The sequence below is a fragment of the Jaculus jaculus genome, chromosome 8, assembly GCF_020740685.1.
Source record: "Jaculus jaculus isolate mJacJac1 chromosome 8, mJacJac1.mat.Y.cur, whole genome shotgun sequence".
Classification (NCBI taxonomy): Eukaryota; Metazoa; Chordata; class Mammalia; order Rodentia; family Dipodidae; genus Jaculus; species Jaculus jaculus.
In genome coordinates, this window is record NC_059109.1 from 138,547,050 (window position 1) to 138,619,138 (window position 72,089).

A 72,089-nucleotide genomic window follows, 5' to 3' on the forward strand; every position below is an offset into this window, starting at 1 on the left:
TTCCTCATCAGCAGCTAATCAAACATGGTGTGTGAGCTAAGGTCACAGTGTGGGATACGGATGGAAATGCTTGTCTGTCCTGGGTTCCTAAGGGAGAGGGCTGGAGTGCAGACTCAGAGAAATAACAAGGGGGAGAAGACGGGGGTGCAGAGAGAGTGAGAGCGAGAGCAAAAGAGAGGGAGAGAGGGAGAGAGAGAGAGAGACAGAGTCAGTCCTGTCCTTTCCCATAGGCTGGGAGCACGGAAGAAGTGGTCAGGCGAGCAGACTGTCCAGCCCAGGCCGGCAAGTGCAGTGCGATGGGTGGGTGGGTGCTGCAGCGTGGGAGGGCGCCTGCCTCTTCCTCCAGAGCTAGACGCGATCCCGGGAACCAGCACTGCCAATGGTCCTCATTTTGTTATAGTTTTGCTCGTATGCATTTGTGCGCACAACGTGGCGTGGCGTGTGAGTTGCGTGGTGTATGCGCATGTGTGTGCCCTGGCGGCGCCCCCAAGCGTGCCCGCAGTGGCTGTAGTGGGACATCAGCGTCCATCGTTCTTCTGCCTGGTCTTGCTTTGAGCCAGAGTATTGTGTTTTTTTAACTGATTTCACAGATATTGGGGTTCTGACGATTCTTGGGTCTCGGTTCATCTGTAGGCCTGGGGTTACTGGCCCATGTGGCCACGCCCTGCTGTTTTACTTGGGATCTGGAGGTTGGAGCCTAGGCATTCTCTGGCCCACTCAGGCTCTCGTGCTTGTGCAGGAAACACACTTAACCCCTGAGCCATCTCTTTAATCCTATTTTTACTTCTTTGTGTATGTAGAGGGTGTGCATATGTGTGTATGTATCTGTTTGTGTGGAGGTATCTGCGTGAGCACGTGTGTGATCATGTATGTGGAGGCCAGAGCTTGATGTTACATGTCTTCCTCAGTTGCTCTTCACCTGAATGTTTTAGTCAGGATCTCACCCTGAACCCGGAGCTCACTAACTCGGCTAGAGTAGCTTGCCAGCAAGCCCTAGAGATCCTTCTGCCTTCCCAGTGCTGAGATTACAGGCCTGCTCTTTAAAAATATATTGTTATTATTTTTTATTTATTTACTAGAAAGAGAAAATGGGTGCACCAGGGCCTCTAGCCACTGAAAATCAACTCCAGATGCTTGTGTCACCTTGTGCATATGGCTTACATGAGTTCTAGGGATTCGAACCCTGGTCTTTAGGCTTCACAGGCAAGTGTCTTAACCGCTGAGTCATCTCTCCAGCCCAGGCCTGCTTTTAAGTAGGTGCTGGGGATCTGAACTCAGGTCTTCATGCTTACACAGCAAGTACACGGAGCCATCCCACCAGCCCACAACTCACTTTTGTGTGTGTTGTGTGTGCACATATGTAAGATTCTGGGCACACATTTTTGAAGGGTGCGTGTGTTTGTGTGTACATGGGTACGTGGAGGCCAGGTAGCACCTTTAAAAGAGGATCCACCTCTCTCACTGACTCTGGAGCTCACCAGTTTGGCCTCACTTTCTGAGTGTTGGATCACAGTCTGCACGGCTGCGCTCAGCTTCCCGGGGATGCCGGGAATCTGAACTGAGGCCCTAGCGCTGCACGGCAGGCGCGTTACCGACAGAGCCGTGGCCCCAGACCAGCACCCATCTTTTTTGTAAAGTCACTGAATATATGAAAGGTTCTTATTTACGGGTTTCTGTGTGGCGTTTGGCCTGTCTCAGTGGCGGCACAACTGGAAAGGCAGCGAGCTGCAGGAAGGGGCTTTTGGAGATGCAGGTTAACTGTGTCCAGTCTGTACAGACACCGTGGGGCACGCAGAGGGTCATAGCCTCTCCCTGCTCCAGATTAGGATCCTCTGGTGCGGAGAAGCACATAGGTATGGGGGTGCGGGCCGGTCTCCTTCCTGTGAGCCAGGCGGCCCCTGTTGGCATGTTAGTCTTTGATCCTGGTTTCCTATCTGTGAGGTGCAATTGAGTCTCTCCCCCATCGGGTGGTGAATATGTAGGCACTGTGCTGTGGTGGGGTCACGTGGGTCGCTTAGAGCTTGGTAAACACCACCTTCAGTCACGGGGTGAATGCCAGGCAGTGGTGCAGGTGACAGCTCTGCTCTCAAGAGTGAGCAGGGCCGCGGCCAAGCTTTGAGGCTCGCAAGGGGGGCCTTCAGGGTCATTGCGGCTCCCGAGTGAAGCCAGGCAGAGGCAGGGCCCATGGGCATCGCTGTGGCATGGGAACACTCCCAGAGGGCAAGATCCCAGAGGCTGGGACACAAGGGCAGGGGGCTCAGCAGAGGCTTGGAGGTCATGCCAGGCAGCAGGACGGAGGGGCTGACTGCGTCTGGGAATCTGCAGGGCGGCATGCCTGGCCAGTGAGCCAGTGCTGTGAGCTGCTGCTCTGGCTCTCCTCAGCGTACCGCAGCTCCAAGACCCCGTGTCCCCAACAAGAACCTCAGTCCAGCCAAGGCCCGTCTCTCCCCTCACTGTCCTGACCAAGTGTCTGCGAGCGGGCCTCTGCCTTCCCTTTCTGAGCTTGGGGGACCAGTGAGCACCATGGCACCCAGCCTCTTGTTACTGTGGATCCCCCCTTGTCATTCAGATGGGATTGTGCTGGGATAATTATTTGAGGTGAGACATATTTTTTGAATTTTCCAATTTGCATGTTTCAGTGGCTTTGCACTTAACAACGTGGGTATGCACCCCGAAAGAAAGGCAAGTGTTTCATGGCCCCAGTGTGTGTGTGGGGGGGGGATGTTGAACTTTCATTTGCATGTCATAAATGTTTGCATACATCATCAATGTATACATGTGCCACAAATGCTATGTATGTGTCATAAGAGTGTACATGTACACACTATATTCTCTCCCATATGGTGTCAGACGCTCTGCCCCAGACCCCCTGGGATTTCTTGGGACTATGCCACCCTCCGTAAGATTCCATCAGTTATCTACGCCGGGTAAAGCCCCTGTGCAACTGACAGCTTAGGCCATCCTGCCAGCCACCCCTGCACAAGCTGTGGAGGACCAGGGCATGTTGGGATTAGTCAGCTGTCCTGCACTCACTCAGCGTCATGAGAACTGTGGCCGGCGTGTCTTGTCCCCTGGAGAAGCAGCCCTCGCTCCGGCGCGTCTGGGTCTGAAGCTGTCTGTGACTCGCATGCTGTAATGCCTGGTTAACATATTGACTGCCCCGAGAAGCCCTGAGGTCATCCCACACAAAGGCCAGCCTGAAGCCAGAGGGTAATGATTGCTTCTCTGAGATAATTAGTTATTTTCCTTCAATTAACATTGGCAAATGCACAGGGAAGAGCATTTGTCTTTGCGAACATGCGGGAAGATGCAGTGTCCCAGCAATAATTACTCCCCAAAGTGGAAGCCTGGTGGAAGGCACCAGGCCCCTCCTGACAAGTCTGGTCTGATGTGGTGGCTTCTCTGAAAATCAAGACAGCAAGGTCAGACCCACCCTGGATGAGTGTGTCTCGGCCCTTCAGAGACAAGAGCCGGGGGTGGGGGTGGCTCTCAGAGAGATGTGGGCACCCTCCCCAGACACCCCGTGTTGCCCGTTCTGGGGTCCCCGCTGCCTGCATCTTGTCAGGGCTGACTCTGTTCTGCCTTCAGAACATGGACCATGCCCGGCAAACAGCTCATTATTCAAACAGATGTTTCTGTCTATTTCCGATTGCTATTCCGGAGGGAACGTGGCTTTCTTGTTTACAAAACGAAAACTGTACTTCAGCTTGTGCAGGATGTTCATTCTCATCCACACGCAGCTCTGCGCTGCACAGTTGGTGGCGGCAGGGACAGGCCTAGGGGGGACACAGTCCTTCGTCATGGGGCGTCTCTGTCATGGAGAGCTTGCTTTGCATGTGCAGCTTCCTAGGTAGCTTCTTGCTGGAAAACTCTCTCCAGGAAATGAGCCACATAACCCCAGCTTGCCCTTGCTCTGAGAGGCACAGGACCCGTCAGTCCAGCCTATGTCCTCCTCTGTCTTGTGTCGTTGCCACATGGGTTTTACCTGCTCCATGGTGCTCCATGGATTTGCCTTTAGTTACGTAACTCGTGCCCAGCCCATGAGTTGAATGATGAAAGAACGGAACCTGAGTCCCACCACCTTCACAAATTGCACGTTCCCACATGAACCCTTAACCTGCCACACATGGGCTTTTTCTATTTCCCCCTCCTTCATTTTTGCATGTGTGTGTGGTGAATATGTATATTTACATATGGGTGGGTGCATGTGCGTGGAGGCCAGAGGACAACCTTGAGTGTTCACCATCCACGAGGTGTGTGTATGTGTATACAGCATGTGCTGTGCATGCGTATACAGTATATGCTGTGTGTGTGTGTGTGTGCAGATGCCCGTGCCCTGTGTGCAGTGCATGTTCATGCAGAGACCAAAAGACAATGTTGACACTCGTCCTCCGTCGCCCTGCTACGATGTTCCTCAGAGAGTTCACCGGTGCTTGGATGGACTGGCTTGCCAGGGGACCTCAGTGAGCCTCCTGCCTGATCCCCTCAGCACTAGTATTACAGGCACGTGTGGCCGTGAAGGCTTTTTATGTGGGTGCCAAGGATTGAACTTGGGTCCTTATGTTTGTGCAGCAGCAAGCACTCTTACTGGCTAAGCCACTTTCCTAGACCCTCATCCATCTGTTTTTGAGACCGTCTCCCATTGGCCTGGGGCTCACCAGTTAGGCTTGGCCAGTCAGACCCCTGTGAACTCCAGGGATCTGTCTGGCTCCAGCTCCCAAGCACTAGGATAACAAAGGCACCCCACCGCCCCCAGCATTTGGTATGCTTTCTAGGAGTGGAATTCAGGCCCTCACGCTATAATGACTGGACCACCTCCCCAGACCCCTTTATTGTTTTGGTTTGGGAATGTTGCACTTCTTTTTTTTTTTGAGTGTTGCATTTCTTAACATTCATTTACAACCCCGGTCAAGTGAAGACAAGACTTTAATTTAATTTAATTTAGTTAGTTGGTTTTTGGTTTTTTGATATAGGGTCTTATTCTAGCTCAGACTGACCTGGAATTCACTATGTAGTCTTAGGGTAGCTTCGAACTCATGGCAATCCTCCTACCTCTGCCACCTTTGTGCTGGGATTAAAGGTGTGTGCCACCACGCCCAGCTAAGACAAAACCTTTAGACATCATCTGTATACCTGTGTCCGCGTTATGTGCTGTGCTTAGTGACCCTCTACCCTCTTATGGGTTTACTTTGTTTGTAATCTTCTTTGTCCACACCACCGTGCCTTGGCGCATTTCTGCGTGTGTGCCCTGAGGTGCCAGCTCATTCACTAGCAGGCCTCCAGTCACCCGCGAGAGAGGCAGGTACTTCCTGCAAGCTGACTTCATGACTGCTACTCCATGCAAAGAACAAAAGGCTATTGGTGAGTCGGCCATCCTCTTGCCCTGCATCGTGATTGCCCGCAGTGTACCGAGTCTACTCCAGCACCTGGAGTTCATGTATTCTTACAGCCCTCGGAGGTCCTTCCTGTGAACAGAGGAGGCTCTGGGCAGCCTCCACACGGCTCCCTGTGCTTCTCTACTGGGGGAACAGTGCCAGGGAGCCTGAGCTGGGCCCAGGGATGAGCAGCCGGTAGAGAAAAGGCAGAGGAGCCCCTCCAGGTCCTTCCTAGGCGCAGCCTCGATGTCCTGCTAATGTCTGCATTTGCAGCGGTGGGGGGCCATGGCACATCCATCTCCCTTTCTCTCTCTCTCTCTCTCTCTCTCTCTCTGTCTCTGCGTGTGTGTGTGTGCGCGTGTGTGTGTGTGTGCTTCTTCCTCTCAGTCTCAAATAAGTAAATAAGTAAAAATATTTAAAAAAGAAAGAGCCAGGCATGGTGGTGCCTTTAGTCTCAGCACTTGCGAGGCAGAAGTAGCAGGATCACTATGAGTGTGAGGCCACCCTGAGACTACATGGTGAATTCCGGGTCAGCCTGAGCTAGACTGAAACCCTACCTCAAAAAAGAAAAAAGAAAAAAAAAAAACAGAAGAAGAAGAAAAAAAGAAAGAGTGTCTGGTGGAGGAGGATTCTCATTTCAGAGCTAAGCCAGAGGGATTGGGCTTTGAGGGATGATGGGAAGAAGTGAGATTTCAGTGTTTCAACACAGCTGGGAGAGCAACAAGGAAAGATCACAGAAATTAGGAACATGAGACCCAGATGTCCAGGAGGAGTCTCAACAGGTGTCAGGTCCCAAGCCTGGGTTGCATGACACTGTGGAAGCCTTAATAAGTTCAAGCAAAGCCAGCCTCTTCAGGACCCTGCACGCTCCTGACTGGGGGCTCTCATGCCTAGCCTGCCAGTAGCCACAGCTCCCTGTGCCCCCCCTCCGCCTTAAATCAAGAGAAACCCTTCCTAGGGCTGGGGAGGTGACGGGTCAGACCTGGGCAAGCCTGTGAAGGCAGTGGACAGTAGGGCTTTAGCAGGAAATGCAGAGAATGACAAGCTTGTGTTAGGAGCTTTGTTTTCTTTGCTAAGATGCCAGAAAGGAGTTTCAATGCTGAGCCCCGGCAGCTTCCCTGCAGATGATGCATAGCTCTATTTCCAGCTGTAATCGGGGCAACAAAATGAATACTCGATCATTGTACTATGAATAGTAAATTAACCCAGATAAAAGTGTTCTACATCCAATCAAAGCCATTAAGTAACTAGGAGACTGAGATTGGTGAGAGCACTGTGGAGGCAATTATAACTAATGAATACATTAACTTTAAGAGGGCGGACGGTTCCAACAGCTTCGTGGGCTCTCCAAATAAAATTAGGGTGGGTGGGAACAAAGCTGGAATAATTTTGCAAAAAGGACGGATTTATTGATCTAGCCAGAGCCATTTAGAAGGCGAAATGGTTGCTTAGGAGAAAGACTTGGGCATATTAAAAGTCACATAGTTATTAAAAAGAATGAGAGGGGTTTTCGTCCTCCGGTAACTTTACCATCAGCCTAGATGGGCCGGGACAGCCCCGTCTTGTCCCTTTTGCCAATTCCATTGTGAGCCTTTTCTGTTTTCTTTTAAGGTATGACATTTGCTATGGTTTCAAGGTGAATTTAACACACATTGAGAATGGTATGGGAAGCTAGAAAAAAAAAAAACTAAAAAATAAAACCAGTAATTATCCCAAAGACAATCACTAACGTTTTGGGTAACTAGGTTTTTTTTTTTTTTTTTTTCTCTTTTTTCCCCTCCAACACACATATACTGTATGATTGGGAGTAGTTTTTACATATTGTGGTAGATTTGTAAAACCGATGCAACCCAGTTATGAAATTCAAACCACACCAAAAGGAGAAAAAAAAAACAAAAACTAAAAGCAAGCAGGGAAACATGTTAAGACCATCACCCACCCACGTCTCCCCACGGTGTGGCTCGGCATGATGTCAGCATCTCTCCAGCCCACCAGTGCAGATAAGGGAGACCCGCGACCTGTGGACAGGCTGGTTCGGAGCCACTTGTGGAAGCAAAGGGGCTCGTTCCACTTAGAGTCCCCAGGGGAAGTTTCATGTTGGCGGGAAAGTCATGGCAGGCCAGAGCGGGAAGCTGGGGCCACATCTCACTGGAGCCGGGATGCGCCACATTGAGAAAAGGAAGTACAGTTACCCCAGACTAGAAACCCAACACCCTCCCCCAGAGACCCAGTTCCTCCAGCAAGGTTCCATTTCCCACAGGGGCCACAACCTTCCCAAAGAGTGCCACTGGGCTGGGAATCAAGAGTTCAAACACATGAGTCTACGGGGACATTTTATATTCAAACTACGACAAAGTTTTTAAATAAAAAAATACATTTTATTTATTTCTTTACAAGCAGAGAAATGGAGGGGAGAGAGAAGAGAGAGACATACAGAGCGAATGGTCATTCCAGGGCCTCCAGCCACTGTAGACAAACTCCAGATGCATGTGCCATTTTGTGTATCTGGCTTTACATGGGTACTGGGGAATAAAACCTAGGTTATTAGGCTTTGAAGGCAAGTACCTTGACCACTGAACCATCTCTCCAGCCCCTCCACAATATTTTAGTGTAAAAATGTGTTTTGATATTTAACTTATTTCAACAAAACAAGCAACAATAGACCATGGGGCTGCTACCGTGCAAAACATCTGCTCTGAGGACATGTTAGTGCCGCGGGCTCTGAGGACCTGTTGATATTGCAGGTGCCCAAGGACACGTTGGCGACACAGGTCTTGGTTCTCATCTCACTTGTTTCTCTCTCTTTCTGTGGATGTGACAGTCATGAGAGCCGTCTGAGTCCAAGCCACACGTTCTCTCCAAGCACAGCACTGCTCCTCTTCTTCACTTCCAGAAGGTTTCCTGGCCTGGAGGCGCAGGTGGAACACCGCACAGGCAACATCAGGAAGCCTTTAGCCTGTCACCATGGAAAACTGAAATGACTATGAAACCAGGAGCCAAAGCAAAACCTTCCTCCTTTAAATTGTTCAGTCAGGTCTTCTGTCACAGTGATGGGAAAATTAATGAATTCAGTGAGTGCTCAGAAAGTAGTAGAGGGCTGGAGAGATGGCTTAGTGGTTAAGTGCTTGCTTGTGAAGCCTAAGGACCCCGGGAAGAGGCTCGATTCCCCAGGACCCACGTTAGCCAGATGCACAAGGGGGCGCATGTGTCTGGAGTTCATTTGCAGTGGCTAGAGGCCCTGGTGAGCCCATTCTCTCTATCTGTCTCTTTCTCTCTCTGTGTCTGTCGCTCCCAAATAAATAAATAAAAATACACAAAAAATGAGAGTAGTATAATTAAATACACACACACACACTTAATCTTGTCTTTTTATTCACCATTGTACTGTGCAATTCCATCACTGTTAACTAGTTTAAAATATTTTCTTTCTGGCTTGTCTATAGGTTCCTCTGTTCATTTACAAAAACTGATGTAGCTAAACCTCCATATATTTAACACTCATGAACCCTGTGTGCACCCTCTTGAGGTAGAGCAGATCTTGGTTGAAGAAGTGATTTGCACTTCTCTTGGCTGGGGAGAGGGGACGAGTTCTCAGCAAAGGGCCATCCTGGGCTGCTCTTAGGAGATGAATGTGGCAGAACACCAATGGTCTCTGTCACCCCTGAGCCTGTTGGTGAAAATTTCCTCCTCTCCAGGTCACCTGGGAATCCCTGCCTGACCTGGTCCTGTGTGGATGGGTTTCTCATGAGCATAATGGTCTTCTCGTGAGTGAGGTGGGCTTCTCATAAGTGTGGGGGCTTCTCATGAGCATAGTGGGCTTCTCGTGAGTGTGGTGGACTTCTCATGAGCATGGTGATTTCTCATTTTATCCCCAGGCAAAGCCAGTTCCCTAGTTTTTGTGATTAAGAAAAGTTTCTTTGAGTGCTCTCTCTCTCTTTCCTCTCTCTCTCTTTCTCTCTCTGTCTTTTGGTGGGAATGATTCTTGTGCAATTAAGCCACAATGTGGAGAAATGACTTGATACATTGCCTTATTTTGGCTGTGACATTATGATGAAAGTCCCAGGATTTCCTTAGCAGTTTGCTGTGGAGAATGTGAGCATCCCATGAGAAATCCTTCGAATCCTAAACATAAGCAAGAGAGGCGCAGACCAATGCCCCACGGTGAGGAGAGGTGCTGGGCGGGGCCTTGTGGATGGTGCCCTCAGGAAGGAGCTCACCCACACTGAGATGTCCAGATGCCCCAGTGAGGAGAGGTGCTGGGCGGGGCCTTGTGGATGGTGCCCTCAGGAAGGAGCTCACCCACACTGAGATGTCCAGATGGAAGAGTTTCCAGTTATACCAAAGACCACTTCCTTCGACAACTGAATGCCTAGTAAAGGTAGGTTTTGTCCCCTTTTAATGGCTTGCACACCATGGTGAAGCCATGTCATTTCAGATGTTATTTTTCCAAATTTCTTTAAGCAGAGGTGTAGCATGCCAAGTGGCCTTGTTTTCTTATTGATTTGGGCAGAGACTTTGGTTGCCCTTTACTTTTAAAGAATCTAGTTGTAAAGAAAGTCTGCAATTTTGACAAGGTTCTGCCCACCATCTTCTTCACAGAGAGGGTCCAGCTGGTCTTTCAGGCTTCAGACCACACACAGCCTCTGGACAGGACATGGTGCCTTAGTCTCAGGAGTCAATCCCACTGGTTCTGGCTAAGACACAAAAGGAAATATGAAAGAAAGAGGGAGATAGAAAGTAGAGATAAAGAAGAAGGAAGGATGGAGGAAAAGAATGAAACAGAAAGTGGGAAAGAACAAAGGGAAGGCAAGAAAGGAAGGAGGAGGGGGAGTGAGAAAACAAGAGCGGAGGGGGCTGGAGAGATGATGCAGCAGTAGTGGTCAAGGTCCTTGCTACAAAGCTGAAGGACGCGGAGTTGATTGCCCATGCCTCGTGTAAGTCAGATGCACAAGGGGAGCATGCATCTGGAATCTGGGGTTTGTCTGCAGCAGCTGGAAGCCTGGTGCATGCTCTCTCTCTCTCTCGCGCGCTCTCTCTCTCTTTCTTTCCCTGCCTGTTTATCTCTTTCAAGTAAATAAATCAAAATAAATATTTTTTTAAAAAGAGGGGGAATAAAGAAAAATGATAGAAAAAGAAAGGAACAATGGGAGGGAAGGAAATGAAAAAGAGAAAGAAGAAGGAAAGGAAGAAAGAAAGAAATGAAAAGAAAATTAATGGTAAAAAAAAAAAAAAGCACGTCTTGAGAGTTAAATGTGCATGGGACCGCTAAGGGTCATTGGGAAGGAGCTTAGGGTGGAGTGGGTACTCAGAACAACATTGTAACTTAAATGCTTCCATCTAAAATAGAAATGAATTGTATCCTGGTTGCCAAGCGCCAATCCATCCAATTATGATTTACACCTAAGATACCTCTCAATCTGTGCAGCTATCATGACAAATAGACAGCCACATTTCCAGTGTCTCATGGGGAGAAAAGCAAGATAAAGGACCAAAAGTGGGGCGGGCGTGCACCCTTCTTTCCTCTGCTTTTCAAGCCCCAGTTCCAGCAGATTCCAGTCCCAGGGGCTTCATTGCTGACGGGGCGCGGGCTGATTTCAGATACGATGGAGCTAGCCCAGCTGCTACCCTGAGCTTCTTTTTTCTGGTCAGCAGAGCCAGTTCTGGGTGGAACTCAGCGAAAAGGGACAAGGCTGGGTTGGGAAGTTGTCACATCTTCCATCACATACCAGGTCCAAGATCTGAGGCTGCTAAAGGTGTCTTTCCTCAGTTCCTGGGCTGGTGTGTTTCCTAGCACTTTGCCAACCTCTTGTTCCTAACCACTCACACCTCGTACTCTGTGTGTGTGAAACTAAAGACGTCGTTGTGGGGAAATGGAAGGGCGTTTCAGCCTCCTCAGCCATCTCTCCCATGAGATTGGAGAGCCTCTCCTCTTTTGGCTCTGCAGCCTTCTCAGTGACAACTCAGAACAGCGTGCATCACTGACATGCATGAGAACTCTAGAATACTTGAATAACTAATGCATTTTACATAAATTAATATTCATATCCTCTTGTACTTATAAAGGATCCCCTTGGACTCACAAAGCTCATCCCAGCTATATAGCCATTGAAGCCAACAGCTGCCTAGATCACATATGTTTGGATTTGCTGATGGGGTGATTAGCAAACTTCAGACTGAGATCCAAACATGACCTGGTGGATGCTGGGAAAATTGATCAAACCTTTATGGAGTCAAAAGTGAGAACAGAGCACTCTGTTTGTCAGAACATCATGTCTTTATTGTCAGTGATATTTGGCTTGTTTTCTGCCCAGTTATCTTCCAATGGTGCACCGCCTGCTATTCATGCAGACATCTCTCAAATTTTCTTTGGCATTTCTAAGATCAATTCTCCCATCCTCTATTAACATGCACAATTATTGAGTACTGTCCCGTAGAAAAGAGGTACATTGATCTCTTCTCTCCAATCTGACTGGCTGGACTTCGATTGTGTGGTGGGGATGCTCAGGGGACATCTGAGCCATTGTGTTTCAAGCCTGGAAAATAGAATACAAGTTGTTCTCGGCGGTACTCCTGGTAATAGCTTATCCAGGCTGTAATGCTACCTCTCTGTTTCTGACCCATTCTTGTTTGATCCTCCTGACCCTACCTTAAATTCTCATGGAGTCCTTGAAGCCACAGAAAATCAAAAGTTGGGAAAAGATGCATCTGTGCCCCCAGGATATTTCTCTGTGAGTGATTCAGGCATAAGCTACCTAATACCCATTTTATGAGTGGCTTAAACCACCTTCAAATATAGGCCAGAAAATTATTGGGGCTTTATTTACTCCGTTCTGTCAGGGCAGCCAACTGAGAGACCCCCTTCTGATGAATGATGAGAGACCCCCTTCTGATGAATGATGCCACAGGAATATGCTGGGAGCATAACAGGTTCTCCATAAATACCCAGCACTTGACATGCACACACAAGCAGCATCTCAGATATAGATGATGAAAATATAAAGCTAAAATGAGCAAAATGAATACTGTTGTTTTAAAAAGCCAATTGCTAGGAGGAGGTGGGCTTTATAAGACATTAGCTATCTGAGGGTAGTTCCTTGGTGGTGATGGTGAGGGGTGTGCTTCACTGTGCTCTGCACATGGGCTCCTGTGTTTTTCTCTTTCTCCTCACTTCTCTTCCTTCCTTCGCAAACCATCCAATATTTGTAGAGTACCTAGTATAGGCTTGGGCTTGGGACACAGAGCCAAAATGACTAATGGCCATATAGAGCATATATCTTTAGCTGAAGGTTTGATAAATTGAGGCCCCAAGACAAATCCAGGTTCCTATCTATTGTTATACAACCAGTGAATTAAGAATGGTGTTTATATTATGTGTGTGTGTGGGGGGGTATTTGCAGTGTGTTATGTATTGTGGATGCACACGTATGCACAGATACATGGCCCCTTGTGCATGTGCGTGGGGGCCATAGGAGAACCTCAGGTGCCCATCATAATTCATCCCCATGTCTTTTCTTAGGACAGGACTCTCTTACTGATTCTGTAGCATGCCTCTTTTTTTTTTTTTTTTTTTTTTTTTTTAAGGCACAGCAATTCTCTGGCCTCTGTTCCTCACAAGACTGGAGTTGCAGGCGTGGCCACATCAAACTGTTTATAGGAGGGCTGAGGATTCTAATTAAACCAGTTTTGTGACCCCCCCAATGTCCTCATGCTTGTGTGGCAAGTGCACTTGACTACTGAGCCATTTTCCTGCCCTACTTTTTTATTTTTTATTTTTTTTGTGGTAGGGTCTCACTCTGGCTCAGGCTGACCTGATTTCACTATATAGTCTCAGGGTTGCCTCGAACTCATGGCAGTCCTCCTACCTCTGCCTCCTGAGTGCTGGGGTTAAACGTATGCCTCACCATGCTCAGTTTCAGCCCTAAATTATTTTAATGATTAAAATAGGGTCAAAAAACCCTATTTTAGGATATGTGAAAATTATATAAAGTTACTATTGCAATGTCTGTAAACAAGGGTATTACTATTTTAGAGTCACACCCACTTGAGTCACTAGCTGCGTTAGTGTGCAGTGCATTTATAAGTTACTTTCTCTTTGTTGTAACTAAATACCTGACCAAAAGTAACTTAGGGGCAGAGGGGCTTATGTAAGCTTATAGCTCGAGGGGACACCTGCTGTCATGGTGGGGAAGGCCTCGCAGCTGGTCACACTGCATTCACAGTCTGGAAGCAGAGGGAAACGAATGCTGACGCTCAGCTCACTTTCTCCTTTTCATGCAATCTGGGTTGCCTCCTAATGGGGGTCTTCCCACCTCAGTTAACGTAAACTAGAAATTCCCTCACTGAATGTCCAGGGCTTTGTCAACTAGGTGATCCTACATCCAATCAAGTTGATAATGGACATTGGCCATCACATTGTGGAGGGTGATGGGTTGGGCTTCATGGTGACAGAAACAGGTCAAGGCTCTGGGGGACCTGGAGGGTTGGGGCCACAGAGAAGGGGCCCATCAAGGTAGAAGTATGAAGAGTGAGGGTTTCAGAGACTGCAGCAAAGTCCAAAGTCAGGCCTTTCAGGCTCGGTAGTGCGTCATCCGTCCCTGAGAGGATCAGAGATAAAGACAGCCACCTTCTCCCTCCATGCCACCTGCTAAGCAGCATCTCTTACCTGACGGCAAAGGTTACCACACCATCACATCACTTTTTCCTATTTGTTTCCTGCTTATTTCCTTCAGGAATTGTAGGGCCATTTTGAATCCAAAGTTTTGTATATTCTTAACTTGTTAAAATATGAAATTGCTTAAATCCCCAAACTCCAATATTTCATCTAGTTTCCTCGTAACCATAATTGAGCATTTTCTGATACTGTTTTTGCTAGTTTTCAGTCAATTTCATCTAGCAGGATAAGGATTCTTACCTGGCCTCATATCCTCAGTGGCAAACAACACTCAGGGTAGACTTGGCCTTTGCAGCCCCTGAGTTCATGTAGGAGACCCCATGCTTGGTGACATAAGGATTTTAAGTCTTCTGTGGCTTGTGATGAGCAACAGCCGTTCACACTGACTTTGCCTGAAATACCCGCACAGCATCTGCTTTGCACTGTCTTTGGGCTATGGTCAGCCTCTGCGCTGTTTCAGCGAGGCAGTGTTCTGTTTGTCAGAACCACAGATTTTGTCCTTCCTTGTTTAGAATTCTGCTGCAGATTCTTCTGGGCACACCCTCATCTGCATGCCATGGAGTCTGGGTGCGTTTCTCTTCATGGGGTTCTGGGTTTGTTAGTAGCCCCTGTCAGAGCTGGGGATCTGTGGCAGCCACTTGAACCCAGAACTCAGACCCGGAATTCCAGTCCAAGACTTGATTTTGGTTTCTTGGGCACTTGCAGTCAGAGGGCACTATTCTCAATGTCACAACATTGTCATCACATGTGGCCAAGAAGCCTGAGTGAAACCCAGGCACTGCTTTCAACTCCATCAGTAACTTGGAGCAAGTGCATAATCTTTCTTTCTTTCCTTCCTTCCTTCCTTCCTTCCTTCCTTCCTTCCTTCCTTCCTTCCTTCCTTCCTTCTTTCTTTCTTTCTTTCTTTCTTTCTTTCTTTCTTTCTTTCTTTCTTTCTTTCTTTCCTCCCTTCCTCCCTTACTTCCTTCCTTCCTTCCTTCCTTCCCTCCCTCCCTCCCTCCCTCCCTCCCTCCCTCCCTCCCTCCCTCCCTCCCTCCCTCTTTCTTTCTTTCTTTCTTTCTTTCTTTCTTTCTTTCTTTCTTTCTTTCTTTCTTTCTTTCTTTCTTTCTTTCTTTCTTTCTGAGAGAGAGAGAGAATGGGCATGCCAGGACTTCCTGCCACTGCAAATGAACTCCAGATACATGCACCACCTTGTGCATCTGGCTTATGTGGGTCCACTAAGCTATCTCCCAGCCCCTGGTGAATCATCTTTCAAGAGCCTCAGTTGCCTCTGGCATCACCTGCCATCTGGTTGTCCTCAGGTGTGCAGGTGCATATGGGCCCAAGAACGGTGGCCCCTGACTGACGCAAGCCCTCAGGTGGAGCTGAGGGTGGTATTCCTCCAGTGGCATTCCCAATACCAGAGGACTGAAGGAGAGACGTCATCTGGAACTCCAGGTCTTGGCCATTCCGTAGTCTCCTGCAGCACCCACCTGATTCAGCCTCACCCTTAGGATGCTCTGTAGGCATGACCTATAATCAGTAGACTGTCCCTCTCCTCCCTAGCATACGCTGAAGCCTTGAGGGATGCAGGCTCTACCTATAATTCCTAGGGCCCTCTCTGTCTGTTTCTCTCTCCATACCTGTTTCTCCCTGTCTCTGTCACTTTTCTTTCTCCTTCTCTCTATCTCTCCTCTTTCTCTTCTTCTCACCCCTCTCTCACTCTTCTTCTCCTCTCCTCTCTTCTCTCTCTCTCTGTCTCTCTCTCCCTCTTGAACCCCCTCCTCTCCCTCTCTCCCTATCAGTCTCTCCATGTAGGCAGAGACCTGTGTACCTCTGGCTTTTTTTTTTTTAAATCCACATAGTTTAAAAAAATTTTTTTTGTTTATTTTTATTTATTTGAGAGCAATGGAGAAAGAGTGAGAGAGAGAGAAAGAGAGAGAGAGAGAGAGAGAGAGAGAGAGAGAGAGAGAGAATGGGAGCACCAGGGCTTCCAGCCACTGCAAATGAACTCCAGACGCATGAGCCCCCTTGTGCATCTGGCTAACATGGGTCCTGGGGAATCGAGCCTTGAACCAGTGTCCTTAGGCTTCACAGGTGAGTCCTTAACCACTAAGCCATCTCTCCAGCCCCCTCTGGCTTTTATTGTTGGGAGTTACATTGCATAGAACTGGCCCCATCTCTGCAGGTTGATGTATCTTTTGTCTTGGGCTGCGTCTAACCTACTCAGGCATGGTTCTCTTCCTAAAATCTACTGCTTGGTGTCTGCGTCACCCTTCATTCATCACAGAGCCCAGCACGGCTGTGTTCTACATGCCTCCCCACCCTTTATGACTCTTCACTCCTTCTGGATTTCCATGAAATACATCTTGGACCCACTTACATTGTATGTCATTAATGTAACCACTTCCCATCTTCCCTTCTCTCTGTGTTGTTTTTGGGGTCATATCTATCAACCATCAGTTGATGAATTCTCCTTCAAAGGCAAGGTTTCTTTTTAATCCTTTCTTTCTCTGAGTTCCTAATTTCTGTAATGGCAGCATCACATGAGAAGCGTTTTTAGGCCCCTTTTATATCTGTCCATTCTCTTCTCTTAGGGCTTCCTTCTTCCTTTTATGTTTCAAGTCATTTATAACATTTTTAATTTTTTAATTCTAATTTATTTTCACATGTGTGTTGTGGGGAGGACTCACCAGGGCCCCTTGCCACTGCAAATGAACACCAGATGCTTATACCAATTTTTGGGCCTGGCTTACCTGGGTATCTTGGGATTTGAACCTGGCCTGGCAGACTTTGCAAGCATGTGCCTTTCACCACTGAGTCATTTCCTCAGCCCCACATGCTTATTTTACACTAGATTTTCCTCGTGTGTAGCACTTGGGGCTCAAAGCCAGCTGTGTGTCCAGCTGTTCGAGCTGGCTTATGTGGAGGATGATTTTTGTGCCTGTCAGCATTTGAGCTGAAATTCCAATCAGCGTGTTGATAGGCAGATTCCCAGGTCTTGCAGTGAGAGCATCAGTCTCCCCACCCTCAGCGACCTGTGCTCTAATCTCTAATGGCCATCCTAGGAGTGTTGCTTGCTTAGAACTATTCTTATATGAACTCTTCAACTTAAAGAAGCTTGCAGATCACCGGTAAGTTGAGTCTTGAGCTTCAAGCCAATGTGAGGCTCAGGTCCTGGTGGTGAATCCCCAGGTAGCTCTTTTTCCCCCTCCCAGAGGGAGCCAGGCAGTAATGCATTAACTGCCACCTTGTTATAGGTCCTCTCCAGGGTCACCCTTCCTCCAAGGATGTGGCTTCCTGAGTGTTTTATTTTTAGGAAAGAGTCAGTCCCACTTGGTATCCTTGCTCTGTCCTTGACAGGGCATCAATTCTAAGTCTTCTCCAGCTGGGCTCATAGGCATTATCAGGTCTGGGATGTCACTGGAAGTGTCAAATCCCACATGCAAAGCAAAGAATTATACACTGGGTGGTGGGCCGAGGGCTAGCACAACACAGTGCTGAAAGCCTCCCCCAGGGTGTTTCTTGTGCCCTATAGGAGCTCTGGCCCAGCCTCTGCGCAGCTCTGCACGCAGCTGGGCTCCCCCAGCAGCTCTGATCGCCAGACGATCCTGCAGCTTTCTGCCGCTCCTTCTCTGCCTGCACTGGGAGGGTCTGGCAGCTTTCAAGCTATCCTGGACAGGCATATCCAATAATGTTTGCTATATTTCATCCACATTCAAAAATAAAATCAGGAAGCTGGGTGTGGTGGTGCACGCCTTTAATCCCAGCGCTTGGGAGGCAGAGGTAGGTGGATCACTGTGAGTTCGAGGCCATCCTGAGAATACATTGTGAAATCCAGCCAGGGCTAGAGTGAGACTGTACCTCAACCCCCCCCCCCACACCCAAATAAAAAAAGCAAGCAGGATCATGTTTGATGACCTCACCTGCCATAGTATTGGAACCAGCAGGAAGCCTAGTTGTGTGTGTGTGTGTGTGTGTGTGTGTGTGTGTGTGTGTGTGTGTGTGTACATGCCACAGCATGTACAGAGGTCAGAGGACAATATGAGGGTGTTGGTCCTCTCCTTCCACCTAGTTTGAAACAGGATCTCCTGCTGTTCACCCAGTGATGGTCAGCCTTGTTGGCTTGAAAGCTGTGAAAATATCTTGACTCCGCCTCCCACGGCCTTAGGTGCACTAGGATTATGGACTTGTGACTGGTTTTACATGGGCTCTGGGGATTTGAACTTCTGTCACCTGGATTGCGCAGCTAGTGCTTTTTTTTTTTTTTTTGGTTTTTTTGAGGTAGGGTTTCACTGTAGCCCAGGCTGACCTGGAATTCACTAAGGAGTCTCAGGGTGGCCTCGAACTCACAGCGATCCTCCTACCTCTGCCTCCCAAGTGCTGGGATCAAAGGCGTGTGCCACCGCACCCAGTTAAGCAAGCACTTTTAACTAAGGAGCTATCACTCCATCTTCTAATTATAGTTTTAATTTGTGGTTTTATTTATTGTTGTAACCCACAGGCTGGTGGTTCCACAGCAGCGCAGACTCCAGCGGAATACTTGGTTCTTGCTGGACAAGGAAACAGTAGCTACCAGTGCTGTGTGTAGGATGAGTACATGAAGTGAAAAGTGAGACCATGAAATTCCTGCTCTCTCTAAGAATACTGCGGCAAGCAGATAGCTCCTTACGCCCTCACGTTCCACACTTCCTCCCAGTATGGGCACGCTGTCACATTCCTTCCTCCAGCCCAGGAAACATAAAGTACATGGGCGCTCTTCACTTTTCCCACCAGAGTTGTCCTGAGTCTGGTCACAGTCACGAGGAATCCCCTCCCCGCTTGCAATGTGTTCCTGCTAATGAGCAGTTCCTGGAGCCCAGTGGTGAGCAGTTCCCAGCATCACAGAGCTGGCTTCATCTCCCCCTTTCTCATCATGTCTGCTGGATTCCCTCCCACACATCAAACTTCAGTTCATGATGTATCCCCCAGGGGACCCCAGAAGGGACTCGGCACAGTGTGTGGCACCTGACGCGCACTCAGAGAATTTTTAAATGCTAGTTTATTCCACGTTTGTGTCTTCTACTCCAAGCAGACTAGAAATTGTGTCCTCCAAACTCCCGTCACAATGCCTGACACCCAAAAAATCATTTGTGACTGAACCACCAAGCAACATTCCAGCAAGCAGTGGATCCCATGGATCTACTGATGGATAGATCTGCACAAATCCGCAGCCCAGCTCTGGATCCTTGGGCCTCCCTAACACACTGTTCAGCATATGCACATAACACTGTCATTTAAATACGGCCATAAGTTTGCAGCATGAACTCATTCAATCATTCCCCTACACTAAAGATATGTGCATGAGAATTACGTGAGCATGCTTTCTCTGTTAAAAATGTCACGAGTGAAGCTCTCCTTGTCTGTGTCAGACAAGCCTGGTCCCTGTTTCCCCACTGCTACTTAGTGGGTGTCCTTCTAGATCTTTCCCTGTGCATTCATAATACAAACACATTCTTGTAGAAAGACAGAGTCTCTGAGTGACGTGTTAAGCATAGGTGGGGTGATTTCATAAATGTAGGCCTGACGCTCAGTGGTTCTACCTTGGAAATTCTTCTGTGTGAGGAAGGACACAATGCTGGCTTAGTCTCCACTGCCTCTGGAATTTCACAGGTGGAAACACATCTGCAAGATACTCCGTTATTGATAAACATTTATATATGTGTGTGTGTGTAATTATATATAATTAACAACATATTCAGTGTGTATACAACATGTGTTGTACGCTCTTTTCCCTCCTCTCTGCCCTCATAAGCAATGCTGTAAAGAAGTGCAGTTCCTCTGTCTTTATGCATATACACACAAATGTGGAACAATGAACTTGTACCTTATATATGTGACATATGTGTGCATTATGTATACATATAAACATGTAACACTTAAGTTGTACATTGCATATGTGATACATATGTTTTAAAAACACATGCAGTAGGTGCTTTACACATTTACATAACTTACATGGCATGCATAAGCCTCAGTATCTCTCCCTTCTTCCCTCCCTCTCTCCTCCCTGTGACTGGGTCTCAGTTTTAGTCATCTGGGAAATGCCTCTAGCTGTCACAGCTCTTGGATCTGGCAAAACAGAACTGTCTCCTGGGTGTCTCACAGATTTTCAGGCAGCAAACCCACACCAAGCTCTTTCTGCTCACAGTGCGATGAGCTGCTGGCTTTTCCACCTGCTGCTTGACCCCAACTCCATCTCTGAGAGGCCTGGCCCTGCCATGGCTGCCATGTCCCCCGCTGGTTTCTGAATGCCTCCACCTAGTTAACCTCCTCTGGCCTCACCATCCCTCCCTCCTGCTCTCTGTCCAAATGATGACGGGACTCTTGTCTGACCGATGACGAGACTCTTGCTCTGGGCCTACAACATGCTTGCTCCCCATTTCCTCCCAGCTAAGTCCATTGTGTGGAAACAGATTTAAACCATTTTAATCTTCATTATTGTACTGTCTCCTTCTAGTTTTTCTACTGAATCATTCAACAGGCTTAAGGCAAAAAAGGCCAGTCCTGGTCACTCGGCAATGGAACGTGTGCCTGCTGTTCTGAAGAGGGGTGCAAGTCAGAAAGGACACCAGTACTGAACACAGACACACAGACACACAGACACACCTGCACACACATGCTCACACATGCTCTCTCTCTCTCTCTCTCTCTCTCTCTCTGTCACATAACACACTCTCCTCTCCTGTGGTGCTCTGCGGAGCTGCATGGATGGATCATCTATAAGCGACTGACTACTGACTTCTGCAACTAGGCTCCCTGCAGCCTGGCCGGCAGTCATCCCTGCCGGAAGCGAAGGGACCACTTTGTCCTGCCGCCCTCTTCTCTGGCTGTGCAGTTGCTGCGGGTAAACGGCAGGCTGTCACCCTGTCTCATGCCTGTGGATCTGTTTAAAACAAGAGAGAAGCCTTGTTTGCATCAGCGCAGAGGGAATGGGAAAGAGGGGCTGGAGAGCGCCGGCAGAAACCTTGACTCCCATGGTGCCCTCCGTGCCCTAAGTCTTGTCCTTTAGGATGTGGGGGTGAGATGGATCATGAAACAAATGCTCGTGATTAAAAGGTACCCACAGAACTGAGGGTGTCAATACCCTAAATGCAGATCTTCCTGTTAGCACAGAGCAGGCTGGCTCATCTCGGGATTCAGAGTCATGACTACCAGTTTACTGTAATTCCTCAGACATGCAGAAATGTCTCCATTGGCCACATTCAGCAATCACAGGAGAAAACAGAGAGGCTAACTGCTGCCAAAGACATGGCACAACTGGTCTGTACTGGAGGCTTTTATACTGTCCCACACGAACCAGGTTCTTTGTGCAGCAAGTCTGCTGTGTGTGCTTGTGAGGTATGTGTTATGTGTGCAAGGGGAGCACGGACACACGCATGCCACAGAGCTCGTGTGAACATCAGTGGACAACGTTTGCATGTCAGTTCTCCTCTTCTAGCTCAGCTCGGCGGCATCTCTTGTTCACTGCTCCTTTCACTGGGTTTGCTGGCCTGCAAGCTTCTGGTGGGTTCTCCTATCTCTGCCTCCCTTCTCACCAGAAGTGCTGGGATTTCAGGCACCAACTTTGGTCTACGGCTCTGGACATGGGTTCTGGGGATGGGAACTTGGGTCCTTGTGATTGTGTGACAAGCACTCCATCCACCGGGTCATCTCCTCATCCCAGCAGCTGCGTTTCCCTGTCCAGCATAAACGCACCTTTGTTTATCTAAACAGAGCCTCATGAGCCGCGTTGCTTTCAGTTGTTGGTATTGGTCAGCAATGAAACTCTCCTTCTGTGGGTAGCTTTACTTCATGTGACCATAGTGACAGGAGGCTCTCCCAGAGGAGCCTGGGTACTACTGAAGTATGATAGTCGTACAGAAAATGTACAAACAGAAGGCTTTGGAGCAAGGTCTTTGACAAAATCCACTCCCAGTGGCATTCATAGGTCAAGACAGGAATATGACAAATGGCCCAGAAGCCCAGGCCCTGCCCAGAATGTCCCTGAGTCCTGTGTTTTCTGTCACCCAGCTGTGTTTTACTTTGCGTCATGAAAGCGGAGCTTGTTCTCTGTGGGACAGCTGTCCGCGCTCTTGGGCGTTTCACAGGTGGCGCGTGTCTGCTGTGTGAGCTTCTTCCTTGACTGCTCATGGGCCTGAGGCTGACTCCCGTGCTGTTCGTCTATCACAGACACAGCAGAGGCCAGCTTTCAAAATGCATTTCCAGTCCACAGAAACACACTCTTTGGCAGAACTGTCCAGATGTGAACCTCCTCGAGACCCCGCTTTGGCAGAGCCTCCCACACAGAGTTCTGCGGCGTTTTCGCACCGAACTTCCCACCAGTACATTGGGGACCTCAAGTTGCCCCACAGACTGGTGAGTACTTGGAGCTTGCTGTCCTCCCAACATCCGCCATCCTGGCGAGTATATTGTATTTCTGTGAGGAGCCATGCTTCCAGTCACCTGTCTACATGTGTGACAGACGTGTGGTGTCCTCCCAGTGAAGTGCCGGCTATTACCTCCATCTTTCCCTCACTGATTTGGAAAGCTTGCTGGTCATAGGCTAGATCAAAAGCCATTGCTGGATGCAGGTCCCGTCAATAAGCATCTTGCCTCGCACTCTCCAAGACATCTTTGTGCATCCTTTGCTTTTCTTTTTGCATGTGCACGTGAATGTGTGGGAGTGCATTTATGTGTGCAGGTGTGTGTGTGTGTGTGAGGGTGGGGGCCAGAGGATGATATCAGGAGTCTGTGCTAGTCATTCCCCACCTTGTTTATTGATCCAGGGTCTCCAGCTAGAACCCATAATTTACTAACCCAGCTAGCCTGTCCAGCCAGCTTGCCCCCACCTCTGCTTGCTGGGATTACAAGCGCATGCTGCCACACCCACCGCATTATTACATGGGTGCTGGGATCTGAACTCAGGTCTTTGTGCTTATACAGTCAGCGCTTCCTCCACACAGCCAGCTCCCCTGCTCAGCTCCACGTAGTGTTCCTGTGGTCTGCCTGTGACTATCTCCCTGCCCCGGGTGTGGCGATGCTCTGCGCCTCGTTCTTGTTTCTTGCTCGTGTCTACGTTGGCTGTGATGTGTGGTGTGTGTCAGGAGTCAGGACCCTTGGTCTCCCTATGAAGAGGTTTGCATGGCTCTGAACCATTTGTCCATAGCTCCGTCCGTCCTCTCCTGCCCATCCTGCTGCTCCTCATTTAGCCTAACTCCCAGGCCTGGGTCTGTCTGTGGACCTCCGTTTTAGTGCACACCCCCCACAAGGGACCCATGGATACCCATGTCTTCCATCATGATTTTCCTCCTTGGCAGAATATGAGCTTGTGGCTCTTGTCACCTTATCCCTAGTGGTGGCTGAAAGCCCTGCCTTACTTTTCTGCTCTCCTGTCGCTTCTTAGTCCACCGCTGTGCACAGCTCAAGGGCAGAACTATGGGGAACTGGATTCATCTTCTTCTTCCCCCTCTTCCCAAAGGGATCTTGGTCTTACCTGGTAGCAGCCCACTTCTGTCTCCACAGACAATGGGGTGACAGCGAGTGTCCCCGGTGTCTCCTCACTGTGACAGGTCCTGCAGTGCAGGCTGACCTCTCGCTTTAGCACATGTCCGCTCACTCACAGGATGAGAGCTCGCTCCCTGAGACCGCAGCGACTGAGGTCCTCTGGCTGCTTCTTGCTCCTCTCTCGAGGTGTCTTTGGCTGTTGTGCCTGGTTTCCATCTTCATTCTCAGGACTTTGGTCTGCTGTGAGCCAGGCCCAGATCAGAACCCCAGACAATGGTGTTTTAAATTTTGATAAATCTAGTAATGTTGCTAATAGCCCCTCAGAGCAGTAGTCCACTTGCTCTCATATATGTACCTTAGTGAATGCTGAAGAAACTGATATCTAACTGGACACAGAGTTGTTCCCAAGATGAGGACTTGGTGCTGTTCCAGCCATGCCTCTGGGTCCATTTATAACATTTAATCTAGCCTCACTGGGGAAACACTCTTGCAGCCCACATCAAAGGAACACAAATACGCCTTTGATGGTTTAATAGGAGCCAGCAGGGTAAAGACAGGTGGCCCTACCATCTCCCTGGCTCCCAATGTGCTGTTGCAAGTTCTGCTAATGGCATTTGCCTCCTGGTGCCTTTGAAGCAGGATTCCTGGCTCAGTGAGGCGGCGGAGGGGGGTCTGAGAGGGTCTTGGTTAGGTGAGAGAGCAGCTCTTTGCTCTGTAACTCTTAAGGTGGAGTGTAATCTGCTGCAATTAAAAGAATTAACATGTAAGGAGAGTCAGCATGGAGACTTGTGTATATTTCGGGGCTGGACATATAGGACACATGGTCCCAGCTCCCCCATAGACACACCAGGAAGTGTACACCCATTGCCATCATTTCTCTGACTCTGAGCTGCCAACCAGGGCATCTGAGTGTATCTGCATTTATGCATGCTTAGTCTAGAAGTCCTCAAAGGCCAGAAGAAGATGGGGGAGAGGTTCTGGAGATGGAGAGACCCCAGCTATGGTGAAGCTGAGGTGACAAACTCTACAGTGACACACTTCACTACTGCTGCGTGCCTCTCTTCAATGCCTGCTCAGAGGACAAGGATGAATTCTTCCGACTCTGGCTTCTGTGGCAATGTCTCCCCACCCTGCTAACCTGTCCTAGGGGAGCTCAGACGCCTCCTTCCTGTGGGAAGAGTTTGACTCCAGGCCCGGAGTGGAATGCCCACTGTCAATGCTTTCCACAGGTAGGCTGCAAGCACAGGACATCCTTTCCCATCTTCTTGTCTTTTTTTATTTTATTTTGTTTTTAAGAAAGAGTCTTACTGTGTCGCCCAGGCTGGCCTGAACTTGTAATTCTCTGTGTGAAACAGAGAGCCTTCATGCAAGCCTTCCCAGCTCCTAACACTTGTCTCACCATTTTTGTTTAACTAATATTAGAAATGCAGAGTACATTAGTGCTTTGTATTAAACACCTTCTAAAGAGATTAAACAGCGATAAATTATTATTATTTTCTCGTGTACTGAATGAGGTGCTGGTCCATTTGTTTGTGAGATGAAATGTCTGTCTGTTACCGTGTTGCTTCTGTCGGGAGAGCGTGTAACGTTCCTTTCATCCTGGTGTCTTCACATGGTGCTTCTCTTGTTTGTGCTTGAAAAAGTCTACATTGTTTTCAGGACTATTATTCATTGATGTTTCACTGATGTTTCCGATGATGTAAGGACTTCCCACCCTCCTGCCCTATCAACGCTGGCGGTGTCGCGCAGACAAGCACTCTGTTGTCTGTCTGCTGCTTCCTTTCTGCGGTCTTTATCCTGTTCTCGTACGTGTGGCTCCTCCTTGCTTCTAACTTATAACAAGGCACATCGCATTCCCGTTTCTCTTGCTCAGGGGTTTTCTGAGCTCTTGGGATCTGCAGCCTTAACTGTTTTGTCAAATTAGGAAATAACTTGACTATTGTGTCTTTCCATGTATAGTCAGAGTGTTTTCCGTCTCGGCCTTCCTGGACTCTGACAGCGCAGCCTCTGGAGCAGGCCTCGGCTTCAGAAGCGCCCGGTGCTCTGGTCCCCTCTTGCTCTACCAGCGAGACCTTCTGATTTTGCCTGTGGACGGCGCTTCTTCTGTGGCTTCTACACTCACTGTGGTGGAGACACAGTGGGTTTCTGGCTGTGAATGAGCTCTGGTGATGACTCAGCTTACTGCTTGTGGGAATTCTCCACCCGTGACCATCCTCAGGTGCACTGACTGGCTCTCAGCTAAAGCCCTTGGAAGACTCCTTGATAGAGTTCAGAGTACTGCTTTCTCCCTGCCTTGCTCTCTCTCCTCCCTTCCCTTCCCCTCCCCTCCCCTCCCCTCCCCTCCTCTCCTCTCCTCTCCTCTCTTCTCCTCTTCTTTTGTCTTCTTTGCTCCATTTCACCCTTCTTAGAGCTTTGTCTTGCAAAATTCACCCTTTGACACATACAAACTCTTGCTCCCAGGCAGCAGCACAAAGCACCCATAGGATGCCATGTCTTGGAGCCATTTCTCTGCCCCAGTGTGTCCAGTGCCCTGTCCCTTCTGGTCCTGGCTGTGTTTTATCTGCTACTTGTTTGAAGAGACTCTTAAGTCCACGGCTGTTACTCCACCCAGACCCCGGGGAAGACTTTTTCTTTCTACTTGTTGAAATTAGGAAACATTTTCTTGTCTCCTGCTTGCCAGTTTGCTGCTTTTGTCTTGATTTTCCTGAAACTCTGTGGTTTGCTTTTGGTTATCAGCCGAGGACAGCAACGTCCTCAGAAAACAACGAGGGGCAAGGTGGGCTTTAGCTTCATCTTCCAGAATCAACAGTCTGCTTTCCCTTTGATTTCCACTTCACTTAAAACCTTTCAAAGGAGAAAGTGGGGAGGGGGAGGGAGGTTATTACCATGGGATATTTTTTTACAACCATGGAAAATGTTAATAAAAATTAAATAAATAAATAAAGATTAAAAATTCCCTTTAATACAAACAAGGCTCTGCTGTCTTCAGAACAGCATTGTGTTGTCATAAATTCTTTGCATTGGTGCATAGGTAGGTAGGTAGGTAGATAGATAGACAGATAGATGGATAGATAGATGTAGATAGATGGATGGATGGATCATACAGAGATAGATGTGTTGGTTGCTCTGTAGATAAATATACATATGTAAATATGTACACATGCATAAAGAACACATATATATGTAAATGTGTGTACATGTACATATATACACATACATGTTTATTTGTACTCTGGTTTGTTGAAGACTACTTACAAAATAATGCACAGTGCATTGGAGAATATATCTCTAAAATACACAACAATGTATTAAGATACTTTTTCGTCTAATGATACTGTTTTAATTTTTAAAGAAGAGTCTCTTTGGGAGGAAAACTATTATATTTTTTTGGAACTCAAAATAACATTATGTATATGGGTTTTGTCATCTATCCTGTCAGCAATTTTTTTTTCCCTGTGACAAGAACTGTGGAAATAGGCTGAAAAGTTCTTGGCAAAGTTTTAGAGTTAGAGGTAACTATGCCTCTCCTCACTTATCCACCACAGGCAGCCTCCAAACTTTCTCATTAAGTAAAAAAAAAAAAAAAAAAAAAAAAAAAAAAAAAATTAAATTGATCAATGTTTCCATAGCCAAGGCACTGTTCTTAGACAAGAAGCAATATTCAAAAGAGGAATGCAGTGGTGAGAACATATGCTGGAGTGTGAGCTGGTGAGCTAACAGAGCATGGTAATCTCCAACTTTTCCATTTCTTTCCACCTTCCAAAATCAGCGGTGAGGGGAAGCATCTTTAATTTGAAAATATAATTTTCTGAGCAAAAGCAATTCCCCAGAAAAGTGAGGAAAACATTACTCGGAATGTGTTTTCTGTAAATAGTCCAGGTGGAAGAAGGGCTGGTTTTATTAAAGTCTCTCTATTCCATGCAGGTAGCCCTTATCATGCATTTTAAATCCATAGAATAAATGGATTTGGGTCAGCCAACTTATTTTCCATCCTAGAAGCAACTATCACATCCTAGGGTTTCCTGGTTATGACTGGCCATGCAGGTTAAATGCATTGATTTGCTCCCACATTTCTAAATACATGCACCAGCTTCCTTAGAAACATCACTTAGGATGCCAGAATTTGCCCTGAGCATCGTGAAAGTTGTCATTAAAATGACTAGGACAATCCCTAGGCAGATACGCTGTTATCAGCTTTGAGTAATTCTAGACGTTTCTACTTGCGCACATAGGATTTGGACATGACCACAGACCCTGACCCCCTCCCCCGATTCCCCACCCCACCTCTAGCTGTTTTAGTGGGGTGCGGTGGTCCCTAAGAAGATGGAGAGGTAGCTAGATGCTCTCCAAGTTGACTCCAAATGTCATGTGTGATCCGCAGCTTAGGGCCACCCTCACAGGGACATATCCTCCAGATTCCACTGTGTCAACTTCATGCAAATGAGGGACCCTGAGAAAGAATCTGTGCTCTCAGGCAGCTATCTCCAACGCCTCACTCTGGGACAGGGGAATTCTGACTTAGAAGGTCTTTCTCACAGGACTGGACATGGGTTCAAATGGATTTCACTTCACTTCGTGGATGAACACACCAGGCTGTGTCTCTTCAACCTGGAGACACTTTCATTCCACACAGATACGCAGAGGCCAAGCAGAGGGCTGGGCATATCCATGTTCCCATAATGGTCAGAACTTCTCAGCCATGGGAGAGGCAGGTCTGAAAAGAGGAGCTCACATGTGACTCTCCCTGGGGAGGTGAGAACAATCTATTCACCAAAGAACTAATTCCACCTAAGTTTAGCTGGTGAACCAGTGAGTTAACTGGGGTTGCTGACAGGAGTGTGGGTGAGGCATTGCTTGTGGGCATGTGGATGACTCAGAGGCAGCTGCATTATTAACAGTCCACCTGAGCACAGGTGGTGTGATAACACTGAGTCACTGTCACAGAGTTCCTGTATAACTGCTAGCTATCTCCACTAGCCTCCTTTGCCCAGTCACTGTTCACTGCTGGCATGGCCCAGTGGTAGTCTTCTCTCCCCAGCCACTGTTAACTCCTGGTTTAATCTAGGGCAGAGCTCTGATGAGAGTGGTAGGTTTCATGAGCTTCTCTTCATCCTCAACAGTGAGCGTTTCGATCCTGAGGGAATTACGCACTGGGAGTACTTTACTGACGGTGGCATGAGGTCCCCAGGCTGTAGCACCTGCTCAGTGGAATATCCTCATTAAGAGAGAAAGATGATGCACTGGAGAGATGGTTGAGCGGTTAAGCACTTGCCTGTGAAGCCTAAGGACACTGATTCGAGGCTCGATCCCTCAGGACCCACGTGAGCCAGATGCACAATGGGGTGCACGCGTTTGGAGTACGTTTGCAGTGGCTGGAGGCCCTGGCGCACCCATTTTCTCCCCCCACTTCTCTCTCTGTCTGTCGCCCTCAAATAAATAAACAAAAGAGATAGATGCTTTCCTGACAAGCATAGGGACCTGAGTCCTTCCTGAATCCCAGGTGCCCATGTAGAAGTGCTGGGCTGGATAGAAAGCACTTGTAACTCAGCGGCTGGCAAAATGGACACAGTTGGCTCTCTGAATATCTCTGACCTGCCAGTCTAGTTTCATAGGTTAGCTCCAGGTTAATGAGGAATCCTATTTCAGAAAAAGATAGGTGGTGCTCCCGAGGGATGGAGCCCAAGGTTGTCTTCTGGTTTTCACATACAGTTGCACAAGCATGTGCAGCATGACACACATGAACACATGCATAAGAGAAAGAGAAAAAAGAGAAGAAAGTAACATGGGTGGTGCTTGAGGGGGTGCAGCAGATTGGAAAGAGGAAGAAGGAAGGCAGTTAAGCAATTATTCCAACGATCATGCATTTTCTGTCCCAGACATGACTTTGTAGTCCTGGGGACCCCGGCGGCTCTTGTGCTTACCACTCTCTCTAGCGAGATACAATGCAGAACAGATTAGGAAACATTTTCATGTACTGCAGGTATCATAATAAATAGACCATCAAGATTCAGTGAACATTCAGAAAGGGGTGAGAATTTGCAAAGATTAATTGGTGGAGACAAGATATGCTGTTAATAAGATACTGTAAAGGAAAATTATCCGAGTATCAATTTCCTGTTCTGCTTTAGAACTCAGCCCAAGGACACCAGCAGGCTCCCAAAAATGAGTTTTAATAACTTTCTTTTTGCCTATGTTAGTCTGTAGGCAAAACTGTGTGGTTTTAATAATCATCTCTGACAGTAATAAGTTTCTCCTATGCTTATCCCCCCCAACAATACATGGCTATAATTATTGTAGCAGGGAATTTAATAAGTCACAGAAAGTGGAATAAATATGACATTGTGTTTCCTGAAAAATATTAATCCTCTTCTCTTTGTGATTTGTTATTTGAGTTCTCAAAGAGAACTGTTTTCCGCACTGCCTCTCTGCCTGCTGAGGGGTGAGGCCTGCGTACAAGGCACCCCTCCTCACTGCAGATGCGTTGGCAAGTTCATCTCCTTCAGCTCATTGTCTCAGGCCACCCAGGACCCCTGGGAGTTTGCCAGGCTGATTGCACAATGCTCCCCACCTTTGTACACTGGGCAAAAGCAAATGCACTTTTTCAGCTTCATCTTGCCTGTCAGCCACTTAGAGAAGCAAAAGCCTGCAGATACCTTCATAAGTCCTTTCCCCATACTCTCGACTCTGTTTCAGTCCCCATGAGGTGATATCTTGTCTTCCTACTTCACTCGCCTCTCCTCACCTCTTTCTAGCCAGCACATAAATCTCTAGATCAGGAGCAAGTTGACCTCTAGGAGATGTTTGTCAATGTCTAAGACATATTTTGTCCTTAGTGTCATGTCTTTGAAAGAGGAGTGGAGAAGAACCATTTGTATTGAGTAGGGGAGACCAGAGAAGGGGCTAGACATACTATTGGGTATAGGACAGAACTTATTGAAAACACACACACACACAGAAAGAGGGGGAGAGAGAGAGAAATATGACGACTGCTACAGCTGAAAACTATTCTGTTCTCCAACCAAGCTAGCTGGTGCATGAGCTTCCAGAAGATTCTCTTGTCTCTGTCTCCCATGCTGCCATAGTGTGTTGGGGTTACAGATGCTTGTGCCACCATGCCCAGGTTCTAAGTAGGTTCTGGGTATCTGAACTCAGGGGCTCAGCCTTGTGTGGCAGGCACTTCCTCTGCTCCATCTCCCAAGCCTCTATGAGATCTTGAAATATAGCTATTTTGATCAGAGCTATGATATTTGGTATAGAATCTGCACTGGATGTAAGACATTTAGCACCAGGGAAAATGCAAAATATCTCAATAATTATTATATCAACTGCATGTGGGGTAATAATATCATGAATATTATGGGATAGATAAAATACATGATTACAAAGGTGGATTCTGAGGAAGGGCAGGTAGGAGAAACTGGGAAGTTCTCTCCCCATCTAGACAAATCTTTTGAGTCTCTCTCTGACGCAACTGTTTTGAAGTTCTAGAGTCTACAAAGGTAAGAACCTTATGGGGAGAAGCCTAGGTGGTTAGCTGAAGTGAAGTGAGCATCTGAGCACACTAAAGCTGCCTGTCTCTAACCCTGAGCCCCATTGCAGGCTGGCCAGAATGGATGGAGCTAAAAATCTAGAACATAAGTATATCTGGAAAATTAACAGGCTTGTAGAAATTAAACAACACACTATTTTTTTTCTGAGGCAAGCCCAACAGACTGGCCTTTTTTTAATGATAGAAAGAGCAAGAGAGAGAGAATTGGTGCTCCAGGATCTACGGCCACTGTGATTGAACTCCAGAAGCACATCCCACATTGTGTGCATATGAGACCTTGCACATGTTTCACCCTTTGCCTCTGGCTTATGTGGGATATGAGGAGGTGAACACAGGTCCTTAGGCTTTGCAGACAAGCTCCTTAACCGGTAAGTCACCTCTCCAGTCCTAAACAACACACTCTTAAACAGTCAATATATCAAAGAAGAAATGGAAGAAATCACAAAGAGACTTTGGAAAGCACTTTGAAGGGAACAAATCTAAGCATAGCACAGAGCAAACCTCACACTGAGTAGTCAAAGCAGAGGTGAGAACAGACAGCTATGCCTGTTCATGTTAACAAGCAGAAAGCTCTTAAGTCAATAGCTTAACTTCATAATGCAAGGTCCTAGAAAAAGAATAAACTAAATCTAAACCTGGCAGAGGAATCAGAACAGAGGTAAACAGAATAGAGAATAGAAAAATGATCAATAGAAAACACAAAAGCTATTTCTTTTAAAAGAAAAAAATATTATCAAGCTAGATTGAGGAAAAAGCCCATATTATTAAATTTTCAGATGAAAGTTGGCATAGTATGGTAAATTTTACATATACAAAAATGATTATAAGAAAGTAATATAATTTGTTATATAAGTTGGTGGCCCAGATAAATTAAAGAAATCTCTAGAAAAGTAAAACCTACCAAGTATTATTCATGAAAAAAATGACAGAAAATCTGAACCTATGACTAGTGTGAAGCTAGATTTAGGCTTCAAAAAAATCTCCCAAGGAGGAAGAGTCTTGGATCTCGTGACCCCTGAGGAATGCTACCTAAAACAGAGAGAGGAACTAATGTTATCACTTGCTCAATTTTTCTCCAAAAATAAAAAGGAATTAAAACTCTCTAGTTCATTATATGATGCCAACATTACCCACACCTCCCCCCAAAATAGTCCTATTCAAAGATGATGCAAAAATATCCAATAAATACTAGCAGAATACAAGTATCATCCTACTATAATGGTCATGCACTACAACCAAGTGCATTTTCATTCTTGGAATTCAAGGATGGTTGAACATGTAAAAATAGATCAATGTATACAGCACATTAAGAGAATTAAGGCAAAAGAGAAATCATCTCAGCTGACCCAGAACAATATTTGCCTATTTTCCACCCTCTTTTCTGATTAAAACATGATCAGAGAATGGGAAGATGTAGAAACCACATCATCACTAAGCCATTTAAAACCTATAGAAAACATACTCAGTGCTTAAAGCTAGAAAGTGCTCCTGCAAAGAGAGGATCAAGACATGTGGTCAGCTGCACATAATACAGTATTAGAAGTCTTGGGCAGAGCAATCAGGCAAGAAGACCCAAAACTCATCCAAACTGGAAAGGGATACATCTAATTATTGCTGTTCACAGATAAGATGAATTCATGTGTAGACAACCCATAAAGATTCAATAACAAAAATAGAGCTAACAAATAAATTCAGTAAAATAGCAAGATTTAAAAGCAGGATATGGAATCAACTACATTTCATGCACTAACAGTGGACAATATGAAATGGAAATCCCAAATGCAATTCCATTTATGAAAGCATCAAAAGAGAATTAAATGCTTCAGAAATAACTAGGGAGATAAGACTTGCACAATGAAAACCAGAAAATATTTCTGAAATAAATTCAAGAAATAAATAAATGGAAACGCACATTTATTTTGGAGATGTGGGAGACGTATATTGTTGAGAGGTTAATATTACCCAAAGCAATCTGCAGACTTGATGCAATCCCATCAAAATCTCATTATGCATTTGTAGAGATAGAAGTGCCCATCCTAAAGTTCATGTGGTATCACAGGAGATCCCAAGTAGACAAGATAAACTTAAAAATAACAAAGCTGGAGGACACACACTTCCTGATTTGAAAACTTCTTTACTCTATGGTAAAGTCAAACATAGTAACCAATGGAATATGATGAAAAGCTCTGAAATATTGAACAACAGCAAAAACTCACATGTATGCCAACTGACAGTGGCTTTGTGTGTGTGTGAGAGAGAGAGAGATAAAGAGAGAGAGATGAAGAGAAGGAGGGTGGTTGGTAGACGTATGTGTATGGTAGATGAGCATATCCCAGGCACATCCATGTGGAGGCCTATGGGAATGTGGAGTTGCCTCTGTAATGCTCTCATCCTTGGCCCCTTGTGTCAGGGATTCTTACTGACCTGGAGCTCCCGGTCATTCACTTAGATTTGCTGACCAGGGAGCCCCAGCCATCCTCCTGTCTCTGGAATCCTCAGTTCTGGGCTTATAGGTATGTGCAGCCATGTCCAGATTTTTGTGTGGCCACTGGGGATCAAACTCAGGTTGTCTGGTCTGTGCAGCAAGAGTTCTTACCCACTGAACCATCACTTCAGCCCTGACAGGTGACAAAATTATCAAGACATCCAATGTAGAGAGGATAGTTTTTTAGTCAAATTATAGAAGGAATAGTGAATATTAATATGCAAAAGTATGACAAAAGACAGCCTGGGTTCAATTCTCCAGTACCTACAGATGCACAAAGTGGTACATGCATCTGGAGTTCATTTGTAGTGGTTAGAGGGTCTGGCCCACCCATACTCTCTCTTTCTCTCTCTATCTCTCCATATCTCTCTGCTTTCATAAAATAACTAAAATATTATAAAACATCTTAGGGGATGGAGAGATGGTTTAGTGGTTAAGGAGCTTGCTTGTGAAGTCTAAAGACCCAGGTTTGAGTCCCCAGTACCCACCTAAGACAGATGCATAAGGTGGCACATATGTCTGGAGCTTGTTTGAAGTGGCTAGAGGCCACCCTTTCTCTTTTTTCTTTCTCCTCACTTCTCTATCTCTAGGTCTTTCAAATCAATGAATAATATATTTTAAAAAACCTCAGGAGTAAGGAGGCAAAAATTTCATGACTGAGTTTTATTCTTTTTTCATGGATATGACTCTACAATCCTAGAAAACAAAGGAAAAAAAGTAGGCAAATTTCATTTCATAAAATTTTGTTCAAACAAATTTGTGCAACAAAATATCATCACAGTAGAAAGGCAGCCTAGAGTCTGGGGAAGCATGTTAGGATCCATATCTGATAGTGGATTAATATGCAAACTAAAATTCAGCCCCAAACAAGCAAGCTTGATGGACAGGGCAAAGGAATTGATTAGATATTTCTCCAAAGAAGATACACACATGACCAATGGGCACACAGAAAAACACTCGTCCTAATCCCTAGAGAAATGCAAGTCAAAACTATAATCAGGTGACTGTTCACAGCTAGCAAGATGGCAACCATCGAAGAAATAGCTCTGCTTGACCAAACCCAGCATGCTACACCATGCACTCCAACCCATGCCACACCATCCATTTCAACCGATGCCACACCACCCACGCCAATCCATGCCACACCACATACTCCATCAACATTCATGTTTTTTTTTTACTTTTTTAAAAATTATTTATTTATTTATTTGAGAGCGACAGACACAGAGAGAAAGACAGATAGAGGGAGAGAGAGAGAATGGGCGCACCAGGGCTTCCAGCCTCTGCAAACGAACTCCAGATGCATGTACCCCATTGTGCATCTGGCTAACGTGGGACCTGGGGAACCGAGCCTTGAACCGGGGTCCTTAGGCTTCTCAGGCAAGCGCTTAACCACTAAGCCATCTCTCCAGCCCAAACATTCATGTTGGTTTTGCCCCAAAACTCATCTTGAACTCCTCCCTGTTGCATCTGCCTCCTTTTCATTAGGATCTGGCATAGTGTAGCCTTGGGTCACTTATTAAATGGTTTCATAAATTATCTCTCTCCATTTTGCCTACAAGCCAGCCATGGCTTTCAGGAAGCTTGTATAGTACAATGCCAGTGTCCTGCTTAAAGCCCTCCATGGCCTCACAGCACAGACAAACAAGTTCTCTTGACTGATGCCCAGAGTCCTGAATGACCAGCTTTCAGTCTCCCTCCCACCTCCTTCCCAGTACCACTGCAAGCCCCTGCAGTTCTATGAAAACTGATCCTTTTGTTGTCTGCAGGATACACCAAGAACTTCTCTGTTAGCTGTTTTCTCTTCTAGAATGTTCTTTGTTTTGTGATCATTAATTTTTGGAAATATTTCCTTTGGAGATACCAATTCAATATGCCTTGTTGAAAAATAAACCCCAAATTTCCTATTCAAGTCAGTCGGACTTGAACACCTAACGGGACATCATCACTCAGCCACTCAGATTCACTCAGCTGCTCTCTGTCACACCAGCCCAGGTCTTCGTGGAGGGCCTCTGTCATCTCCCTGCTTGACTCTCAGGCATTCATGCACAGGCAGCTTGTCTTTGGGAATGTGCGCTGCTGGACTTCTGCGTCCTGAGCATTAGCTCCATGTCAAGGGGTATCTTGCCTCATCAAGTTGCAGGCAACCCTGGGGAGGGCAGCAAATCCAGAATTTCTCTAGGCAGAAACCTTCCTTCTGGGGCTGGGGAGATGACTGAGCAGCTAAGGGCACTGGGCTGCAAAACATTCTGGTTTGAGTTCAACTCCCAAGCCACCCATCCAACCATGTAAACCAGATGCAAAAAGTGGTGCAAGAGTCTAGCATTCGTTTGCAGTGGCAAGTGACCCCAACATGCCCATAAGCACCCACACCCACCCCCCAATACGCCCCTGCACACATGTGTACAGGCAAATAAGTAAAAAGAAAGAAGTTTGCCTTCTAACACTTTCCCTCACAACGAATCCCTTTGACAGAGGGGCTGCCTTGTCCCTCTGGCTTTTACTCCCTTGTCATCTCAGGCACACTGGGTGGTTTGTTCCGAAAGCATCAGCCACTCCATCTTTTCATCAACGTCCCTTCTACTCCAGGTTCCCCCACTCTACCATCCTGCTCTGACCCAGGCAGAACACTCATAAAACCTGTCACTTCCATCCTCGCCAGGTCCTGCTGTACCTCTGTGGCTCTGTTCTGCGTTGTAGAATATTCTCACATTCACTCTTCAGCCTTTGAGCTGAATACCTCCAATAGCCCCTCTTGTCCACCTTCTCTCCTTCTGCCCCGCTGGGTGTCCAGGTGCTGACACCCATGGACCTGCGCATGGCGTCCACTCAGCATTCTTGCCTCCTGCTTCCTGTTAGGCCTCCCCGATGGGTGGGCACAGTGAATGGAAGAGGGCGGGAGGGAGAGCTGGGTGTGCTCATGGGTCTCTTCTATCCAGGCCACAGCATGTTTTCCCTAATCAAAGTCTAAAGCATCTCTCTGGGTTCCAGTACCTGCTTCCTCCATTTGCCCTTGACCAGTTCCCAAGGCTTCCCCTTAATTTTCCATTGCACTATTTTTTCCTGTGGAGATGAGAACAAGTGTCTATTCTCCCAGATATAGCACCAACAACAGACAAAAGAAATGATCCCACTCAGGTCCGACTCTGTGAACCAATGAGTTTGTTGGATCAGTCCCAGGAGTGGGGGTGGGGGATGTTCACAGGAGCATGAGTAGTGGGTTACTCACAGGAGTGTGGGTGAGGGGGGAAGCATGGATGAAAGGTGACTCACAGGATCGGGTAGGAATGTTGCTCAGAGAAGCACAGGTGACTGAAATGCAGGTCAGCTTCTGAGAAGTCCCTCCCATAGGTGAGCTCAGCACCTAAGCTCTGCTACTGAACCCAGCATTGGTGAACTTTCTCCCTCCTGTAAGCTCCAGCACCTCCTGGGACTGCCTGCCACTGGGAAGGGGCTCAAAGCCCAAGGAGAGGTTCCCCTGCGCCCTCAGGAATGCTATACTCCAGCCCCCATCACTGTAAATGGAGTCTTTAGTCCCCGCAGAGTGCGCCGCTGCCTCCCGTGCCTGACACACTCCTTTCCCTCCACCAGGCTGGGTGTCCTAGCGTCTCGGCTTCTGCCCGTGATACTTCCCGCGGTCTCGCGTGCTGTCACTTCTCTCCTAGAGCGGCAATGCTCAGGGTCATTTTCAATGTTATGCCCTCACTTCGAACCTCTTTTCTGCCGCCTGGTCTCTTGCATGTAATCAACAGCTGCATGGGTGTTTCTTCAATGTAGCCTCTCAGTGGAAGGACTAAAAACATTCCTTTCTTTCTGAGGAGGACTGGAACTCTAGCAGAGGCGAATCAGGAGACCGAATGCTAAGGGAATTATTCAGAATCAGGTTCAGATGCTGAGGTGACCCCGGGTTTCCTTCCGGTTCTTACCTTCACCACACTGGAACGTTCCACCGTGAACAGCTGCAGTGGAAGACATGCCCCTGACAGAGAGGCTGTGTACATGGATGCATCATTGATGGGCATATAGGGCTCTGAAACTGTGCCCGTGTATAAATAGGGGGATTAATACATGTGCAGCTGACCTCCTTTGTAGAGCCTGCAACCCAAATGAAAACGCACTCTATGCAAAGAACGTGCTGAGTCTGCCCAGCCAGTGACACATCAGGAGTGTGCTCAGGATTTGTTACCAGCACAACCCAGCCTCTCCTCTGGACATGTGGTGATTCATTATTCTGCTTTATGTGAAAGTTTAAAGCTAAAGATCGCTGTTTGCAGACCCTCGGCAGCATCAGGCTTGGTTTCAGATATTCATCGCAGAAGATGGAGAACTTTGATATCGGGCCAAAATGATGACCTGCGGCGCCTGGCTCTTCGTGTCTTCATGTCTGGAGTGACTCCTCAGCTCCGTTCATGCTGAACTTGCAGGAAGGTGGAAGAAATCCGAGAGTAGATTTCAGCTCGGAGAAGCAATGCAGACAGGCCAACTGTGACAGTGACAGAGGGTCACACCCATACTTGTCATGTCCTGTGAAGACACCGTCATCCCTTTCTGTCCATCTTCCCAGACAAAGGATGTAACACCAAAGGACAGCATTACTCACACTTCAGTTTAATACTTCTGTTGAGAAATCCTTCAGGCCTGAATCTTCTCTGGTATGGTAAATTCTCTAAGATCCCGAGGGATCATTCTAACATTTGTCACACTTGACATGGGGTCAGGCAGGAAATGCCAAACGTGAGACATCCTCTGGAGGGAGGCTTTTGGGTGCATGAGAGAGTTTTCAAGCAGCATGAAGAGCAGGCAGGAGGGCCGTGGCACCAAGATTCTTAGTGGCCCTGGCGAGGTGAGGCCCTTGCCCATGACTAGCTCTCAGGTGCTCACTGCATAGGACCTTGGAGAGGCCTGAGGAGGAGAGCTAGGCAGTGGATTCGAGTGACAGACCCATGCCTCTTTTGGGTTTTCAGCTGTGGTATCTAGGGTGAGTATGTATCCCTTAGCTCCCAAGCCCCTACCCCTTAGCAAGATATGTTACAGTCAGGTTTTCAATGGTGGCAGAAATCACCTGAACAGGAGCAGCTTGTGGGAAAATAGAGGTTTATTTTGGTTTACAGGCTCAAGGGGGAAGCTCCATGATGGCAGGGAAAACAATGGCATTAGCAGAAGGTAGACATTACCCCTGGCCCATATAAGGTGTACAATAGGAACAGGAGAGTGTGCCAAACACTGGCATAGGGAAACTGGTTATAACACCCATAAGAATGCCCACAACAATACACTGCCTCCAGGGGGCTTTAATTTCTAGTTGTTATCAGTTAAGGAATCTAACATCCAGAACAACTAAGTTTATGGGGGCATCTGAGTCAAGCCACCCCAGGAGGCATGGCTATGACCCATTGGGGATGTTAAATAGGGGAAGCCAGAGGGAACAAAACAGCCCAGAGGGATTAGTACACAGGAGAATCGGCAGAGAGGAGATGTCTGTGCATGCTTATTTTGCATTTCCACACCAATCTGGTCATTCCCAATAGCTGACCATTTCTTTCAAAATAGAGCCCAGGCTCTTGGTTGTGCTGACACAGCCCTGACCCCTCCATCCATTCGGAGCAGCCGCCTCTCACCATGGCCTCCATCCTCCTGCCCCACCCCGGTTGGCATCGTCCACTCACCCACCTCCATGCAACATTTACCTGCTCTTCTCTGTCACCCATTTCACCAGGTTTTGCTGATTGCAAGGCCTCTGTGTCTCAGTTCCTCCATTTTCTGAGCTCCCTCATGCACTGGTTTCTTATCACATCACCTGACACACTCCACATTTTAGTTACTTGTTTGTTTTCCCCTTTCTCCCATAGTAAGGTCATGGACAGGGTGTCCTTGGCACCTACCCACTGATAGTGGCTGCTCAGGGAATGGAGAGGAGACAGCCTCTTCCGGTCTGCAGCATGTGTACCTGGCTGGGATTTCATCTTGATAGAAACAAGGACAGATTTATGGTTTTACATTTGACTATATTATAGTTAATCTACCCCTAAACCATTTATTTTTATCAGTTTTCTATTACTATAAGGGAATGTCGGAGGCAGTTCACTCATAAGGAAAAATGGTTTGCTGTGCTTGCGGCACATGAACAGGAGCCGCTTTACTTTGGGCTTCAGAGGCACTGGCGCAGGAAGAGCACATGGCAGACGCGACCTCATACCCACATGCGGGAAGCAAGGAGAGAGGCAGGAAGAGCAAGGTCCTTCCTCCTCCTTAAGGGTTCATGAGGTTAGGCTCTTTCACAGCACCAGCCCTCTGCAGGATGCACCTCCTCAAGCAGTGGCACCCTGGAAGCAACCCTTCCACAGCCAGGCCACGGCATCTGCTGCTGTGGTTTGAATGGGCAACGACACCCACAAGCTCATGTGTCCAAACGCTTGGTCCTCAGCTGGTAGCGCTTGTGGGAAGGTTGTAGAACCTTCAGGAGGTAGAATCTTTCTAGAGAAAGTGGGTTTCTGGGCGTGGGACTTGGGGTCTTATAACCCGGGCCTGTTTCCAATGCATTCTCTGTTTCCAGACTGCAGACACGGAGTGACCAGCTCTGACTCCTGTTCATGTTGCCACTCCTTCCGTGCTGTGGTGGAAAGTGTCCCCCAGAACAAGAACCAACCACCAAGCCCTTCCTTACTGCCAGGTGTTCCGTCACAGCAGAGAGCAAAGAAACTACGGTGTCAGTAATGAGACAGGAGGCTCCTTCCTGGCTTCTCAGGCAATTGCAGGTGGCAGGGCAGGGATGAAACGTGGCTGTGGCTGGAAGAGTTTTGAAGAGCTTGGTTGCACCTAGGAAGATACAAGTATCATCACAGGGAGTCTGTTCATAGGAATGTGGGGGCTGGAGAGTCTGCTGGTGAAGATAGGGCAGTGCTATTGGAGGGAAAGGAGGTCAGAGGAAACATCGGTTCAAAGCCAATAAGCTCAGCCCTACTTAGCAGACAGGAGCCACACAGGAAGATGGAGAAGCACCTGGAGGCTACTGGTCCTCTTTGTAGCCCAAGAGGGGCCTTTTCTCATGAGCTTCCAGAAAGATCATCTGCCTGGTTGTGTTCCATGTATATTCTCATTGCTGAGACAAAATACCTCATCAGAAGCAGCTGACGGGCTTATTTCAGTTTGCAGTTTGAGGTGGGGAAGGCATGGTGGCAGGAGCTGGAGGCAGCTAGTCACATTCAATCCACAAGGAGAAGCAGTGTGATGAGTGAAGTCCAGGACCCCAGCCCATGTGATAGTGCTACCAGAATTAAGATGGGACGTCCCCTCAGTTAATCTCACAGGCCTTTGCTCACAGCCTGGGGACTTCTTGATCCTCCCCCACCCCCGACACACACACATTCTTTTTTATTTCCATACAAATGTTTCTATTTTATTGTTCCTTCTTGTAATAAATTGAAGAAGCTAAAACCATACACAGCTCTCTTCAAACTGTCCCCATTCCCCCCTTGCTTTGTGACTTGCTTCATTTTGGGGGGCCTGGCCTCTAAGGTAGTTGCATGGAGTCCTCTCAGATGTGAGACTGGGAGGGGATGGGAAAGGGAAGGAAGGAAATAGAAAGGTGCTGGGAAATTCCTTTGTCTTGAACACCCCACTTAGCCTTCTGGCATCTTAGACCTCTTTCTGTGCTTTGCTGGTGGCTCTGGAGCCCGTGGGTGTTGCAGGTCAGCACTGAACCCACACACATTCTTGTGTCCACATTTAGGCTTCTTTCATTGTTTCATCATGTCACAAGACATGTTTGCTTCATTCTCACTTAAGAAAGCATCAAGGACATGACCATGCATCCACTCATGTTGCTTCTGCTACAGTACAAGGGAATTCCAAGCTTATGCTAATAATCTCACTAGTGGGTACTTGGCAGGTTTTCACTACCACAGTGATGTGAAAGTAAAAGCAAGCAAGGACTCCTTGCCACAGATCCATATACGTGGCTCATGTTGAGTGACAGGATGGGGAAAGGCCAATGGGCTGGAGGTCAGGAGCCAGAGCACCTGGGTTCAACTCCTGCGCTGTGGGACCAAGCTGTGACCTTGCTGGGGGACTGCACGCATGGGCAGCCAGGATTCTTATTTGCAATGAGGAAGGTGCTGGAGACACTTTTCATACTGGTTCTGAGGTATCTGCCCAAACAGTGCTGCTGGCACCCAGCAGGCACCTGGCCAGTGGTTGGTTACCATCTCCATTTCAAGCCACCGCTGTCATTCTCCATCATTGCTGTGACTTGGGGCCCCTGGATGGACTCCCAAGGAGCATATTCTGTGCACATTTATTTCCCGTTTCACCAGACCCAATTTAATGAGCTTTCTGTAACTCTCAAAGCACCCTAAAGCATGGCTGAAATCAGAGGCAATAAATTCCAACATGAGCTATCATTTCGTGTTGTAAACTGAGCTTGTCCTAATCCACACTTCTGCTGTATTGCCTTTTTCTGGAAATAATGAGCCTTTCTGCAGGTTGCCACTCAGTTCTGTCTCGGAAGGTCCATTGTTTCCTGAACTTTCAATAAAGGGGATTGCTCTAGGGCTGGAGTGATGGCTTAGCAGTTGAAGCATTTGCCTGCAAATCCTAACTACCCTGGTTTGATTCCCCAGTACCCACATAAAGCCAGATGTGCAAAATGACGTTTAGTGAGTTTAGAACTCGTTGGCAGAGGCTGCAGGCCCTGGCATGCCTATTATCTTTGCCTGTTTCTCTTCTATCTCTCTTTGCTGGCAAATAAATAAATACTTTAAAAAAGGGAGGGGGATTACTCTAAGTACAATCATCTCCCCATGTCATGGTGCAAGCTCTTAGCAAGTCTGAGTCCTAATCATCTTTCCCCTGCATCTGACAGAGGCCTTCCTGACTTCGGGAGCCTGCAGGCCACACCCATGGAACACACTTCCTATGCTCCGTTCTTTGAGCACATGCTGTGTGCTTTGTGTCCCTTGTCCCCTGTGATGTCCAATTACATCATGTCTTTCTTAGTTTGTCAAATCTACAATAGCATTTTTCATGATCATTTTGTGCATCGCAATGCCGTTTCCTACAGTTTTATCCCCCTCTTTTATGTTCCTCTTATATAAAATTAATTACATTGTACCTTCAAGTTTTATTTCAGCACTGTCTCCACTGCACTGTGTCTGCCTTTAATTAATGCTCTCCTAATGTAGAGTTGAGCTCCAAACGGTGCAGTGTTCTCAGCATCAAAGAAACAGAGGATATAACATCACTAAAATGAATGAATAAGTCAAAATAGCTGACAATATCTTCTCACTTGAAAATGTCTCTTTGTACTTTGTGCAGTAGGATGGATTACTGGTTTTCTCTTTTTAAATAAAAGAGAGCAGTATTGACTTGATTTTTTGGTCCTGCTGGTCTGGGTTTTGCTTGGACCTACAGTGATCAAACGTCTTCAGAGGACTCAGCCAACACAGCCTTCTCAGAGTTCCAGAGAAGGGGATGGAACGCACAGATTGATCCCACACAGCAGACACAGCCTCATCCTGAACTCCAGGCTGTGCTTGTCTCAAAGACACTTAGATGGCTGCTGCCTTGGTGTCCACAAAAGCTGCTCAAAGGAGAAACTCTCTTGTTGTTTTGCTACAAAAAAAGTGTCATGGACAAGAAAATCACTCACAGAAGAAGCTCATATCTTGTGAGGAAGATGTCCAAGTAACAGAATATATCCAAGAAAATGTTTCTTTTTTAGTACTCATTTGATGAAGAGTTGGCCTGGTTGTCCACCCAGCAAGAACTGCTTTAGAGATGTGTCTGCATGTATGTGAGCATGCATTTATGCATGAGAGTGCTAGGTATAGATTTGCAGTAAAATGTGGATATATATATATATATACATATATGTGTGTGTATACATATATCTATGAATATTTTCTAAATTAAGTGATTTATTTTGGCTTGTACAAATTTTGTTTGTGGACTTCAGTTATCCATTGTATTTTTGTTGCTTTTTTTTTTTTTTAGACAGGTTCTCACATATACAAAGTTGGCCTCAAACTCTTCTTACCCCCTCTAGAGTCCTGGGGTTACAGATGTATACCCACCATACTTTTATCTATTTATTTGCTTGTACGTATAATGTGGCATGGGGTGTGTGTGTGCGTGTGTGTGTGCTCATGTGGTGCCTCCTTGTGCACTCATCTGTGGTAGCAAGAGCGGAATTAAAGTGCCCCGTTACCTCATTCTTCCTCCTGATCCCAGAGCTTGCTGCCCTCCCTCCCTTTCTTCCTTCCTTCCTTGCTTCCCTCCTTCCTTCCTCTCTCCCTTCCTTTCTTCATCCCTTCCTTTCTTCCTTCCTTCTTTCCTTTACCCTTTCTTTCTTTCTTCTTGGCACAAGCTATGATGATTCTCAAGTCTCTGTATGCTACAAGACTGTGATTACAGAGTTGTGGCCAGGCCCAGCGGTTCATGTGAGTTCTGGGATTGAGTTTGAGTACTGTCCCAGGCCTCCTCAGGCCCTCACACCTACGATCCTAAACTCTGAGACATGTCTCTAGCCCACACACCTGGTTTTCAATGTTTCTTTTCTTAGTGAGCGGTTAAAAAGCACACTATTCTGAATGGATCATGACTTTGAGACAGGCCAAGGCCATAATCTGCCATTATGTGGGGAAATACAACTGAACAGGCCAAGAAGACATGATGCTCGGTGTGCAGAGTTTTGTGTGAGGGCAGCCTTGGCTCTAGCCCCTATCTGGGAGATGACTTTCTGGTGTGAACATGAGGAATCCAACCAACAGCCAATACCTCCTTTCCTGCTTTCCCCCTGTTCTGTGGACAGAGGTTTCCTCCTTCCCTCTGCATCTGCTGGACTTGTAGTGCTGGAGCACTGCCCATGGAGAGGGGATCACTGATGGACCCGCTCAGGGGCTCAAGGGCCCCAAAGGATCAGCACACATCAAAACCCTAGAACATGTGTACATGGACTTACAGGGGGAAACGTTTTCAATGGATATAAGGGAACATGGTGATAGCAGCTCATCCCAGACGACCTGGGGGGCCTGCATCTAATGATGGGCACTCAAGTGGGAAAGAAGCAGAGAGGACCTCACCCCAGAAGAGGAGGCCCGTGAAGGTGAAGGAGAGCTTATCACAGCGAGGCCAAAGCCAAGAACACCTGGAGCACCAACAGAGGCAGGAAGGGACTCTCCCGCAAGCCTGCAGCTAGAGTAAGGTCCTGCTGACACCGTGGTTTCAGAAGCCGGTCTCCAGAGCTGTGCGAGAACAAATTCCTGTGATTTCAAGACGTCCAGTGAGTGGCAGCTGTGGCAACCAGAGCAAATAAGATGGTTACCAAACATAGCTCGACCCCCAGAGGCTTGAGGTCAGCTCGGGGTGGACAGCATCCTTGCTGTGAGCTGGAATAGAGGAAGAATAAATGGCAGAAATGTCACCAGGGACCCTTTAATGCCCGAGGTGCTAAATAGCAGAAAAGTACAATTTAGAGAAAAAGAGATACAGAGGAGAAGAAAGAAAAGAATCCTGGTGTGAGATTCAGGAGAATCAGGAAAACAAAACAATTTCCTTAACAAAGGGAGCTCGCTATCAGTGATGTGAGGGCAAGCGACCTAAGGAGATGCAGGAAGGTGACCCACAGACGGGGTCTTGCAGAACAATCTGCCACCCCAGAGCAGGAGCAAGGGAGGGGCCTAGGCACATAGGGAAAGCCTGGCAGAGGCTGGAAGAACAGCAGCAGCTGAGCCTGCAGAGGAGAGAGGGCCACTGTGGAAGATGCTCACAGGAAAGTTTCATCAGAATCTGTGGGATGTGGTGGCAGCAGTGGGGCATGGGGACATGCCAGCACAAAACTCAGTTCAGGAAAGAAGAATGGCCTGAAACCCATTAACACATGTCCCCCATCCCTGGCTTGGGAAGCAAGAGAAAAAGGACAAATCCAGCCAAAGCCAAGAAAAATGAAAGCGATGAAAGGTAAGGAGGAAATGGAAAACAAATCAACAGAGAAGTCAGTGAAGCCAAAAGATGGTTCTTCAAAGTGGTGGTTACCGCAGAGTAGCCTGCCTGCGCTCCTTTCCAGGCTCATGATGCTGACACCTAAGGAGATGGTGCTGGGTACCGGGGCCTTTCCGAGGGGCTGAGGTCTCAACTGGCCATGGAAAACTGAAACACTTCTCAAACCAGAGTCAGGACAGTCACACAATGGGTGAGAATTGCCATCCGTGGACCAGGAAGTAAACTCAGAGCAGATGTCAACTCAGCAGATGCCTTGATCTAGGATCTCCACCTTAGGACTGTGAGACATAAACTTGTGTTGTTCATAAGAAACCCAGCCTTTGGCACTGTGCCATAGAAGCATGAATGGATGAGGAGGAGTAAAATTGCCATGCATGTAGACATGGAGAGAAACAGAGTGATTGGAAAGAAATAGGGGCTATAACTACTGATCCCACAGGCATTAAGATGTTAATTAAGGAATACTAGAGCCATTCTAGCCTGCAAATTTAGCATCCTAGAGAAAATGTACTAATTCCTTAAGAGTCAAGACAATGAAAGCTTATATAAAGAGAAGAAATAATATGAGCAATTTTATGCCTAGTAAAGAAAAGTAAAGGAATTGGACTTTTGGTTAGTAATCTGCAGAAAAATTAAGAGAACAAAAGAGCACCAGGCCCAGATGGGTTCACTGGTGAATTCTGCCACACATTTAAGGGACAGATGGTACCGGTTCTTTGAAATCTCTTTAAAACAGAAGCAGGGGAACCATTATTATAAACATCCTGTGAGATCAGAATAAGCCTGGTAAAGGCATCATGAGAAGGCAGGAAGTAACCACATAACATGTCTCTGAAAACAAATGCAAGAATATTCCACAAAGTATTACAAACCAAGTCCTGCAATGTACATAACATTGCACCACAGCCAAGTGGCAGTTATTCTGAACATGCAAGATGGATGGATGTTTGAAAAGTTACCAGTGTAATCTACATGGTAACAAGCTAGAGTAGGAAAGTCACATGATTGTCTCAATTGATGCAGAAAAAAATCACTTAACCAAATCAGCTCACACTTATGATAAAAATACACAGCTGACTAGGAACACAGAAGAACCTTCTCAATTTGATTAAAAACAACTTCCATAAAGCCTATAGCTATCATTATACCTAAAGTAATAAGCTGCATTCTTTCTCCCTAATATCAGGGAACAAAAAAGGACACCCACTTTTACGAGGGAGTCGTCAATTAGGGTGACTGGGCCCCTGAAAGTGAAAAGGCAAGGCAAGATGGTCTCCACTTTGCAAGAGATCAAAGTGTGATCTGACCTCTCATCTATACCCTAGACATGTTTTTCCACAGACAACCTGGGAATGCTCCTGGGAAGAAGGTCTCCCCTAGGATTTAAATCTAATTCTAACATTGTTGATTGGTCAAGCTTAGTCCTCAGAACTTGGTGTCATGGCCAGACTCTTCCTGAGACAGGCCTAGCCCTAACCAATCAGCTGTTCCTCTGGCTCACCTGAGCTAGAAGGTACGGCCCACCTCCATAAGGTAATAAATACACTTGCAAGGGGAGGGCAAGGTGTCTGGGTTGCCTGACCTCTCCTGAACCTCCAACTTCTGGTGAGTTTCGCCTCTGCTGGGCCCAGCCAGGCCAAGCCGTGAAGAGCTTCCCAAGCCCTGACTCCTCACATGGGCTCTTTACCCTCTCCTGCTACGCACATGGGAGGAACTCTTTAAACGTTCTTTTCTATCCTCCCCACATTTTTTCAGGCCCTCCATGTGGGCTCTCAAGTCATGTGGGTGCCTTTCCTTGATTCTGTACTTCCCCAGATAAATATATTAATTTAATAATATCCTTCTCAGTCTTATCTTCTTCAATTCTTTGATTAAAATTAGACACAATCCTAGGGCTTGGAGTTCAAGGAGCTTCCTCAAACCCTAGCCCCCTCTTTCACTTCCACTGTAATTTAGCCACATCTTAACCAATGTGACAATAAGAGAAATAAGCCGGGCGTGGTGGCGCACACCTTTAATCCCAGCACTCAGGAGGCAGAGATAGGAGGATCGCTGTGAGTTCAAGGCCACCCTGAGACTACAGAGTTAATTCCAGGTCAGCCTGGACCAGAGTGAGACCCTACCTCAAAAAAAAAAAAAAGAAAAAGAAAAAAGAAAAGAAATAGATATATATGCAGCATGAAAGAAAAATTTTTAAAAATCACTATTTGCACAACATGATTGTCCATGTAGAAAATGTCAAAGAATTGATCAGTTCTTATAATTAATATGTGATTACAGAAATATAGTAGGATATAGGGTTAATACACAGAAGCCAATTTCTTTTTTAATGTATTTGCATGAGTTAAAATCTAATGCCTCATATAATAGAACCAATATGTGCAAAGCGTGCCTAAATTATACACATAGAAGACTATGACTCTCATGAAAGAAATCAAAATAGAGTGCGTGCACAGCGAGCTCGCCCGAGGTTCTGTGGTGGAAGCTCCTCTCTCCTGCTGCGCGGCGCTGTGAGGCCTCACGATGCAGTTCAGGTCTCAGCTGTGCAGCGACCTGGCGCCTCTGCTTCTCAAGACCCAAGATTACAGGCATGTGCACCACACCCAGCTTAACCCTTTTTAACTTAGCCTATAGGGTAGACAAAACCTTAGTTAAATATACGATACTGGGCAAGGGAGACAGCTCAGCAATTAAAAGCATTTGCTTGCAAAGCCTGATGTCCCAGGTTCCCAGTATCCACATAAAGCCAGATGCACAAAGTGGCACATGCTTCTGGATTTTGTTTTTGGCTGCTAAAGGCCCTGGTGCACCCGTTCATTCTCATTTTCCTCTCTCTTTCCTAGAAAATAAATAAAAATAATAATAAGTAAAAATTTACAAATCTACCATTCTGTTCTATGGATCTCCACAAACTTACTCTATAATTCATCTAAGAAGGCAAAGGATGCAGAAAAACCAACATGGTCCTGAGGAGGAAAAGCTGGCAGCAGGTGAAGCATGTAAGAAGGGCAGCTCTGGGGTAGAAAGCATATTTGTACCATTAGAGACACCGGCAGGGGTGATAAACTTCAGCATAGACGGGCTTTTGGGAAGGAGAGCATGGGATGGGCAGCTAAGACCTGAGCAGCTTCTGTGCTACACCTGGGTGGTGGGGAGCCAGGAAACTATTTCTTTTTCTTTTTCTTTCTTTCTTTATTTTATTTATTTATTTATTTTTTTTGGAGGTAGGGTCTCACTCTGCCCAGGCTGACCTGGAATTCACTGTGTAGTCTCAGGGTGGCCTCAAACTCCTGGTGATCCTCCTAACTCTGCCTCCCGAGTGCTGGGATTAATGGTGTGCGCCACCATGCCTAGCTCATTAATATTTTTCAATCTATCCATAGACAGTTTATAAACTTTCTCAGAATGTGTTCATTTAATTGAAAACAGAGAGAGGATGAGCATAACAGGACCTCTTGCCACTGCAAACAACTTCTTGCTCCACTTGGTGCATCTTGCTTTTGTGGATGCTGGGGAATTGAACCCAGGCTGCCAGACTTGTAAACCAGTGCCTTTAAGGGCTGAGCCTGCTCTCATAATGTTTTATCAACTGTATAGTTCATCTTTTCCAACTTTTCTTCTTCTCACACGGCAACAGCCTATTGGTTTAATTTAGGGCCCCCGTCAGTCAGTTTTATATTGCAAGACACAAAGACATTTTGAGCACACTGCAAATTCTTTCTTGTTTTGCGCACGTTCCGCTGGCTTTGAGTACGTACCGGAGAGGATGTGTACTGGGAAGCCATGGGCTCTTTGTTTGCTTTTGGAGGTAATCAGGTCTTTAGCTGTGTTTGATGTATGTGTATAACAGAGACAAACAGCACTGTGAAGACTCCACAAAGACTCTGGGCATATGGGCTGTCCCCTCACATTCTACTCTTTTCTATGTTATACAAAGGGTTGGTAAACTTTCAAGCTTCCCAGCCTTCAAGGCAGTTGGAGGAGAATCCGACACATGGTTGTGTAATTTGTGTGCTGTGGAAATGTCAGGGGAGTTCATTTCAAATGCAGAGGGCTCTGCAAGCTAGGTCAGTCTTTAGAGCGTCAGAACTTTGATTCTAGCTGGAGGTACAATGGAGCATGTGGAATAAAAGAGCTTCCGACAGTCCTGTTCTATTTCTGTAAGGTAACCTCTGCGACACCCAATGCTGAGAAAGCCAGATTCTCAGTGGGCCAGCCCTGCAAGAGCTGCTGGGAGAGGCCGGGCTGGCTTTGGGGCCCCAAGCATGGTAAGGCATTCTCAGGGGAGACAGACTAAATGGATACAACAGGACAATAATAGTGTGGAGAAAAGAAACCGGAAGCCATGTTTGCTTCTATCACTGGAAAATGAACAGAGCAAGAGAAAATCCAGGCCAGCTCATGGGCTTTGCACCTGCCTCTCTCTGGTGTTCAGATCTGCTGGTACCCACCCTGATATACGGGTCCTGCTAGCCGGCACCCTGCATCACTTAAAACGCCAGCAGTGCTGCCTTTATTTTAATGTGTTTGTAATGAACATATTCTCATCAAAGAGTTTCATGGGCCACCAGGTTTTATTGTCTACAGAGCAGTGGTTAATGGCATCCATGGGACAAACAATAGTGTGTGAACAATATCTCATTCATGTGTGCTCACTCAGTTATGTGCTCAGAGAAATGTGGCACAGGATATTTTATACTGGTTTCCCCCTGAATCAAAGGGGAACTATGTTGTTTGCCTCAGCAAAACTGTCTTAGTTCCTTCAGTACTCCCAGTCAAACCGACGGGCCTCACTGATTCTCCCAGCTCTGCTCTCACAACACTCCTTATAGGTCCCCTTGGCTGTGCCTGGCTTTTCAAGTGGGGACTGGGAATCGAATTCAAGTTCCCATGCCTGACTAGCAAGCACTCTTCCTCTCTGAGACATGAGGCCAGCCACTCTTCTTCCTTTCGTCTCGTTACTTGTTAATGTAAGCACCGAGGTTTCCGTAGGACACTCCTTCCTGCCACCTCTGTCCACAGGGCCTCCTTCCGAGGGGCTGAGCCACGGGGTCTGCTGCCAGCACTCTGCAGGGCACACTGCCCCTGGACCACGGCCTCCTCCATTCCTGATACGGAGCTAAAGACAACAGATTGGGTCTGACTGCATGCTCAGCTGGCCCTGGTTGGGTGGAGGAGTGCAGACCTCAGCGGTCAAGGACAGGTAGTAAACATTTCAGACTTGGCTTCCGGATGGCCTGTTGCAGCTTCCTCACTCTGCCGCAGTTGTGGGAAAGATGCCAAACCAATGTGTACATGGAAGGCCGTCTGCCCAGCAAAACTATTTACAGAGACAGGTGCCAACTTCGCCAACCATGCCTTGCCCAACCCAGTCTGGATTCTAAAATGTCTTTGTGGCAGGCGAATGGAGCTGGCACCTGCAGCCAGAGGCATCTGTCCCTGGTCCACAGGAGCGCCCTGTCTGTTCACATGCACAAGCCAGTAGCCTGAGCACAGACTGTAGAAGATGATGCGGAGTTGAGGGAGCCCGAGCTCACTTCTGCATGGATGTCATGGGGAAGGCCAGAAGGCTCTGATCACAGGACTAATTTCTTTTTTCTAAATATTTTATTTATTTATTTGAGAGAGAGAGAGAGAAAAGTAGGGAGATAGAGAGAGAGAATGGGTGTCCCAGGGCCTCCAGCCAATGCAACAGAACTCCAGATGGGTGTACCACCTTGTACATCTGCCTTATGTAGGTTCTGGGAAATCGAACACAGCTCCTATGGCTTTGCAGGCAAGCGCCTTAACCACTAAGTCATCTGTCAAGCCCCCACGTGGCTAATTTCTAGCTAAGTTTCTTTCTAGTACACCATAAGCCCTTAGAGTTACTTCCTCATTTCCTTCTTGCTGCTCTCTTTTCCATTCCTCGGTAAACTTGGTTGCCACACCACACTGTCCCCCACTATGATGCTGCCCCCCCAAAGCCAGGGAGCTTGTTCTTCCTCCTACTTCACAGTGTCCTGTGAGAACTAAAGTTCCCAGAAAGTGCTGCACCTGCCTCAGGTAAGGCTGAAAGTACTGACAGATTACCTGTAGAGACCGAATATTGCAGGATCAGAGCCAAATTACCTTGGGCTACAGAAGCAGTTGGCTGCAGGCTGCTGGGATGGACCTCTAAACCAGGCACAGTTTAGGGGAAGAAGGGAGTTACTTGACGCTTACAGATCCAGGGAAGCACCTCAATGGCAGAAGAAGCTGGACATCTTTCACATGAGAGAGAGAGAGAGAGAAGCCACCACCAAACACACCAGCACAAGCAAGCATCCTTCAGGAACTCCAGAAAAAGCTCCATCACTTTATATATCTTAAGCTGGAATTCTGATCCACACCCATGACACTTTCTTCAGCCAGGTGCCTGGAAATCCAAGTTTAATAGAACTCCTGAATATTATTGGGAAACATCCATTCAAAGTACCACTTTCCAACCCTGGCCTCCAATAGATTTATAACCATCTCACATTTACATTGTGTTTAATCCACATTCAAAGGTTCCCACAGTCTTTACCAACTTAGAAGAGTGCTAAAGTCCCAAGTCTCATCTGAGGTTTAAGATAGTTTCTTAGCTGTGAGTCTATAAGATCAAAACAAGATATATGCTTTCATCATATACAGGCACAAAGTAAACATTTTTAACTGTTAGAAGGCATAGCAAGGAAAGACTAGAACAATGTAAAATTAAAGCCTTTAAGCAAACATTAAACATCTGTAGCTCAAGTTTGATATCAAAATCAATGACTGTCTCCAAATTTTTTTTTATTCACCCTACCAGTAGGTCTGAATAGCCAGGGAAAGCTTCTACCCCTGGCCAACAGAGCTCCATATGAGCCTTTGTGCATCCAAACTTCCTCATGTCTCCACTGTAAACCACAGTTCATCTTCCAGTGTCTTTGCCAGGGTCACCAAGCCCCGCCTCATGCCATGACTCTGAAGGGGCTCTTGGAACCCTGAGTCCTTAAACACTCCATGTGTCTTTTATGTTTTCAAACTCAGTATCATATGTGCAAGACACAGCCAAAATATATTTTAAATTAACGAATGAAATGAATCATGACCTTGAGGAGCAGAGCTTTTTCTTATAGACATCTCCTTTTAAAAGAATGCATTTTTATTATGTAGTCTTTCTGGGGTAGGATCATTTCCTGCATTCTCTCCAATGTTTAATGTAAAGCAGTTGGGCCATCTTCCTTAAGATTGTCAACTGTTTGACCATAGCAGCTTCAGTAACCTAATGTCAATTTATCTGTGTTTGATTTTTTTTCAACTTTAAATCTTATAACTTTTAGTCCCATATCTTAATTGAAGCACATCAGTCCATTACCAATTTAACCTTGATTAAACTCTCTGGGCATGGATCACAGAATGATGTCAGCCTTTATGTTAGTAGCCCAGATCTAAGAAAGTTCTTTTGTAGTCTTTCCTTCCCCTTAGAAAGTTCATAAGCCAAGCCTCCAAATACAATTCTCTCTGCACTTAGCATTTTTAAATTCTCATGAGAATAGTCCATAATACTTGGCTTACTGCTGCAGAAGGTGTCTTAAGTTGCAAGCACCAAGTTTCCCATTTCTCCAGCACAAAAGCTCCAAAAGACCAAAATCTACATGGTCAGATTCGTCTCAGCAACTCTATTCCTCTCCTTGGTACAAAAGTTCCATAAAGGGTAAAAACAGTTGGCCCCTTTTCACAGGTTTGAGAAAAAAAAAAAAGCCACCACCAAACACACCAACACAATCTCACTCCAGGAACTCCAGACAAAGCTCCAACACTTTACACATCTTAGGCTGGGATTCAGATCCACCCCCAGTGACAACTCCTCCAGCCAGGCAGCTGGAGATCCATGAAGCTTTCATAAAATTCTTGAATCTTATTGAGAGATATCCATTCAAACTACAAGAGCTACCATTAACCCCTTCATAGCCATTTATTGCCCATTTCTGTGTCTGACCTAACATCCCAGTGATTATCAGTTTTATCAGGTGTCATCCATTTTGGAATATAAGACCGGAGCTCTAACTTCCACCAACCCAAGGTCTAAGAATGTCATCAGATATTATCAGAAGCCTATGGTGAATATTTCACCACCCTTTGCTGTAGCCTGCCAACCTGATGGTCAGCCAATATATTTGAAATGCACATTGGTTTATGACTTTCTTCTGTTATATCACTATAAAACCTTCATGAAATTGTTAGCACATTGGAACATGGACGTGGGATAACCTCAATCTGTGTTCTTGGGCCATGGTCACTTATATTTGGCTCCAGAATAAGCTATCCCTTACCCAATTTGTGAGGAGAGCTATGTCTTCTGCGTGGACACTTGAATTCTATAGGCTGATTTCTCAGTTGTGAATGGGGCAGAGTGGAAACCAGCGCTGCACTAGCCAGTGCCAGATGTTCTGAATGGGCATAAAACCTAGTTTGAGAGCTTCGTGTTGCTCAGGTTGTGAACTCTAAAGCTCATGTCCATAGAGGCTCCCAGAGGAATCCACTGAGGAATTACCACACCATTTTCAGTTCACCCATCAGAGCTAGAGAGCATGAGGAGGTGATGGCCAGATGGCCAGAGTTGTCTAACATGAAGATATCATGTAGCATGTGATGGAACCTTTAAAAGTCACTAGAAGTCATGTTTTCAGAGTCTAACATAGCACAGAACACATCCTAAGTGGTCAAAGTCACACTGAGGTGAACACTGGAGTCAAATCTTGACTTCTCACCCTGTCCAATCTCTTAGTCCCAGGGGTATGAATGGGATCATCCACATGAGCCTGTGCCTCAGTGTTCCAGCTTGTTGAAAGGCCCTGTAATAGTGGTGTGTGTGACCCATGGCTCTCACCACTATAAAGCAGCTCATACTGGTGGGCCTGGCGCAAGGCTCACTAAGCCTTAGCTGGCACTCCTGCTATCCCAGGCAGCTGGCTGCAGGTCTCTGATGGGAAATGCAGCAATTTGGTCAAAGTATTCTTTTGTCTTATTGGTCACTTTTTAGGCAGTTTTAAATAGCTGCCATTGCCTCTTGCTTTGAGTATTTTCCACAGTGTGGGTGTACGCTCTGTGCTCTATGAGCAGGTTCCAGAGATGCCAACTCCAGCAGTCAGTCTCGGCCCCTCAGGCCCTCACATCTTCTCAGGAAGTACACTAACTCCTGGGACTAAAGGCCCAGTCAAGACCACTAATTTTTAAAATATTTTATTTTTCAATATTTATTTGACAGGGAAAGATGGAGAGGGAGAGACAATGGGTGCACTAGGGCCTTTAGCCACTGCAAATGGAACTCAGATGCATGTACCCTCTTGTGCATCTAGCTAACATGGGTCCGGGGGAATTGAACCTGGGTCCTTTGGCTTTGCAGGTAAATGCCTTAACCGCTAAGCCATCCCTCCAGCCGACAACAATTTTAATTGCTTATCAATTTGTTTTTCTAATATATTTTTAGGTTCAAGAATTATTCTTAATGAGATATACAGAAATACAAGGAAAATAATAGGTACCCTAAGCCTGTTTGTTCTTTTTACTTGAATTTATTTACTTTTTAATCATAATTATTATTTTGTACATGCACATTGTATTTTTATCATTGAAATATTTATTCTGCTTTTGTGTATTTTGCCTGTGGTTTTTTTCATCTCATCTGAAACCTCCCATGGTGTGGTGTGAGGCCTGTGTGCCCTGATGAATGGAAGGCTCACGTCTGGAGGGGATAGTGGGAGTCTGGTTGGGTCATATACTGTGTAAAAAGAGTTGCCCAGTGCCTGCTCCTGAGGAGCAGCTGGACAGAGCCAGACCCTAGGGGTGTCAGTAAATGTTTGATGAGAGGATGAATGACTCAACCACAAGACTCGGATTAGTGAGGGCAACACATAAATATAAATAGGCATGATCAATGCCTTGACTTCAAGAGAGGCAGCCTTCAGAAATGGCTGGCTTTGTCTCGGGCCTCAGGGTGTGCAAACTTTGTTGGACCTCCCCACCAGGCATGTGCCCAGTGGGGTGACCTTGCTTTATGAGAGTCTACTGGAGACAGAGATGGCTACTGTCTTCTAAGAAGGAATGGGAAAATTACGTAAAACAAGTCACAAATTCATACACCACGAATCAGGCTAACTGAGTGGGTCTCCAAGCCAGCCGGACAGGGCAGCAGCTCGGAACACAGTGGGCAGAGCTGCAGCTGGGCTGCCTTGTTAAATCCTTGTCTTATGGGGCTTCTAAGGACAGACGCTGATGAGGGTGACAAGTCCTTGGACCATGCCCCACAGTTACAGTGGGTCCTGGACAGAAGGATAAACAACTGGGCCCAATGTTGGATGGAAGGAGGCTGTTGGTGGAGGTGAGGGTAGGATCTTTAGGGCACAAATGGGTCTCAGTAAAGTTCAGTGGGGCCAAACCTGGCACAGACTTTGGAGTATGCAACCCTCCATTCTCTGTCAACATGATGGGACATTCCATTTCAAAGCAGAGACTTGACAGACGCGGGTCTAGGAGTCTGCCCATCACCTTCTAGGTCAGTATGCCCAAATGACCAGCATTTGGTGAGATTCAGGAGTCCTTGCAAAGGACCTGGGAGAGCCAGTGCCAGACCAGGGGACAGGGCCAGCACGGAGCAGTGGTTCATTCTGTGAGTGATAGGAAGTTGCTAGGAGACAGCGTTTCCTGGTGTCGTTGATACTCAGTAGTCTAAATGTTACCCTAGGTTAGCATGGTGGCCCTGGAAAGGGAGCAAGACCCTATATATAAGACATGTTGAACTGCAGACCTGAGAAAGTTTGAGTGTCACTGGGTGCAGGTGGAGAGAAGAGATGTGACACTCCTAATCCCCCAGGCTTTGGTCTTTAGGAGGTGATGTGACTCCTACTCTGTCCCTATCAGAGTTTGAAACAAAGTCCTTGATGTACGGAAAGCACAGGTATCTATAAAACCCGTGGCACCCTTCTCTTGGCCAGGACATCCGTAGCTCATGCTTGGTACGTACTATGCACAGTTTCCAAATCGCTCCACGTAGCCCTCCCTGACAAGCGGGGGAGAAACGAAAGGGCACATGATAATGCGATACCAGTGACTCAGCAGGCGCACTCCAGTGAGGACCAGGAGGGGTGGGGACAATGGGAAAACGGAACCTGTGGCTGTGGAGACTACACGCCAGACCCTCTTGGTCATCATGGCCAGCTGAGGAACGGCTGCCAACAGGCTTCCCACAGCAATAAACTCCTCTGCTCCGGGCTGCACTGGTGTCAGGCGTGACCATGGCTGGGAGCATTAGCGGTGTTTCTCAGTGTCACACTGGGCAGGTGTCTCTCCCTGACCCCGATGTACATGGCCGTTCTGTCTTCCTGTCTTCCTTTCTGCCTGTGCCTGGTGAGATGGGGAGGCTGTCACACCTCAGGGACCAGATGCCCCACTCCGAAAGGCCCTCTTGGGTCCATATGCTTGTGGGGTTTCTTCGAGCCTAGCACACAGTCTGCAGGCTCCCCCCAATCTGGGGCCCAGTGCTGTCTTGCTGACTAGTAAACGCTGACTGTGGGCTGCTTAGCGGGCAGGAGGAAGGTACGTGAGGAGCCACCGGCAGCGCACGCGGAGACACCTGCCTGCCACTCAAGGAGTCTCGCAGGGTGCAGCGGGCTTCAGCAGGTGAACAGCCTGCAAGGAGCTGTGACCCCGAGCGAGTGACCCCCGCAGAGAGTGGGCGGAGCTGCCCTGGCCGCTCCAGGTGGAGGTGCTTGTGTCTCAACAGGTGTGTGCCTCCTCTCTCCCATGAGGATGGCAGGTCTGCCCAGGATGGGCTCAGGAAGGAAGGAAGCTTTGAATGCCATTGACTTTCTCTGGCTTCTCTGTTCCTTCCTCTTTCATGCCCCCTCTTTCTTGAGTCCCTTCCTCCTTCCATGCCTTCCTTCTTATTTTTCTTTAAAAGCAGAGTTGAGTTTATTAGATTCCTCAGTTCATAACACGTCCTCTTTCTCAGCTCATGAAAGCCCTTTTCCATATTTCATTTTCCCATCACCCCAGAGCCCTGCCTCTCATCCCTGTCTCCCTTCCAGCCTCCTCTCTAATGTGTTTGATGCACTCCTATAAAATATGCATGGATCCTTATAAAATATCTAGGGTGGTTGTGCTGAGGCGTTCTGCCCTGCATCTCCCTCTGATGCTGGCATGTTTCCGTCAACTCATCTTGTCACCCAGCTTCTCCCCTCTGCCGAGCCCTGCATGGCCTTGTCCCCACTGTCACATAGCTCAATGACCCTGACTCATGTGTTTACAGCCCCAGTCTGGATCCTGGACAACGGGCATCAAATGTCCAAATGACTTTTCTGAGAATTCCTTGGAGGAGCCACTCGGAGTGTGCTGGAGGGAGCAGGAATACAGCTTCTTCCCCATGGGGAGAGGTAGCCCCCTTGCCCCCCAGTTGTCATTAGCCTTCCAGGGATGCATGCTGGCTGAAGGGGAGCTGAAGCGATGCTGAGCGCAGGTTCTCTCTTCTGAAGAGAGAGCGGAAATGTGAAAGGAGACATTTGAGCACTAATGGGGTGAGCAAACGTGTGGTGTGTTGAATGGCCAGAGGCAGAGATGAAGGAAACCGAAATGCCTGGACCCCAACACCGTGAAGCGCATGAGGCTGTCTGGAGAAAGCGAGGGTACCTCCATGGAGAACTTTCCTGAAGCTGCCTCCTCTGTGGGTGGAGACTTCTTCTGCAGGGCTGGAAGGAGGCTGGGGGGGGGGGCGGTGGGAGGAGACCAGCTGCCCAGACCTCTCTCTCCCATCCAGATTCTGACAGGAAATAGTTTCATATCTCCCATGTAACCAAATGCATTGAGGATTGGGGCTGATGAACCCCTCTCTGAGCTGAGGGATCCTCTGAGGGGTTTGTGGCGGGAGCGTTTGCATGTGATTTCCGGTATGTCAACAGTAGAGGGACGGAGACGACAAAGGTCACCCACTGGGATGTCATGGAGAGGCTGGAGGCATGTCCTCTGGGTTCCACAGGCCCCCTCTCAGCATCATTCCTTCCTTCCCCCAAGTGGGGACTGTGTGCAGGAAGCATCCACACCATGGCAGAGGGGCGCTGCTGCAAACAGGGTGACCCTTCCCTGGAGACCAGGGGCATGAGCTACAGGGTGGCCTTCCCCAGGCTCAACCGAGGACAAAGAAGCAGGACTCAAGAACCCCACAGCACTGAGAGGACAGTAGAAGATGCCTGCCATCTTGTTCTGCTGCTTCTATGGGAGGATCTATTCCTTGTGAAGAACTGAAATGCATTCGTTTCCCTACTATGAATGACCTCTAGAATCCTGCATTTGGGTGTAGAGAGGGTGGAGAAGGTGCAGCTGGACAGACCCAGCAGAGAGTCCTTGTGAGGTGGGAGGTACATAAAGAAAATGTGGCAGGAGATGACGCTGGGCTATGATGAGCCTGCCATTTAATTCTCTCTCTCTCCTCTCTCTTTCTGTGTGTTTATTTTGGGGATAAAACCCAGGTCCGTACATAAGCAAAACAAGTATTCTGCCTCTGAGCTCACGCCCAGTCCCAGTTAAGACTTCTGAAAACATAAGGGTCATTGGTGGAAAACGTCACAGATCTAGATAAAAAGCAGAGAGAGTCAAGCTCTTTTACACAGTGAGGGTGACCCCCAAATGTCAAAAGGCAGAGCATCTGCACTTGTTAGAATTCTTACCTAGATCTGCTTTTTCACAAATAGCTTGGGCCCCTTCTGGGAGGGAGGTCTTTCCTAGGATTTAAACATTGTAGTTAGTCAAGTTCAGCTGCCCGGAACTTGCTGTCAGGGCTAACCTCTTCCTGAGACAGCCCCTAGCCTACACCAGTCAGCTGTCACTCTGGCTCAACTGAATGGGGAAGGTAAGGCCACCACCATCAGGCTAGAAATACATTTGCAAGTGGAAGGCGTGCTTCTGTGCTGCCTGGCCTCCCAGACTTCAGCTGCTGGTGAGTGTCCCCTCCACCTGAGCCCCCAGCCCAGCCCTTACTCTCCTTGGGCTCTTTAGCCTCTCCAGCTCCCCCCATGGCAGGAGTTCTTTGAAATTTATTTTGTTTCTTTTTTCTCTGTGTTTTTTCTAGACCCTCCACGTGGGCTCTCTATCCACGTGGGTGTCTTTTCTTGGCTCTGTACTTCCCTCAATAAATATAATAATTTACTAATTATCCTTCTCAGCTTTATTTTATTCAATTATTCGATGAAAATTAGGCATGAACCTAGGGCTTGGGGTTCAAGGACTTTCTTGAGCCCCTGAGCCCCATTACATATTGTTGGCCCATTATCAAAATGCTTCTGAAAGGGAGGCCAGGATGTCCCAAATCTGAGAGTGGGTAACTGGGTAGAGGGCGAAGGAGCTTGACTGAGCGAGCAGAGAGGGACATGAGCAGGGCAGTGGTGGGGGGAGCCAGTCATCCAGGACCCGTGGAGCAAGGGCGCAAACATCGCACAGGTCATTAAGAGAAGACCCGGAGGATCCTGCACAAATGGAAAATGCTGGTCTAGCTGAGCAGTCCACAGCCCAACCTATCGTGAAGTCAGTGCACGGGAAGCCCTCAGGTGTGGGTTAGGTGGAACCTGGCTGAAGGAAGTGTGGTGTGTCTTGCAAAAGTGACCTTCGTCCCCAGCCCAACGCACTCTCCCTTTCTTCTCTGCACGCGTCTCTCCCTCTTTCACTCTCCTTTTCCCCACCCTCTCTCTTCCTCACTCTCCCTCTCCATTTCTCTCTCATCTTACTTCCCCTCCTCCTTCCTGTCTGCCATGAGGTGAGAAGCATCTGCCACTCTCCCATGACCACAACATTCTCTCTCATCTGAGGTCCACAACCTTGGGCTGAAGTCTCGAAAACTATGCACCAAAATAGGTCCTTGATCCTTTACACCAATTTTCTCAGGTATTAGTAATGGCAGCAAGTCTGAAGAAAGAGGAAGAGAAGCCATGTCTTCATTTCTATAGGTCTGTATTATAGGGCAAGGAGAAGGAGGCAGGGCAACACTGCTGTGGCCCATGGGAGAGTGCAGTAAGAGGATGCATGGTCAGGCCGTCTCCAGGGCTTGCCTTCTCTTCCACAGCATGTACTGACAGCTGACACTCATAGTTGTGTTCTCTGCAGGTCACACACGTCCAGGACACAGCCTCACACAGGCCACATTCCCTCCTTCACACAGACCCCATTCCCTCCCTCACACAGACCACGTTCCCTCCCTCACAGACCATGTTCCCTCCCTCACACAGACCACATTCCCTCCCTCACAGACCACGTTCCCTCCCTCACAGAGACCACATTCCCTCCATCACACAGACCACATTCCGTCCCTCACAGACCACATCCCCTCCCTCACACAGGCCACATTCCCTCCCTCACAGACCACATTCCCTCCCTCACAGACCACATTCCCTCCCTCAAACAGTCCACATTCCCTCCCTCAAGCAGGCCACATTCCCTCCCAAACATAGACCACATTCCCTCTCTGACACACACCATGTTCGCTCCCTCACACAGACCATGTTCCAGCCCTCACACAAACCACATTCCCTCCCTCACACAGGCCATGTTCCCTCCCTCATGAGACCACGTTCCAGCCCTCACACAGACCACGTTCCCTCTCTCACACAGACCACATTCCCTCCCTCACACAAGCCATGTTCCCTCCCTCACACAGACCACGTTCCCTCCCTCACACAGGCCATGTTCCCCCCCTCACACAGACCACATTACCTCCCTCACACACACCACATTCCCTCCCTCACACAGGCCATGTTCCCCCCCTCACACACATCACATTCCCTCCCTCACACAAGCCATGTTCCCTCCCTCACACAGACCACGTTCCCTCCCTCACACAGACCACGTTCCCTCCCTCACACAGACCACGTTCCTTCCCTCATACAGACCACGTTCCCTCCCTCACACAGACCACATTCCCTCCCTCACACAGACCACATTCCCTCCTTCACACAGACCACATTCCCTCCTTCACACAGACCACATTCCCTCCCTCACACAGACCACATTCCCTCCCTCACACAGACCACATTCCCTCCCTCACACAGACCACGTTCCCTCCCTCACACAGACCACGTTCCCTCCCTCACACAGACCACGTTCCCTCCCTCACACAGACCACGTTCCCTCCCTCACACAGACCACGTTCCCTCCCTCACACAGACCCCATTCCCTCCCTCACACAGACCACGTTCCCTCTCTCACACAGGCCACATTCCCACCCTCACACAGACCACGTTCCCTCTCTCACACAGACCACGTTCCCTCCCTCACACAGACCACGTTCCCTCCCTCACACAGGCCACATTCCCACCCTCACACAGACCACGTTCCCTCCCTCACACAGACCACGTTCCCTCCCTCACAAAGACCACGTTCCCTCCCTCACACAGGCCACGTTCCCTCCATCACACAGACCACGTTCCCTCCCTCACGCAGACCACGTTCCCTCCCTCACACAGACCACGTTCCCTCCCTCACACAGACCCCATTCCCTCCCTCACAGACCACATTCCCTCCCTCACACAGGCCACGTTCCCTCCCTCACACAGACCACATTCCCTCCCTCACACAGACCACGTTCCCTCCCTCACACAGACCACGTTCCCTCCCTCACACAGGCCACATTCCCACCCTCACACAGACCACATTCCCTCCCTCACACAGACCACGTTCCCTCCCTCACACAGGCCACATTCCCTCACTCACACAGGCCACGTTCCCTCTATCACACAGACCACATTCCCTCCCTCACGCAGACCACGTTCCCTCCCTCACACAGACCACGTTCCCTCCCTCACACAGACCACGTTCCCTCCCTCACACAGACCCCATTCCCTCCCTCACAGACCCCATTCCCTCCCTCATACAGGTCACGTTCCCTCCCTCACACAGACCACATTCCCTCCCTCACACAGGCCAAGAGAATGCAACAGTCCATCTTCCTCCTTTCAAGGCCCACTTCCCTCACTCTGAGGTGCTACTGTAGACAGAGCCAGACAGATGCCACAGAAGGCTTACCAAAGCCGAGTCTTCGTCTCAGATGAAGCTATCTTGTCGGTGTTAGGAAAGCAGGTGGAGGCCTTGGAATCATCTTTTCTAATGGAAACCTTGGCAGGACTCCTTGCTTCATCTGGCAAAATATAGAGGCAAGCTAGAAGTATGCCACATGTGGGAATGATTGACAAACATGAGGTGGAGTTTCACAACTAAGGAAGTGTCTGGATAATGAAGTCAGAACTTTCTAGCACCAGGAAAAGCAGAGGTTTTGAGTGGAGGATGCCCTGAAGTTCAGACTTTGCCACCTTTTCACGGTCATGCATACCCTAAGTGTGGCCAATTCTATCTTTATCACTGCTCCCATGAGCCTCTTTCTTCTAACCATTCACATTGTAGTATTATTTATAGGCTGAGCAAAGAAGATGAAAAAGAATGTCCCCCACTTCCCTGCCAGCTTGAAGGCCGTGTGCTTTCATGGGGCCTCTGGGTGGGGAAGATCTGTGAACAGGCCTGTTACTGTGGGAAACACCTCAGGGAGGGGCCCTCTGTTTCCAGTGGAATGGATCCCCTCAAGTGCTCCAGAGAGGCAGGAAGGAGAGACTGAAGATGGGTGCTATTCTCTGTAATAGAGAGCTGTACATGAGGAGCTCTGACCATGTCAGGGACAGCAGGCCAGGAGAAGACCAGGATGTGAGGCGGACCAAGAGTGAGATCTTGACATCTTGTTCCTCTAAACAACCATGCACATGAATGATTGGGGTTTTTCCAGGGACGGGTACTTCTATGTGTCCATGGGCTTTCAGCAAAGACCCTGGGTATCTTTGCAAGACTGTGGTCTTGAGATCTGTGTCTGGGAGAAAAGACTGGAACCAGAATTGTTGCTTTGGCAGTTAGTAAGGAGAGTCAGCCCTGGGCTTGATGGAGGAAGCCATGCTCAGAACAAAGGGATGTGGAATCGGCATTGGCTGCACAGGAGCCTGCTCAAGTCCCATCCAGGAAGACATGCTTGTAATGGCCCTGGAACAGATTACACTTGAGAGGGCCCATTCCGTCCTGTGTCTTCGCCTCTTCCTAGGAAAGCGATTGCTCTGTGTTTCTGCCCTGCTTCTCCACTACCTACCTGGTGCACTGGATTGTTGCAAGAACGCACACACAAGGTGCCCGTTGCCCATCCAGAACTGATCAACTAACGAAACCCCCAAATTCCATTCCCATCCTTTTTATTTATTTGCTTTAGGAAACTGGGCCCTAATTAGCTATTAGGAAAGCGTGGTGTCATTTACTCTATTGGTCCCTGGATCTATGTAGCGGGCTCTGGAGCTAAACAGAATGAGAGGCTTTCATTCAATGTCACACTACATTTAGCTAACAGAGTCATTTCTTCCCAGACCTAAAGAAGTGAAGGTATTTATTAAAGTATTCTGATTCTTGGGAGACAGATTAATAAGAAACTTGTCAACTTTGCATGATGAAATGAGTCAATAAAGAGAAATCTACATTGGCATTATATACACCAAGCCACAAATGGCACAGTGCTGTTTGTGCTGTCACAGAGAAAAATGGACCCAGGAAAGCCAGTCCTCAGGACCGCGTTTCCATTCTGGACAGGCACTCTAAATGTCCGTTTTCTGAGTGGAGGTAGGGCGGGGGTATGGACATGTGATTTTGATGGAGGTTCCATCTGTCTAAGAGGGAGAATGGGGAAGGAATGTGAGTGTTGTCTCAGCCTAAGGGCAATGTAAGGAGCTCCTGCTTGGATTGCTGTGGCTTTGTGGGCCACACGTTCATGTATAGCCCGAAGGCAACCAGATACTACGCATAGACAAATGGACATGGTTTTATTTTTTTTAATCTTTATTTAAAATAACAGGACTTGCTCCTTGGTCTATAGAAGTAAAACAGCAAGGTCCCTATAACCCTCTGTCTCTCAAGGGACCATCTACTTTCATGGTATGTTGTCAAAGGGTTGCTTGTTCATGGTTTATGTATTGTTACCTTAAATTTGGGGTATATTTTAACTTTTATGAACAATTCTGGAAATGATGATTTTTTTTTGTGTGTGTGTATGTGTGATGTACATGTTTGTGTACATGTTTATATGACAGGTACATGGGGAAATGTGTGCGCACTTGTGTCCGTGTGTAGGCCTTGGTGGTGTTCATCAGAAAAGCTTCCATCTCCTTTCCAACAGGGTCTCTCTTTAGTCTGCAGGTCACCAGGTAGGCTAGACTGGCTGGCCAGTGAGCCCCAGGGACCCTTCTGTCTCCACCTCCCCAGTTCTGGGGTTACCAGTCCATATTACCACACTTGGATTTTTTTTAATGGGTTCTGGGGCTCCAACTCAGGTAGCTTGCTTGCTAGGCAGGCACTTTATTGACTGAGCATCTCAGCCAGCCCCAGGACTTCTTGCAATTAGAGAGCCTTCCTGGCAGATGCTTCGATCTGATTTAAAATAGGGTTTTCCTTTGGGAACAACAGGTCACTGTAGAAATGGTTCAGTCAGGATTGAACAAGCAATACTTTATATCTATGTCATAAATACAAATCAGTCCCTGGATGGTTTTTTTTTTACCTTTTTAAATTAAATAATTTGAATTAAAATGGAGATGAGCATTATTGTTTAATAATGACCATGACAAGGTCTTTTTTCCTGACCAGGGGACTGCTTGGAATGCTCAGAAAATGATCAAAAAAGCATACTTGGCTGCCTTGCCCCAGAATGAGGCTCAGTGAGGACACTGGTGAGCTTGAGTCACGGAACCTGCTGAGAACATACGAGTCCTGGTCATCACAGATGCCATGGAAAGCTTGGCAGACAGAAAGACACACAGAGAGACCCCCTTGTGCTGATAATGGATCCCTACTCATGCATCGAAGCCAAAATGACTAACCTATTCAATTACATGCATGAAAGAAGAAACTCTAAAACCAGTAGCAGAATTTGATTTTGGTGCAGTGTCCAGAGCTGTCTAATTAGAACCTGTCCCTATTCTTGGTAACCAGTTTGCTCTCAGGGCCCAGCAGCCACCACAAGACACATCACTGGTGCATGGTGGAACACTGTCCTCCTCGGGCACAACATGACATGGCCGTTGCCCTCTTGAACTGCCAGCAGGTGTGCATCCCAGGAGACCCGCATAAGATTGGGTCCATACTTACCTTCCTGGAGGTGAAAGATGCTCACAAATCCCTGAGCCTCCACAAGGATTCGTAGACAGCTAATAGTTGCTAGGGCAGAGCGGTCCACATGGACCCACCCTCCCCCTCAGAACATAAAGGTGGTTAACTGTGGTTGATGGACATTTTCTTCAGTGGTATATCCATGCATAAGTTGTCATTGCTCCTATAAGCATCTCCTCACCCACGATCCTCTAAGTAACTACTGTTCCTGTAGATAACCCCTCACCACGCTCCTGTTCATAATCCTAACGATACTCATGGGTTCACTGAGCTACATTTGTGTGGAATTGTGGAATCACATTTTTGTGTCTGTGGTTGGGACCTGTCTGGGGTGAAGAGACATTTGTTCAGATTTCTTCACCATGTTTGTCCTGGGGACACACAGCTGCCTGGCAGGAGAGGATCTGCTTTAATTTAAGACAATAAGAGAAGGCAAGGGAAGGAGAAGAGCAGATTTGGGGAGGAGGTATGGGTAATTGGTTTGAAATTCATGCTGCACTTTCCTTTGCCAGCTAGAAAACCATCCGTTCACAGGACTTGGGTCAGAAGATGACATGTCTTTGGCAGTTTCACGTGCTTTTACACCTGTCATCCTGCTTGGTGATCACGGGCCTTGAACTAGGGAAGTCTCATCATGTCTAGAGTTTTGGGGTGGGAATGGGGAAGAAACAGAGACTTGGAGAGTTTCAGGACTCATCCAGGGCTTAGGAAGATTCTCCGAAGACCTCACAGGGAGGGAATGAAGCCAGGCAGTTGTGCACTGATGTGGTCTTTTCGTCTAGGATTCCATGACGCTGGGGCCCTGATGCTAGTGATTTCCATGTCTGCCCAAGCACTTGATTTTCAGCCCATGTGCCCGTGGTTTGGCAGTCCCCACATGCCAGGTGAGTGTTAGGTGCCTTCTGGTCCCTTCCTGGCAGTGATGGATTTATATAATGCCTTCCAGACAAAAGTGGAACGCATACCAAGTGGGGCACACAGGAATTTCTACAGAACCTGCCAATGGATGTCAATGTGGGCAGTGTGGCAGCTGTGGCCTGTGAAGTCCTGTGTTGAAGCCACCCATGAGGCTATACCACTTGTTGGTACTGGGTGCCTCTAGACAACTGGTTACTGGAGGAATGCCCATGTGAACTCTGTCCTTAAACTGATATTCCTTTATTGTTTAACATTGTGCTGCTCTGTGCTGTCCCAGCATTACATAATTCAAGTGCACAGAGATTTCAGAGGCAGTGTACATTTTTCAGGTGTTCTTATCTGATCAGGTAAACAGACCTCCGTGGATTTTTCTCCTAGCAGTGTATTTCCTTGCGCTTGGCTCAGGGAAAATAAAAAAACCTGAATAGGAAAGAAGTGATTAAAAAATCTCCTTTTGGGCTAAAGAGATGGCTTGGTGGTGAAAGTCCTTATCATGCAAGCACGAGGGACTGAGCGTAGATCCCTAGCACCCTGTGAATGCTACAAGTACGAGAGCCTTCCTGTACCCCCCACTGGGAGGTGGAGCCAGGAGGACCCCGGGGCTCACCGGCTCCCTAGTTAGTGCAACTGGTGAACTCTGGGCTCAGTGAGAGACATTGTCTCAGAGAAGAATGTGGAAAGTTCCTGGAAAACAACCCACAAAGGCTTTGACCTCCACCCGCATACACACATGTGCACCCATACACATGCAAACACACACACACACAAGTGCACTCACCACACATGCATCCAAACCAAATCCTGTTCTCTTCAAGGTGATATGGAGAAGCCAGAAAGCCTACAATGCACTCAGTGTAACCAAACACAGCAACCCACAGACGTCCACGCTGACTCACAGACATCCACAACGACTGTCATGGTGACAATGCACGCTGTGTGTAAACAGACGCAGTGACTCACAGGCGTCCATGTTGACTCACGGACATCCGCAACACCTGTGATGGTGACACAACAGTGAAGGCACACTAAACATCACATGGCTAGTGGTAAAATTTACACCATGATTTTTTTTATTTTTATTGTTTGGTTTTCTGAGGTGGAGTTTCACTCTAGGTCAAGCTGACCTGGAATTCACTATGTAGTCTCAGGGTGGCCTTGAAATCATGGTGATCCTCCTACCTCTGCCTCCCGAGTACTGGGATTAAAGGCGTGCTCCCTGACACCAGGCTTACACCATGTATGGTTTTTTAAAAATATTTATTGATTTGAGAGAGAGACAGTGAGAAAGAAGAAGAAGAGGAGGAGGAGGAGGAAGAGGAGAATGGGAATAGAAATGTCAGGGCCTCCTGCCACAGCAAACCAACTCCAGACACACGAGCCACTTTACGTATCTGGCTTTACATGGATACAGGAAAAACAAACCGGGCCATCAGGCTTTTCAAGCAAGTGTCTTTAACCTCTGAGCTGTCTCTCCAGCCTCACTGTGCATGTTATACCACATTGAAAACAGACTATGGGCCTAGGGTCCAGGGTCATTAAATATCTCAGACCATATTTATATCCCACTAAATGAAGTTGCTTGTTTAATTTTTATTTTATTTTTAGAGTAAGCTCCATCATGAATATTGGGCTTAATTTCTCTTTGCAAGTGATGAGTCTCTTCTCTTGAACATTCAGATGAACGCTGATGAAGACCTTTCCAGCCACTGGGTGTTTATTGCTACTGCACTTGCTCCCTCGATGTCCTTCCCAAGGCACTGGTGAGTCGCTAATGAGGACTGCCTAGAGAGATGGAGTTGCTCCCATGCCTCTGCCACGCCGCAGGTATGTCTGTGTGACCACACGCACACTCCCATCATCCTTTGCCAGTCTAAAGGCATGGCTGCTAGAGAATGGGAGAATCATGCAGACATCTGGACATGGCCAGGTCAGGATAGGCAGCCTCTCACCTCCCACCTCCCAGAGGTTGGCACAGTGATGACTTACACTGTTTTGAATATTGAAACCACCCCCAGTTTGTACCCCATTACAATTCTGCGGCACTCAGTGGTGCCTCTGCCTCTCTAGCCAAATGACATTTGTCACACTCAAGTAGGAACAATTATTAATAATTTTCATTTCATTAGAAGCACTACAATAAAATGTCAACAGCCTTAGAAGTGCGACAGAAGTGTACAAATTAATTTTGATTTTCTGAAGTGTAATTACTTTTGTAAGTAGTAGACTGTGTAATCACTTTGGGTGTTATACTTGTGCAATCAATTATACTTAAATGCACTTATCTGTTTTCAAACATGATTTCTGGAGGTCACCTGTTGGTGTGCTTTTGCCATTTCACTAGGAAGAGGCTGCTGTTCATGTGGATCACGCTGTGGCCCGGGGTGGGTAAGGCAGCCATGGGGTAGATGGGAATGGAAAAGCAAACACAACGCCCTCCTCCATAGGAACTGGGGGATTGATTACCCTACTTACATCTGACTGGGGTACGATGACTGAGAATCACCGTGATAGTGAAGGAACAGCTTGTTCATATCTGTGCATCTCACAGACTGGCTCTGCTAACTTGTACACTGATCCACTGTGCCCTTGAGAAAATCTCTTTCACCTTTACACTACAGAACATTGGTACTTGACAAGAGGTGATGGGTGCTTGGTGGCTTCCATGTAGAGCATCCCTCATAGCCTTAGGTGTTTGTGATGAAGCCTCCTACTTGGCCCCCAGCTGGTGGAGCCTTTGGGAGGTGGAGCCTTGCTGGAGGAGGAGTGTCCCTGGGGGTGGACCTTGAGGTATAGTGGTCTAGACCACCATGTGAGCAGTTAGCTCAGCCTTGTTTCTCTCTGTCTCTCTCTCTGCTACAGATGAATGAAGTTATAAGCCAGCTGTCAAGATTTTCTCTGCCATCATGAAGCCTCCTCTCAAAACCACAAGCCTGAAATAAATCCTCTCCTCCCAAAAGCTGCTTCTTGCTCGGTGTTTTGTCCAGCAACGAGATCATAACTGCTATAGGTGCCCATTCCATTGGCCATTATCTGACACATATTTATTAAATGATTAAATAAATAAGATATGCTTGATGGTTGTGAGCATAATTGTTGTGAATCATTTAATCACAATAGAATTGATCAGAACCTTTTGAATCTCTGGAAAATCTGTTGATTATCCTTATTTTAGCCAAGAATGAGAGACAAACTCAGTAAGCCCATGGGAACAGTCTTTGACATGGCTAACCATTAAATAGTTGCAAGGTTAGACATAACATGAATGTCTTCAGTGCTTATAAAATAGCAAAATAGGAGTGATTGATAGCCTTAAGAAGTGGTAAGATGGGGACTTGAGTACTTAGACTGTCCACAGAAGTGAAAAGCACTCAATGTATCCATAGAGTCATTCTGCCAAAATCAAAATCAAATAATTCATACAACTCTCTGACCAAGGAATTCCACTTTTAGTGCCCAAGTTATGGAAATGGAAACAAAGCAGATAAGGACACACCAGTCATTTTTCCAAAGTTGTTTCTTTTATAAGCAAAATCCCATGTGGCCACCCAGTTGTACTATTGTGAACTGACACCGTGACGAAGGTCAGGAGAAAGAAACTTTCTTTTGCAAGTGGTCAGCTAGGGACACAGGTCTCAAAGCACACGGATGTCATCTGCTTTGGCAAGACTCCACTCTGACCCAAGATGATGATAAGGAGCAGCTTCCTGATCTTCCTGATTCTTCTTTCTTAGCTATTTGTGGTCTTCTTCCCACCATGAGCTGACCCTTTATGAGTCTCTACTATCCTTCTGGACCTACCAACCAGTCAAGGTCCTTCAGGCATATTAGAACTTGGCAATGAGGTTCACGTCAACCGTGTGCCTAGTTTGTAAAAGCAGGTGACGCACATGGACTCTCCCTCTCAGGAGTCCTCCTGGCCAGGAGGGGGAGATTCTGATTTCTACTCTCTCTCAAAATGGATCTTTCATCATTTGCCCTTCTTCATGTCTGTCTTTCAGTTCTTTGCGAATTGTACGAGGAAACAACTGCAATGTGAGAGCGATTGTCTTGGGACTTCTGAGCCGACCCAGAGCCCAAGGGCGTCCTTAAGTCTTCATGTAACAACCCAAGCTGCTCTCAGTTAGGGGACAGACAAGCTGAGATGCCACAAGTATAACATGCTTGAGACTCTTCTGTTTGTATATTTTGTGTTGTTTTGTGTTTAGGTTTCTAGGACAATAGATGAGATTGTATGAAACCAAAGACAGATTCTGCCAAGTATGGAAAGCGCCAGTCGTCAGTGGGGCTGGAGAGAGACTCAAGGAGTATAAACAGATGCTTCTTGGGGAATAGGATTATATGGGTACTTGTTTCTTATTTCAGGTATGGTAAGTGCTGGCATTATGCATGATTTCAATTCATCTGGGATATGTAAGAAACATAAAATAAATGCAGCCAGTGCCTTTGAAATATGAAGTGCACAACTAGACCCGTGAGCGAAGGGCGCTGGGCTGCATCTGGCTCCACACTTCCCCTTGCGCTGTGTCCCAGGCTTCAGCTTGCACTTACCTTCACGCTCCTGGGACGCAACACTCGACCAAAACCAGCTGATGGGAGGAAAGGGTGTAGTTTGGCTTATACCCCCAAGGGGAAGCTCCCTGGCAGACAGGACAAAGAAAGCGTGGCATGGGCAGCAGCTAGACATCACTGCTACCACAGCGATGGGAACCCAGTGAGCGTAGCCCTGGCAGGGCAGCGGGGAGCCGGCTGTATACCCCTAAACTCATCTTAACACATCCCCTCCAGAAAGGTTCCACCTCCAAATTGCCACCACCTGGTGCCAAGCACTCAAAACACATGAGTTTATGGGGGCGTCTGATTCAAACAGCCACATTAATTAACTGGGCAGAATCATTAAGCAAGTGGCCAGAACTGGTGAAAGGGCCTGGGAGCGTGCAGCCTGTGGGAAGTCTCTTTCTCTGAAACTTCGGCATCCTCAGGACTTCTGCTAATGTAAATCGCAACTTCGATGAGCAGAACTGGTATCAGTGTGTCCCAAACATAGAGAAAAGTATGTTCATGTTTTCAGCGTGATTTCTGCAGCTGTTAGCTCAACAGTGGTCCCAGTGCCATCATCATGAGAAGCTGAAGCCCAGCTTCCACGGAGATGGAGACAAAGATGCAGAGCTGGAATGAAGTGTTTTCCGTTTGCCAATCAATTCCATTTCATGTCCACAAGTGAAGAGTCTGCCTCACTGTGGCCGTGTTGACTTCAAGATTTGCATTTTAAAACATCATATTAGCAAGTAATATTGTGATTATAAGAAAAATTATAAAGCCATAAAATAAAAAAGTCATTCTTATTTCAAAAACTTAATGTATGGCTTTAAATAAAATAAAACCTTG